The sequence below is a fragment of the Neopelma chrysocephalum genome, unplaced genomic scaffold, assembly GCF_003984885.1.
Source record: "Neopelma chrysocephalum unplaced genomic scaffold, ASM398488v2 Primary Assembly neopelma1_96942, whole genome shotgun sequence".
NCBI classification, from domain to species: domain Eukaryota; kingdom Metazoa; phylum Chordata; class Aves; order Passeriformes; family Pipridae; genus Neopelma; species Neopelma chrysocephalum.
In genome coordinates this window covers 2,839,291-2,911,127 of record NW_020925585.1, presented here as the reverse complement: position 1 = coordinate 2,911,127, position 71,837 = coordinate 2,839,291, and the positions used below count along the sequence as shown (strand labels likewise).

At 39.9% G+C, this 71,837-nt stretch overlaps 2 protein-coding genes across 2 annotated transcripts; both read right to left on the bottom strand.

Moving 5' to 3' along the window:
- Positions 1 to 15,362: 15,362 nt before the first annotated feature.
- PGGT1B (protein geranylgeranyltransferase type I subunit beta) lies at positions 15,363 to 51,062 on the bottom strand. The gene is given in 10 exon segments (XM_027670854.1): positions 15,363 to 15,940; positions 15,943 to 16,077; positions 17,179 to 17,287; positions 17,550 to 17,734; positions 19,395 to 19,440; positions 24,638 to 24,770; positions 26,194 to 26,345; positions 37,350 to 37,417; positions 45,527 to 45,645; positions 50,932 to 51,062. Coding segments are annotated over 10 exon segments (1,122 nt in total). The 3' UTR covers positions 15,363 to 15,896.
- A 245-nt stretch (positions 51,063 to 51,307) lies between these two features.
- On the bottom strand, positions 51,308 to 59,974 carry CCDC112 (coiled-coil domain containing 112). Its single transcript, XM_027670853.1, has 10 exons — positions 59,808 to 59,974; positions 59,341 to 59,456; positions 58,007 to 58,128; positions 56,283 to 56,372; positions 55,221 to 55,296; positions 54,253 to 54,643; positions 53,012 to 53,419; positions 52,266 to 52,361; positions 51,567 to 51,685; positions 51,308 to 51,483 (listed from the first exon to the last, which is right to left on the bottom strand). Exons 1-10 carry the CDS (start codon positions 59,853 to 59,855, stop codon positions 51,453 to 51,455), a joined length of 1,497 nt encoding a protein of 498 aa, XP_027526654.1. The 5' UTR covers positions 59,856 to 59,974; the 3' UTR covers positions 51,308 to 51,452.
- Positions 59,975 to 71,837: the final 11,863 nt, after the last annotated feature.

Here is a 71,837-nt window from a genome sequence, read left to right as displayed (position 1 = left end):
TATAGTAGTAATGTTATCCCAGATTCTTCCTTCAGGTTACTCACTGAAACAGAATATTCTGCCTTTCTCAGGAAACAAGACTCATGAATAGCTCTAGACATTTCTGTTACTAGATACTGTACAATTATATGTATCAAATGACTCATTAATCAAATAGCTTGTTATTATGATATAGGCAGGCGTTCAGTGCTCCACTTCTTGCTTTTGTGCAAATACCCTGGGAATAACAATGGGCAGTGGTGCTGGGGACAGTCAGCTGCCATCACCCACACAGCTGAGAAGTCCTCAATACATAATTCAGCTCAATGTGAAATATTTTGCTTCTCTGATCTAATTTCAGCTCACCAAATGGCAGTCATGTAGGCAATTTTCAGTACTGTAATTTCTTTGGGTCAGTGTTGGGCTCTGACAGAGAGCAGGGCTGGCCAAGGCTGGGACAAGGGACTGTCTGAAGGGATGCCTTGTTTCTCCCAAGCTGCTCAAGTCCAGTAATCATCTGCAGGAAACCATGCTGGTCGTGGCACTCCCACATCCAGGAAGGTTGTATCACAGTATCAGTGTGAATCTCCAAATGATAACCAGCACCAAGCAGCAAACATACCTTTGACCCTACTGCTCTGTAATGACAGGCTTTGTGAAAAGCCAAGGAATTTACAACACTTTCTGTTCCACAATGCAAGAACACAATACGTAGCTGTTTACTCTACTGGAACCCCTTCAACTGGAGGCACACCTGCACTTGAATCTCGTTGCAAATTTGTTATGTTCATGTTAAGTAACTCCCAAGAACCACCTGCCAAAACCTGTGAGGTTTTTTGTGGTGCACAAACCATGGGCCTGCTCCAAATCAGCGCTTTTGTCTTGTGTTCTTTGGCCATTAACCACACTGGTTCATTTTGAACTATGTGCTCTGAATTTCTGGCTGCTGTCTCATCTTCTCATCCTTTTTTCTTTTTGGGGGGGGGGAGTGCGTGGAGGGGATTTTGTTCTGTTTCTGCTAGGTGTTGTAGGTTATTGGCAGCCTGGGCTGTAATTCAAGGACTTGGGACAGATGGGATGATTTCTGGTTCCTCCCTCTTCACCTCCTCATGTCCCACTTCCATAATTTGATTAATGTAAATGTAAAGAGATGTAAATGTAGCTTAAGTCATGAACTCAGCCAGGGCAAGAAGGATACAGTAGAAGATGGAAGAAGCTGATGGTTCTTTCATGATCTCCTCTTAGAGTGTTTTTGTTTCAGCATTAGCTCTGTTAGCACTCCAGGTTCAGGTGGCTGCCAGTGATATTTAAGCAGGACAATGCCACAAACCACTTTTGCATTAATTTCACACCTTCAGCAATGGTATCCTCCAAAGCAGTTCTGTCTGGGATGATCCTGGCCCCTGCATGACAGCACTCTCTTGCCATCAAGCCTTCGACATCGTCTCCCATGGCATACTCCTGAAAAAGCTGGCAGCCCACAGCTTGGACAGGCACACTCTGTGCTGGGTTAGGAACTGGCTGGAGGGCCGGGCCCAGAGAGTGGCAGTGAACGATGCTGCATCCACTTGGTGCCAGTCACTAATGGTGTCCCCCAGGGATCAGTGCTGGGCCCGGTTCTGTTTAATCTCTTTATTGATGATCTGGATGAGGGGATTGAGTGCACTATTAGCAAATTTGAACATGACGCCAAGCTGGGGGAGAGTGCTGATCTGCTGGAAGGCAGGAGGGCTCTTCTGAGGGACCTGGACAAGCTGGAGAGCTGATCTGATTCCAACAGTATGAAGTTCCACAAGGCCAAGTGCCGGGTCCTGCACTTTGGTCACAACAACCCCCTGCAGCACTACAGGCTGGGCACAGAGTGGCTGGAGAGTAGACAGGCAGAAAGGGACCTGGGAGTTTGGATTGACAGGAAGCTGAACATGAGCCAGCAGTGTGCCCAGGTGGCCCAGAAGGCCAATGGTATCCTGGCCTGGATCAGGAACAGTGTGGCCAACAGGTCCAGGGAAGTGATTCCTCTCCTGTACTCAGCACTGGTGAGGCCACACCTGGAGTACTGTGTCCAGTTCTGGGCCCCTCAGTTCAGGAAGGACATTGAGGTGCTGAAGCAGGTCCAGAGAAGAGCAACGAGGCTGGTGAAGGGACTCGAGCACAAGTCTTATGAGGAGAGGCTGAGGGAGCTGGGGTTTTTGAGTCTGGAGAAGAGGAGGCTCAGGGGAGACCTCATCACTCTCTACAACACCCTGAAAGGAGGTTGTAGCCAGGTGGGGGTTGGTCTCTGCTCCCAGGCAATCAGCAGTAGGATAAGAGGGCATGATCTTAAGCTCTGACAGGGGAGGTTTAGGATGGATATTGGGAGGAAATTTTTTATGGAGAGAGTAATCAGACATTGGAATGGGCTGCCCAGGGAGGTGGTGGATTCACTGTCCCTGGAGTTTTTTAAGATGAGATTGGATGTGGCATTTAGTGCCATGGTCTAATAACCACGGCGGTGTTGGATCAAGAGTTGAACTTGATCTCGGAGGTATTTTCCAACCCAGTTGATTCTACGACTCTATGATCAGCCTTGCAGAAAAGTGTATGTCTGCAGAGTCGTGCAAGCCTGAGCAGAACCTTGTGGACTGTTCAGTATAATTAACACAAGTTGCCTTCACAGATCCAGACTAGCTAGGAATTTGGGACTATCCTCTGTAGCAGATATCAATTCTTGTAGCCATTCTACAGGCTCACGTTTACCTTCCCTTGGATGGAAGACACTTGTGCTAGCCTTTGTCTTGAGTGACTGAAGGCTGACAGGGGAATGTGCTCTTGGAAGACCGGAGGCAGATGGGGAAACTTCATGTTGTAGCTGGTGGCCGAAGGACTTTCACCTTTCTTGGTAATGATTGCTGTGTTTTACACAACCTTTACTGAGATGGGCAGTATGTCAGAAATATCTGGGAGCTCCTCACCTGTTCCACAGAATTGCAGATATGCAATTTGTTTTCACATTTTTCCTCCTTTTGTTTTATCTCTTAGCTCGGTTCCTTTCTGTGGAACCAGGATGTCTGAAAATTAATTTGAACTTTCTGTTGTTACAAAATTATCAATATCAGACTGTCATATTATGTTAAAATGAAACAGTAGGATTTTATTTGTTTTCTATCACTTCAACTTGAAGCAGGTCTCCAAAAAACCAAGGATCCCAGTCAGATTGTCAACTGATGTAAACTAGGTTGTATAATTTTATATCAGTGGAAAAACTGGTTCTGTATTGCAATCCTGAAATATCATGCAACACATTGTTCTGTCCTGGCATGTTGGTATACAATTAAAATACAAAGGAAATTTGTGTGCCCTGACCTGTGAATTATGTTAATTCTCACAGGACAACAACAACAGCTCTAGATTTTCTGTTTGGTCTCCTTCCCTGTCTTACTTTCTAATTCTGAACCAAATTGAGCAGTGAAGCCTATTCAAATTCTCTTCTCTTTCTGTTCCCCCAGGATTGTGAGATATTTTCCTACTTCCATTGCACAGGGAATCCACTCAAGCATGCACCCTTGGCAGTTGTCTAGCACCATGGTGGGGTGGGTCTTCTCCCTGTACACCACACTTGGACTTGTTTGCCATCATTACCTGAGGAAATCTACTTAAAGTGTTTGAAACCAGTTGCAGGTGGTGATATGGGAAGAGTTAACGCAAATAAATCAGTACACAGGAGAAAAAGAATGCTTCAATTTTATAGTATGCATGGGGAAAATGGATCTGGGTATGTGTACTTTCATCTCAGACAACTCTGATATCACTGAGCATTGCAATACCAGAGCCATGCAGATACAAGAAAGATGATGTTAAAGGTAGTAAAAAGGAGTGCTGGTGTTCAGCATGAGCTGCTTCAGTGTTAAATTGCACATGTGAGCAAACACTAGAAGTCATGAAAAAAACACCTCTGAAATGCATATCCAAGTGTGCATGCTTCTGAAAAGGATTGTGACCTGCTTTTATTCTCTTAACAGCATTCAGAGGCCTGCATCCAGCTTGAACAATATGAAAGAGAATCCATGTAAATAGTTTATGAATTTTAGATAAGCTGCTTCCTTCCACAGGGAATGATGTAGACGTGAACTGTCACTAGCAGAAAAAATTACCATGAAACAGATTAGACCTTCTCATGGTTGGAAAGGTATTGCAAGAAGAACAAATGAGACCAAATTATTTCAAAGATCACTATATTTGCATCCAGACCTAAACCTTTTCCTGCATTAAACCCCATTCCCTCTTGTTCTTTTAGATGCCACAAGGGGATTTTTTTTCCCCATTCTCACCTGTGCTGCTCTGGGTTAGAAAAAGAAGCAAAACTCTAATGAACAGTCAGGAAACCGTCATCTTCTCTTGTCTCTTCTGCAGTTTAGTTGAGGTCCACCTTTAGCTGGAGAAGTCCTGCACCTTTGCCCTGACAACTGTGTTAATAAATCCCACTCAGGATTCAGAATTAGCCTGTGATTGCATGGGATCCCTAGATCTCTCACTGTGATGCATCTGCCAATTCATACCTTCACTTTCCTCTGGAGATTGTGATTTTTGCCCTCTCAATGTCTCTAGATTCCTTAGTGATCTAATTTTTTCTCCCCATCACCACAGACTGAAACAGAGTTTTAGATATTTTTATATACCTTGTTCTAATAGACACTGCCAAAAACATGAAGGTCACTAAACCCATAAGATAAAATACGGCCAACAAACAACATGAGATACTGAAGCAGTTTGGCTGCTGCAATGTGGCTAAGTCAACTCTATTGCTAATGGCCAGAATAAAGGTTCTCACCTTCACCCATACCTCTCATTTCCCATACTTCTGGCCTATCCTCAGGCATAGGCAAATGTAATAAAATCAAAAAGTGAATTTCAAATCCACAATACATTGGAGCCTGATATTTTGTTCTACTCTGCTCAGACCTATTTGACACTGGAGATATCAACCTCTGGGCATTTTGTCTTCCTCCATTTGATGACCTCTATTCAAGTACTATAAACGTATTCATTCAGTGTTTGCAATACATAAGCACACAAAATAAAATTGTTTGAAAATTACCTTTACGTATGATTTCCTCCTAGCTTGTCCCACACAACCTTACTACAGTACCACGTGCCCCCGGGAACAAGCTCATTTAAGAAATATGGGTTACGTATGTAGACTACTATTAATATTTAATGTATTGAGTATGTTATTAGATATTTATGAGGAATAAGCTAAAGTACATGATGCATACTATGAATATATAATGTAATCGTCATTTTTTGTTGCAACTACAGTTAATCAAGTTTGACAATATAAAGAGAATTTGGGGTATCTAGAGTTTTAACAAATATTAATTGAGCAAAACACAGTAAGCTTGAGTCTATTAATTTACTGATTTTATTCATTTACTTAAAAGAAAGTGTCTAATGAAGAAATCAGAGACATGCAAATCAGGGAAAGATAAGGTAAAGATGAGCACTGCTGAGATCTGCATGCAAATGTTGTGATGTATGTTTAGTGATTTTGTGTGTTTGTGAAAGGGGGAGATCTGTAACAGTGAAGGTTCTGAAGAGTGAAGCATAGACACGAAAGTTTTTCAGACTCAGTTGGTCTTCAAAGATTATTACACTCCTGTACAAAGGGGATAAATCTTGTCCAACTCTTGTCTTCAAGGTTTAAACGTGTCATCTGGGCTCCTGCAATTTTCTTTCAGCTTAACTGCACCGGGATTAGGTTTGAGTTAACTTTCCTTTTTCAAAATGGCCTCACATGTTCCTGCAACAAAATTCTTCTCCTGTGTTTACCCGTGGGGTAATGAAATCTTTAATACCCATGAAAATTGGATTAAGCTTCCTGTAGATTGACTTTGCACAGAGCAAGACTGGTGCAGAGCCCACTGTGCCAGACAAAGGCTGACCCTTCTGGCATCAAACGACACCAGAATGAACCTGCCCCTTTACAGGTGCGCCTGTAGCAGATGTCACGTTGCTGGAGCACCTGCCTGCAGGAGCACTGTCTCTGCTGGCCTGGGCAGGCAGCACTGCACCGATGGAGTTCCTGCATCTCTTTAGCTCTGTGAAAGTTGACAAAGGTGCTGGTGACCAGTCAAAGAACGACTGGCTCAAAAAAGTTGGCTTATGTATACAAAGGGGTGTGCATCACAGAGCAAAAGGCCAGAAATGTCACTTTGGGGAATTTATCTGAAATCACAACAAAGCAAATTGTTCCTTGTAGTGCTAACAAAAGCTGAGGGTGAAGCACAGTGACACTACTGCTCTCTGGTCCCTTGTGTGGAGCATGAAGAGGATCTGGGGCTGCAATTTGTTCTGGACCTGAGACTGATGCTAAGGCTGGCCAGCAGTTTTTGGGGTCCAGCTCCTCAAATCATGACTCTGACCGATTCCGTGTGTGTGGCAGTGCAGAATAAACAGAGCATCAGGATGCAGAACCACAGCAGCAGCACTGCAGCTCTGAGTGCTTGTCCCTCACACTCTGCAGTGCAGAGTGAGCTGGTACGAGCTCTGCTGTGTGAGCCTTGCTGCTTTCATCACATGGGCCATGTGCAGAAGCATGGTCTCTCACAAGCACCTGTGCACTGTACTGGAGTTTCTAGAAAAGGAAATTTCTCTGGCTTTCCATCCAAGTTTCTTTTCATTCCTTTGACCTCTAAAGGCTGCTCAACAACTTCAGCAGTTCTCACTGGCACACTTAAAAAGGCCTCCCAGATGCAGCAGCTCAACTGACTGGAACAGATTCACACTAAATTCACAGAGACATGCTTGCTTTGCCCTGTGAAGGAAAGTCAAATGCGTGTTGGAGTGCTAAGGGGGGCTCCTTCCAGTGACCTCCCCAAATAACTTGTCAGTTGAGGATTTCAATAAGGTTAAAGACAAGACAAACTCCTACTAGTTTGGAATATTGCGTTATTTATTAAATTTTTTACTGGTTTTATGTTGAACTGAGGTGTGTGAAACACTGGCAAAAGGACATTTTAACCTCATTTAATTTATTTTTTTTTACCATTAGTTTAAAACAATAAAGAATAATCTGTTCCCAACTGACTGCAGTAGATAAGCAGAAGTGTTTAGGCAAGAGCTGTCTCAACTCAAAAGACAAAACACCTCTAAAGTGTCTGAATCTTCATTTACCAGTGTTTGCAGTGCACAGACCTTCGCTAGAGTGATTGACATCGGAGCATTTACTTATGAAAGCTGTTAAAAAAAAGAAGCCTTCCTTTACACTTCTGTTCCCTCCAAATCTGACTAGCATCAAAAGCACCAGAAATCACAGCTTATTCTAACAGGAGGGATGGTCTGTGGGTAGTTGAAGTAAGCAGTAGGGATGGGAGGGAGGTCCAGTCCAGGCTGGCTATCAGATCAACAGCTGCTGCAGACTTTAACTTCCTTTTATAGAAGGGAGACTGTGGGAACTGTTGCTCTCCATAGCCCGCGGAGTCTTTGGTTTAAAGAACTGCTCCCTGGGGAACAGACACTATGTAACATCTCAAATGCCGGCCTGAGTGTTTGCTCAGGTTTCCACTGCAGCCAAAGGCAGCGTGCTCACACAGGGACTGTGAAGCCTCTCTGTTCTGTGGCTCCTGAACCATGACCTGGAGTCACAGGAGGTGAGAAAGCCTGCAACAGTCCTGAGGGAATATAGGCAGATGGTAAGGGAAATGCAGAGTTAAATCTGTCTTGGAGCAGGAGAAATCTGCTAGGAAATGTGCTGCTGTGCATGGGGCCCCATGGGATGGAGTTCAGGCTCTGGTGCCTGCCTGGGTCCTGTTGGCCACTGAGCACAGGAGCACACTGGCAGCTGCTACAGGGCTGGGGAACAGCTTTCCCACCAATAGCTGTCATTCCCAGCTCATACTCAGAGTTGGCAACACCCCTCAGCAGCAGAGTAAACATGTGCCTCTGCTGTTCCCTCATTCCTGTGTTTAATAAAGGCTAGGATAATCCAGGGGCGGTAGAAGGGAAGGAGACAAGACTTGGCTTATGGCCAGAGAAGTTCACTTTGTTAACATGGTTAGCACCTTTCCTTTAGATGCCAACTACCACAGTCCTCACTTGTACCAGCAGCTCCTCATTCTGTAGAAGGAAGTTGCTTCAGGCTGGAGGTTTTTTTATGCTGAAAACAGATATCAAGGCATGGAGCCATCAGAGAAGTTTGGTGGTAGTGGCAGTTTGCGTGGTCTGTGGAAGAAGCTATCTATAGCAACTGGGAAGTCACAGGGGGCACATGTTATCACTGCTCTGCAGACTCACTCTGGCCATACACAGGGAGTTATATATAGAGCCATATACAAAAATACAGAAGAGCCCTGTGCCTGTGTTGGAAAGCCTCATCAACACACCTCTCTAGCAGACTCCTCTCCTCAGCCTCACCAGAGAACTGCATATTTCAGAGGATACTTTGGAAGGACACTGGACAGCCAGCACCTCCTGAGGACAGCTGATCTGTCAAGTATGAGCATACAGACCAGGGTGCAAATATACCCAATCTGTCCAAGATTTCTCATTTTCTCTAAAGTATTTTTTTGCTATTTATAGAAACATTCACCTTGTCTCACTTCCCATCTATATGCCTTGCAGATTGGCTCTATGTTAAACTGACCCAGCAGCAAAATTTTCCCTAATTTAAGAATGTAAAGGCAGAGGAGGGGGGTGGGTGGGTGTGGTGGTCTTGAGTGTAGTGGGGAGTGGTGTTAAAAAAACTAAAATGTTAAAGTGGAACTAAAGAACTGTAAGAAACTGTCCAGGAGTCACCAGGGCCCATCAAAGAGCCCCAAGGCAGGACAAACAAACTGTCCCTATGCCATTCCAGGCAGTTGTTAGTCTGACATGCTGTGAAAGAGCCCCCCTGACAAATGCTCCCTGGACAATATGTTTACACATATGATACCTTTCCATATGATGCTTCTCCACAATGATTCTAAATTTAAAGGAGGCTTTAAGGCATATAATAAGCAGTATGAAGATTGACAAAGACTAAAATGTAATTCTGTAAAATGAGCTTATTTTAGTGGCCATAATTTGAAGACGGTTGTTAAATGAAGACTCCTGGACAGCACAACAGCAAATAAATATAGCTTTGTGCTTAGGGAAACCTTAAAATTAACAAAAGGCAGCATGCAATTTCAACAGCAATCTTGCGTATTTAGCTTTCTAGGCAGCATAAGCATCGCTCCTGTCCTACAAGCACTCAGAAAGGGTGATGAACAACAGAGAACTTGCCTTGACTTCAAATTGTCATTTTCATTTCAAATTATCCTTTTGCAGATTTCACATAAAAGGATAAAGTGGCGTCCTCCCTCCCAGGGTGAGGTAGAGCCAAAGGGAACAAAGAGAAGATGGGGACAGTTTTGGATGGAAACCTGGGGATGCTATAGAAGCAGCCTCATGAAGGCCTCCATGCTCTCTCACACTGTGAGCATGCAGGGCAGTTGATTGAATGGTGCACACATCGCTCCTGGTCCTTGTACCAGAGCCTGGTTATCATCCTTTTACACGTTAACATGGAAGCCACCTTCACAAGCACACCTGACTAAAACTGTCAAAACACAGGGAATATCTCCCTCCTTACATTTGCGAGTTTAACATAAAAAACTTAATCTGGCAAGTTGAAAGCTCCTTCCCTACCCACAAACATTTCCTCTCCTACACACATTTCTAAATTCTTGAAATAAGAGGTTGCAGATGGTTCTCAGAGTTTTCTCTTCCTTGATGGACTTCCCCTTTTAATAGTGAGTCAGGACTGTTTCCTTCCTCAGAATCCAATTTGTTCTCCAGTAATAATGGCCACTTCTGTCCTGTCCCATTCCCAATACAGAGCCTGTATCAACACACAGACATTTTAAAGGACATCAGTCTCACCTTGGTGCAAAGCAGGATCATGGAGCAGATCCTCCTAGAAACTATGCTAGGGCATGTGGAAAATAAGAAGGTGATTTCTTACAGCTTCACTGTGGGCAAATTGTGCCTTCTAAAACGGGCTTACACTGGTTGTTCTGGGAAGAGCAACTGATATCACATACCTGGATTTGTGCCTTTGACACTATCCCACACGGCATCCTTGTCTCTAAATTGGAGAGGGTGGACCACTTGATGGATAAGGAATAGGCTGGATGGTCTCACTCAGAAGAGTTGTGGTCAACAGCTCAATGTCCAAGTAGTGATGAGTGGCCCTTCTCAGGGGTCAGTGTTGGGACTGGTACTGTTTAACATCTTTGTGGGTGACATGGACAGTGGGATTGACTGCACCAAGCTGAGTGGTGCTGTCAACACGCTGGAGGGGAAGGATGTCATCCAGGTCCCTGGACAGGCTTGAGAGGTGGGCCTGTGCAAACCTTATGAAGTTCAACAAGGCCAAGTGCAAGGTCTTGCTCCTGGGTCAGGGCAATCCCAAGCACAAGTACAGGCTGGGCAGAGAATGGATTGAGAGCAGTCCTGCCAAGAAGGACTTGGTGGTGCCAGTAGATGAGAGGCTGGACATGACCCAGCAATGTGCACTTGCAGCCCAGAGAACCAATCATGTCCTGGGCCATATGAAAAGCAGCATGGCCAGCAGATTGAGGGAGGTGATTCTGCCCCTCTACTCCACTCTGGTGAGACCCCATCTGAAGTGCTGTGTCCAGCTCTAGGATCCCCAGCATAGGAAGGACATGGACCAACAGGAGCAGGTCCAAAGGAGAGACAAAAACCTCATCTGAGGGCTGGAACATCCCTCCTGTAAAGACAGGTTGAGAGGGGGATGTTCAGCCTGGGAAGGACAAGGCTCTGAGGAGACGTTATAGAACCTTCCATATCCTTAAGGGAGCCCACAAGAAAGCAGGAGAGGGACATTCAACAAGGGCAGGTAGTGACAGAACAAGGGGGAATGGATTTAAACTGAAACAGGGCAGGTTTAGATTACATATTAGGAAAAAATTCTCCACTCTGAGGATGATAAGGCACTGGAATAGGTTGCCTAGAGAAGCTGTGGATGCCCCATCCCTGGAAGTGTTCAAGGCCAGGCTGGCTGGGGATTTGAGCAACCTGGTCATGCCTATACCCACGGCAGAGGAGTTGCAACTACATGATCTTTCAAGTCCCTTCCAACCCAAACCATTCTATGATTCTACGATGTCTCACAATGTAGTTACCAAACAAGGCGCTTTGCCAGTGCTTCAAAAATAAAGCAGTAGTGTGAGGGTATACTGCTGTAGGTGGGTCCAGCTTAAAAACCTTTGGAGACTGTAATTTTCTGTGCCCTTTAGAAGTCAGTTTCTCACCCAGAACATGTAACTTGCAAAAAATGACATCACGGGAGTCACAGCTCACAAGGAATTATACTTTTCCCGCAGTTTCCCAACAGTTCATTGATCTTTATTGAATCCAGAAACTAATCAGGCAAACAGAAATCAGGAAGACAAAAGCTTTAAAATGGTGAACTGGAAGTGTAAATCTGTGACACACTGTAACCACTCACTGGAGTAATTTAATAACCATTTAGTATAAAGATGTTGAGACACTCTTCTTTTTCACCCTGTGCTTGCTGAAGTGAGGAAAACTTAAGCAAGAGCTTTTCAGAATCACCACAGTATCTAACATTAAGACATCAATAATCTCATTCAACTGATGAATTTTGGAAATGTTTTATATTTTAGTTGCAGCAATAGCATCTTCCTACCAGGAGTCTCTCTCCTCATGTCTTGACTTGTCTTCTACCTCCACAGGGACACCGATAACAAGGTTCCTCCAAAATGCAAGGAGATGGGGTCTCCACGAAGCCTCTGACTTTGGAAATCATTGCTTCTTCCCTTCTGCACTAGGCAAACTCACACTGAATGGCTGCCTCAGTACAAAGCTGAAATGCATTTTTCAGGGAACTCTACAGTTTCTATGGGGTATTTAATTTTGTTATTGGCCTCCACGGAGAACAGCATATTTGATGCAGCTTCTTCAGCTCCTCTCAAGTTGTCTTTTACCTTGTTACAGCACATTTAGGCATGGAGCAAGGTACTCTTAATAGGTACTTCAGCATACATATTTTAGGTATTTCTGTAACGCCTAATTTACTTGTTAACAGCTGATGATTGTTCCATTTAGAAAAACAATTATTAAGATGAAAAGTTCATAAATATGAACATACTTAACAGTAGTCTTCCAAAATGGTGTTATCACATCTGCCAGCAGCTATGTACAAATCAAGTTGCTGTGAAAGCCCTAATAACAGTTTTTAAACCCTCAATCTTCAGATCCTATTGCAACGATACTTTTAACTTCCTTTGTTGAATACACCATTTCAAAGCTGTTTTTCTGGAAGAGGAGCTAGAGCCACAGAAATAGGTTGGGAGCCTTTCAGATAGGATAGGGGCATTCATACATTTGTCAGCCTGAGCCAACACCAGCAAGCTTTAAGTGCTTCTGAGGATTATATAAGGCAACAACTTTATAAATACATTCTCAATAAACAGGAGAAATTAAGCAGGGGGTCTCCTGTAGACCACCAATGCAAGAACATTAAAAGGCTGTGGCAGTGCAGTACAGCTGCTCTGCATAATCCAAGCCCTGATAGCCAAGAGGTTTTACATCCTCAAGCACATGGCATTTAATTTATTAATTTCTTACTTAGGTTCAGCTTCAGCAATGTAAAGCTGTGGTTAACACAAAGTATTAGAGCTGGGCAGTAATCACTGCTTTGCTTTTTCTAGCTACATTTAAGCTTCACAGTTCACATTTAAGTTTTATCTGCATTTGGACATATCCATTTTAAGAGAGATTTTAGGTCATGGACTTCCTATCTGTGAAACTGTTGTCCATTGATTTATCATTTAACATTTTTCTAGTCAGAAGACATGATAAACCACAAAAATGGTACAGGCAATTCAATACACAGTCAGAATCAAAATGTCTGCTCCGCAGCAACATTCCATGATCACCATTTGTTTGCTTGACATCAGCTGGGGCATTAAAAATGTCAAATCATGCATAGAGCGTTGGTTGTTAATACAGATTTTTGTCAACCCAAACAGATTAAAGATTTCAAACCAATTAAAGTAATTAGATACTCTGGGGTGAAGGCATACACATTTTGTTGGCTTCATTCAAACTCTGGGAGTTAAACAAATAGGCCTCGTGCAACCTTTAGAAAAAGGTAACTCTGATGTCAACATTCAGCCTGAAAAGATGCTGTTCTTTACTTGGGGAAAGAAAAAAGGGGAGTTGTAGAATAACTGTGGGCCAAGGAGATTGAAAGGTAAAATCCATGTAAACAACTCAAGATAGCTTACAGATACAGAAAACAAAACAAGAAATATTAGCTGCTTTTTGAAGCAGAACACTGCTAAATAACTTGCCATGAGAATTGAAATTCTTGTTCACATAATGTGATTTTTTACTGTTAGCCCTTATTTCTGCTTCTCTACTCTGATGTCCCTCACAGATGAGAACCTGGTCACAAACACGGAAACTCAGGAACCATAATTTAGAATTTTGCAAGTATGGATTTGCCCCACAATAATCAAGTACATAATTCCTCATGAAGCTAAGTAAGAATCAATATTTGGGCTGTTTCCCAGTAGAGCCTAAGAGTATCTTATTCAACTCTCCTGAAATTCAAAGCTACTTCCTCTAACAGGGTATGTAGTAAATGCTAAAAAACTTGTAGATGGTTCACCAGCGAAGCAAAGACACAGTGGTAGGTATGGGTAGCTACAATTACATCTCATCTTCATTGTAACTACACCATGTTCCACCCCACTCTACCATGATTCAACTTGTGGCCACCATCTGATGTCAAGACAAACAAATACCGTGCTGTTTTGAACAATTTTTACTCCAAGATTTGTTTTGTTTTAAATGGGTTTTCAGCTAAGGTGACCCCCCGATCTGAGAGTCTTCTGTTCAGGGAAGCTACAGTCCCTGCTGACCAACATCCCACTAATCCTCTCCAGTAAAACAGGATTCCCACGAGAACCATTGTAGCGAGCTCCCAGCCTGGTAGTTCCCCTCTTTCATGTACCTTACTATTTCTTTTTATTTGTAGCTGAACTTCTGGTCATCTCAGCATGTGGAAAATAAAACCAATCCCCAAGCTCTGTCCTCCTCCTTTGATTCCCTCATGTTGCTTGAGTCAGTATCTCTCTTTTCCTCTTGCTCCCTTAATCTTACCCTAGGCAGCTCAAATCCTTTTCAACAGTATAGTTTCATTCTTACTCCACATTCCCTTCTCTAGTTTTCTCTTGTCTCCACCCTTCCTATCTCCCAGTTTTCATTTCTCTTACTCTGCACCAGTCCTACTCAAGCACATCATTCCCCCTCCGCAGTACCAGCCCCACAGTTCTCTTGGTTCCACCACTCCCAACTTCTTAGTTTTTACAGCCATGTAGTCTCTCCTCTTCCAAGGGAAGTGTCAACTGGGACATGTCCAGATCAAGTATTTTACTGCCCCCTGCTCTTCCTCTGCTTTTCCAAGCAGTTCACTTGCACTACCGATGTTCCCAATGCTGCCATGCAAACTAATCTGCTATGGAAATAAAAACAATTTAGGTAGGAAGACTGCTACAGGATTGGACACTGGGATTGTTCTGGTAGCCTGAAGATGCTTCTTGGATCTCTCTGACACGTGTGACAGAAGTACAACTATGCTACCCTTTTCACTTGCCTTGCATTGCAAAATCAAAACAATGGTTACCCCTGAAGCTCTTTCTGCTGACTGAAAGGGTCTATATTCTGTCTCTTTGGGCCCAGCAGTAGCAAATGGCGTACTTAAACTGTTTTCAGAAGTCTTCAGTTGTCTGTGTTTGGAAGTCCTTTAGAAAAAAAAATGTGCCCTAACAACTGGCAAGCAGAAAGACATCCTGCTGTCTACTGAACACTGGAAATGCACAAATTGACTGGCCAAAAATGCATCAGCTGCAAGGTTACTTCCTTCAATTCTGAACAGCACTTCACACATACAAAGTAAAGCACCACTACTAAAGCAGCTGAGAATGTTCAACATCACTCTAACAGTAAACCACTGGTGCTTACTTTAAAGCCCAGTGTTTCACTCTTTACACAGAATGGTTATGAAACTTGGTATTACTTCACACTAAGAGAGAAATATATATGAAAAAATCACCAGAGTGCAGTTGTACAATTTTAATGTATTGCAAAGGCTTGTCTTTGGAAACAGGTTCTAACGCTACTCTTGCACACAGGTACACTTCCAAAAGACTGTGTTGAGTATCTCTTATTGACACACATCAATATGCCACACTCTTGTTGAATTTCACATGAAGAAACCATTTCAGATGAGAACTCTTTGTTTGGCTAACAATGCACTGCAACTGTGTAAAACTACTCAGAAGAATTATGAAATCCATTTAGTAAGGCCACACAACATTAAAAGTCCAGTATATTGAATAAAATAATTTTATTTTTATTTAATTCATTTGTTTTTTAAAAGAAAGTTTATGGAATCTGAAAGTTTATGATAAAAGGTAATTTTTAACTGAGACTTAATATGGGAGATTCTCTAGCCAAAATATGTCAAATAGTAAGATCATAAAGAACTCCAAGGTTCTGTGCTATACTGCATGATATGTAAACAGATTTTGAAAATATTTCCCCATTATATATTTTGACACAGTACGCACAAATTTTAAAAAAATAAACTTGAAATGAAGTTTAAACGCCTCAAGGGATTTCCTAGAAGTAAAGCCATTTGAAAAGCCATTTACAGTCTGCGGTGACAAACTTCTATATAATCAAAGTATCTCCATGTTTCACAATGCAGAATAACCTGCTGAAGGCAACTCCCTACTGAAGTGATGCCAGCAACACAGATCTGATTGTATGACTCCAGCACTTAAAAGAGCACATTGGTTATACATGGCTTTTAACCCTGGGCTACAATTATGCTACCAGAACTAAATTCAAGTCTAAATCAGTCACATAAAGAAGTGTGTGTCGTCTGAACACTGTTTAAAGTCCGTGTTTTCCAGATCTGATGAAGGTGGTGAAGGCGCTCTGAGGTTCTTGTGCTTACATTCAGGGCAGGATGAACTTTGCAAATGCCAGATTCTCCAATTAATGACAAACCACAGATCCCAAAGTAGGCATGTAAAGCATCTGAAAGAAGGACAGAAGAGGAAAAATAAAATTATCTAAGGCTGTAACAGCCAAATGCTCCTATATTCAGACACCCCTGAATAATTACATCCAAGGAAAACAAATAATCAGGTGCTATATTTTAAATCTGAGTTTTGACAGAAGGAATCAGTTTCTGCCCAAAGCAGAACCAGCGTGAACTAGTGTCTAGTTTTATTTTATAACTGCTTGCACACTACTTTATTTTTTCTGAGTGTCACAGCCAAAGAATTTAAGCATCTGGAAACAACTCCAGTCCAGAAAACAAATTTTTTTCATGAAAGCATTTTTGCCTGATAATTTTATGAACAGCTGAACTATTATGAACTATTATGAACTACTGAAACACTAAAATTAGTGCCAGTAGCTGCCAATAGCAAGATTTAGAGGAATGAAAGAAGTAATTACTTTTCCTAGCTTCACCCCTTCCTGAGAGAATACCCTAAAGATAAGAATTCATGCAGCATGATAAACTGCCACCATTTCTTGTCCCATGTTGCTCCTGCTGCCCACCTTACACCAGCACTACAGCTTGCCAAATCTGCCTCCTCTGCGTAGCAGCAACCTATTAGACTGGATTATCTGCCCATGGAATCATAGGCTAAAATGGAAAGAAGATGTGAACTTCATGCGCCCCTTGCAAATTCTCAACATATATTAATCTGTGGAGGTGTCAGTAAATTCGTATTGGACTAAAATGACCACAGAATCATTTAGGAAAAGACCTCTAAGATCAGAGTCCAACCCCTAACCTAACACTGCCAAGTCCAGCACCAACCCATGTCCTTAAGTGCCAAATCAACACATCCTCTAAAAACCTCCAGGGATGGTGACTCAGGGATGGTGACTCCACCATTTCCCCAGGCAGCCTGTTCCAGTGCTTAACAACCCTTCTGGTGAAGGAACTGAACTATACCTCCCTCTTTCCATTTCAATCATGAAATTCTCATTATATTTTGAGGGATTTTTTCCTTTTTATTTTGTTGAAGGAGACAACTTCCTTTATGCCTCTCAGATGTCTGACTGTTGCAACGTATTTCTAGCTTAGAACATACTCACGATAATATTTAAAAGTAATTTTACCTGGATGGCTATCTGGCCACTTGGCAAATCCACCAACAAGGCGATCTTGAGTTGACAGGATGTAATTTCGGTTTTTCTCAAAATTTGTATATTGGAATATGTTCAAGAGCTGAAATTAGACCATAACAGTAATATACTAAATCTTAGTATATTTTTAATACTAAAATATAGCGCTTATTTTAGAGGTAAGCAGTGACAGCAGAGAAAGCAGTGATCTGGTAAACCTCCATTTCCTGCCTTTTTGCAAGATGAAAGACCTTTATAGTTGTCGGTGCATTTGTGTTAAATATCTAACTCTTTCAATAGAGAAAATGATGCTTAAAGAAAACAAAACAAGTCGATAACTATCCTGTAGCTGTTCTGCACACTACCTTCAATGTTGCTCCCACCCAGAAGGAATAGCAAGTGTCTACAGGTTTGTTGGGTCGTCCATGGTAGCCATTCTGTTGTCTCATTATACACCATCTTCTTATTCTGTTCAGTTCTTTTTCTGAAAAAACTTCTTCCAGTTTACCCATCAAACACAGCGATGCAATACCACAAAACGTAGAGCCACCTGCGAAAAGAGAATCTTGTATTTGCAATGCTTTGATAACCAGATTTTCACCAAAGCCTGTATGACCTCAGTCAGAACTTTAAGGTGTTAACAATTAAATCAATGGATTTTTAGGAGTATGACAATGTTAAGTCTAAAATCCAAATAGATAGAACACTTTAGTTCATCAGGTAAGTCAAAGAGGAAAAAATGCCCTCAACTCAGCTCTTGCACAAATAAACCTGAAATAATTTTCTTAAAGCTGGTTTTTCTCTCAATGCTGTGCAATTTACATTACAGAGCAGTCCAGAAATAAGTAAATTGCATTGCAACAGAAACATTTCTTCATATGTAACTTAAAAAAGAAAGCTGTTGGGATGCCAGCAATCAGAGAGAAGCAGAGATGCCAAAGCCAATCTCAGACACAATCCCCCAGAGGACATAAACAGACAGAAGTGTCTGGTGAGCAGAAACTAAAAAAAAAAATTAAAGAGCATAGTTAATACTGTGAGAAGACTCCTGGACTCTCATGTTTGTAATATGCACAAATTGTGCTTCTAAGGAATTTTTTGCTGTCAAGGAAACTGCATGGTAAAATTTGGAATTAGAAGAGAAACTCATGTTCTTTGTTTTTATAGCATGATCATCACTTTTTAAAGCCCATCTACACTTAATTATGAGTTTACTCCTTGATATGATAAAATTAGAGGCTGGGAAGGACCATAAATAAGCTGTTGACAGATGACCTGGGGCCCAAAGTTCCTCACACTATCCTGGTCCTGCAAGACCCCAGGAGCTCTAAGGTTATGTTCATTCTGATGCAAGAGAAGGCTGCTGAAGTAACGCTATCTGTTATCACTAGCACTCTACAGAAATTTAGTTAACCAATTGTTTTAATATGTAGGGATGTAATTTAAGTTTTTCAGCTTTATCGATTCTGCAGGAAGAAAACAGATGAAATCCTATCAAAGCTCGATAATAAGGATAAAGATAGCAAACATTTGATAGAATCACAGAATCACTCAGGTTGAAAAAGACCTCCAAGATCATTGAGTCCAACCTTTGACCAATCCCCACCTAGTCCAATAGACCACAGCACTAGATTTAGTATCACTCATATAAAAGTCAATAGTTTCATTGTCACAAGCAGACCACTACTTCACGGCATAGAAACATTTTGCATAGAAACAGCAGTCTCTTGGAGATTCCTATCTTCAGAACTACCAACTGTCTACAAAAACTAACTGCTGCTTCAAGATTTGAGCTGACAACAGATGCTGTGATCTATGAGAGGAAATGTTTCTAGATTTTACTAATAGCTGTTGAAACTGGAGATCATCAGGTACATTGCACAAAATCTCTGGCAGATAAAATCCACAGAGTAGCAATGGCATGTCTGGAAAAAGTTTGATCTGTCAGCAAGAGATGAGAACTACAGCCAACACCTTTCAATAAAACATTAAAGAGGTAAAATTAATGGAGTTGATATATTAAGAGCCCATCTGTTCTGATATTAGGTTGGAACTAAGGGAAGAAGACATATTCAGAGGCATGTTTTGGATTTGCTCCTCCTCATCCCACTTCCCTAAAATCAGAAAAGAAGGAAAGGTATACCCTGCACCTCTCACAGTATTTTCAATCCCAGTCTTAAAAACAGTTTAGAACATTTTAACATTCTTACCATGAGATTCCAGTCCAGCTCCCTGGGCCAGGCCGTTATCATAAGACTGAAGAAAAAAAATCCCACACACCAGTTGGTTTAGTACCACATCACTTTCACAGACATTGTAATTTCTTAGTTTACTAGCAAAATTGTCATCAGACCATAAGCACCATTTAACCTGATTAAATTCTGGACCTCCAAAAGCTCTTGGCCCCAAGCAGTTAAAAAGTCAGACCTGTTTCAATGTAGGTAGCTTTTATGACTTCCATGGAATTAATTTTAGTTGTGACGTATGTTAGAAGTCTGAAAATGGGTAAACACATCTTTGCCAAAAAGTAAAAGCATGTCATGCAGATAACCATTAAAGAAAAACCCAAACCCATTTTTTTGTCCTTATAAAGAAAAAATGGGTATGTAATCAAAACAAAACTAAATGGATAATGTAATCTGTCTCTAACCCAAGAGTTGGCTAACATGCACAAATTCAAGGTATGACTGTGTGTACAATACTCAAATCCAAGAAATGCTTTAGTAAGAAGCAAACATATCAGGCTTTTAAAAAGACAAGGGAGAGGGAACCAGAAGCAGTAAGATAAAATCTTCCCCCCATCCCCTCTACTGACTATGAACTTCTCATGTTTTCTCCAAAACACTCAACAGTGGCTAGTAGGTACAGGAGTCCTTGACAAACCATTAATGATTTGATTAATCATTAATGATTAATGATTCCCATAGCCCTAACCAAAGAATGGCTACAGGACCTATCATGCCTTTAGGAATTACCTAAGGATTGTTTTGTAGATCTGCTTTTAAAGCTGACATTGAGAAGAAAAAAAGAACCAGAAGCAGACAAAGAAGTTAGATTAAAACTACATTGCTCAGTTTTTGAGTTGTTGCTGCAAGTTTAAGCAACTGAAAAGACTAACATCTGACACATACACTTCAAGCTGCAGCTTGGCTTTCTAAAATTTGAACCAGTTAATTTTAAGCAATCCCTATGAACGTCTGAATGTTAAAGCACATGGTGTGAACTCTTGGGCACTGCCTTTTGAGAAAGCAATGCAAATGTTCTACCACACTCCACAGACCCATTAATTGCTAAGCAAAGGCAAGTTGATTAGCAAAGCTATGCCGGCAAAGCTAATTAACTCTACAAACAGCAATTGTAAGGGGAGGTGGTTTGCTTTACTTATGACAAAGTAATTAGCTCCGGAAAAAAGCTGTTAAGAGTGTATCCCAGGCAGTCTACTATACTGGGCTGTTCAATTAGCCTGAAATTCTAATCGACAATAGCTGACCTTTGCCTTAACTGATGCTTATTTATTTACAGGCAGCAGCTGTTTTTCGGGGACTTGTGTGCATTAAAAAACTAGGGAAATACTTCTATTTCTTTGTCCTTTTGAAAAAAATCAAGAAACTATGCAAAAGAGGCTCTGGGTTACTGCAACATGAAAACTGCATAATTAAATACTATCCTCAGAAAACGTGTAAATCCAGTTGGGATTTGAAGCAAGTCTTTGCTTCAAAGTCTGAAAGTTTCACAACCAGCTTAATTATATCAACAGACTAATATAATTGCATTTCAAGGAGACTCTACGATACTGGCACGATCAGATGCTATACTTCAAGCTTCTTGCAATATCTCTACTTTAAAAAAAACCAAGTAATGTTGAAAAAGCAATATTATAGAGTCTCTAGAAGTAATGTAAAATTTCAGCATTTTAGTGTCTGTTGTGTTTTGATTAGTGATATACCTGACTTTTGAACATGAAAGACAAATATCAACCTATACTGATAAAAATTGTGTGATTGAAATTCAACTATTTTACTGACAATAAAACTGATCTAGAATTATTTTTGTGATCAGCATTGCATAAACACTTTTTAGTCGAGCAATAACAAGAAGGCTATCCATTCTGTATAAAGACTCAATTGTTTTCAATATTTTAAATCTTGTTTAGTATACCAATCTTCTGCTGTTCTTGATATGCCTAGCTACACAAACATGCTCCCTCCTTCAGCTGTACTGAATTGTATCTGTCACAATTCTTATGCTGCATCATGGAAGGGAATAAATTTCAAAGAATAAGCTAAAAAATCCACAACCTTATTACAAAGATTACTGTGTTTAACCAGCCATGCTACTCTCAGTCCATATTAGTTGCACTTCACATGTATGCCAATCTGGAAAACTGGAAAAAGTTCTGTTAACTGTCATGTGTTTCATTTATGTGCAAATGATGACATACAATAGTAAATCAAAACCACACCTTTCTGTCAAAGCAGTTTACTACTGAGCAAGGCAATCTCTTTTGTTCTATAATTAATGAAAGTGACAGAACGAGGTGATATTGTAGAAAAACAGGAATAAGCATTTGCAATAGAGTCTATACCAATATTCACTGAATAGTTAGCTACACAATGAGTAACAAATGATACAATCTCAAATAGAATTTCCTTTGAATTGTTCTATACGTAGGTTATTTTTAGCATCATCTACAAAATCTTAATGGGAGAAATTGAGCTCACATTCGTGGATGCCACATTTTACATTCATTGTATTTATTTATGAGATACACTTTCAGAAATACTGAGTTCATATGAGAGGTAATTGAACTGGAATACATGTCAAGGAGAGTAGTGGAAAGAGATGAATGAAAGGAAGGAACAACCACTGCTGTGAAATGATTTTCACAATGAATGTCTGAATCCCTGAATGTCTGAGTCTTCTTCAGACACATCTTTAGCTCTACGTGTGACTAAGCAGGATGCAAAGGTTGTGTGTAGTTTCCTAGAAGTACCAGACACCTTGCAAGTGAACTAATCAACTGAAATACTGTCTGACCAAGCAGTCCAAAACCACAAAACACAGATGAAACTGGTGCACATCTGCATACCAACCCTAGAGTGAATTAACAGCACACCAATGGTTTAAAAAAAGTCCTACTGAACGAAGTGTATAGTCAACTTACCGATTCACAGTAAACCTGGACAAAAATACAGCATCTCTTGTCACACATTTGTACATGCTAAGATTACTGCTGTCTACAAAACATTGCTGATAGGATCTCTATAAGTTACTCTCTGAGCTAGCCAGGAAAAGACACAATCTCCATGATAAGCCACAGTAGCTTCTCAACTTTGACCGTGCCTAGACTCTGGTTTTACATCACTGGTCAAATGAAGTATTAGTATAAGCCCTTCCAAGAAGTCATTCTCTGTTCAGGCTTCAATTATTAATTTTTTTTAACTGGTATCAATTATCCCAATAGGAACATAACAATTGGAATTTGCAGGTATAAGGATTAATGCTAAGTTCTAGAAGCAAAGCATAAATTTGGTTCAAGATCATTACAGACAGTAAATCTCCAGTGCCATTTCAAAGCTCCAAACTGTCAAAGAATCTCCACTTGCCTGCTCTATTAATGGCCTTATATGATACTCTCTACCTTTGTTTTAGAAAGAAAGAGTTACTTCCTCCTCCCTTCATCTTTTCAGTGCTACTTATTCCTTTACATACCTCTGTCACGCTGCACTTAACAATCTTATTTCCAGAATAAAGAGTCCTAGTATATTAAACGCTCCTTTTACACAAGTTGGATCGTACCTTTCACAGTTCAATTCAACTATCTTCATATCCTGTCCAGTTCTATCTTATCTTTTGGGACCAAAACTGCACTCAAATGCTCAAAATGCTAACTAACTGTTGATGTGATGTACAGAACTACAAAATGAGGATTTTGCTCTTTCGTTTTCTGTTCTTTCTTAGTATTTGATTCTCCTATTCGATTTCTTCTAAGCTATTTGACTAAAGGCTAAACTCAGTAAACACAAAGGTCCAGAATGGATCAGAGGAGGGAAAATCCTCCTGACCTAATCAGTAAAAGCAAGCACTCTGCCTTGGCTCCTCCCTCAGACTGTGAAAGGAGAATGGATAAATCCCTGTCCCCAGGTGAAACCCACCAAGAGTATTCAGCAGGGATATTCTCATCCTGGGAACCTCTGCTACTAAGGTGAGCTACCACCTACCGGGTTAACGGGGCTCTTATGGGATGCAGGGGAAGAAAATTGCAGGATTATATAAAAAACCCACCAACTTATTATGGAGTGTTCTCTGGGGAATGCAGGGGTGTGCATAATTTATTATGGGGTGTCTAGGCAAAGGATCAATGGTGAGAAAGGGAAGTATCAAAGCAGACTGAGGAAGAACAAGCAAAAGAAAACAGAGGCAAAAGGCGGGTAAAAGGTGCTACTAGAGTGTGAACAGACTGAAGGTCCATATGCTTCTATGACTGAGCCCTGGCCTTGATCCCCTTGGTCCGTCCAAGACCACAGCAGTGTGTCAGAAAACTTCTTGTGATGTACAGTAAAAAAAACTTAGGCATCCAACTACCTCCTTTAAAAATAAACAAGAAATAAAAAACAATTTGGTATGAAGCAGGGAATTAAGCCTTTTTTAGACTTGTTTCTCACATAAATTTTACAATCTCATTGCTGGCAGCAACTACTCATTTACAGCAGAAGTTGTACATTGTTGTAAATTTGGGTCTTTTTTGTGGACCGAAAGAGTTTACTACATGTTTACTCACATTCAAGGAACTGCAGTTTTCAAGCTTGCTCAGCTTCTTTAAACAAAATTTATTTTAATCTTGGAAAATGAAACTCAATTAAACTAATAAAATATCATGGGGGGAAAAAAGGAAAAAACTCCTTTACTGCAACCAAATACGAAGGCAGCACACAAATATAATCATGTGTACTTTCCTTCATTCCAAGTATCTAATAAATAAATAATGAAGTGCATAATTGGAAACACTTATTAAGTATGAATTGATGTCAATAATTAGTTTTTCCTTTAAATCTGTGTATCTTTTAAAAACCAGGCCTACAGCTCAATGAAATGTGAGGATTTTATTGATACAGTGCTTTATATACTTTTTCTAAGTTACAGGAACATCAGGCCCCAGTTTTCAAAAACTTGCTTTAAATTTTTTAATGATTTTATATATTTTTAAAAGATTTTATTTGAAATGAACAAACACACCAAATAAAATTATCTTGATAGCACACCCATTACAATGAAAATACAAATGCAAAAAAACCAATGTACTTTGTCAATTTCAACTTGCTAAAGCAGGAAGAGGAAATAAAGGAATTACCATAACACATAAATTTGGACAAAGAGATTTTTTAGCCATAGTTAAGAAACAAAACTATAAATGTTAAACTGTAGAAAGAAATAACATTTTGTGAATACTCACCATACTTCTTCTGATGTAGTCTATAGCTTTCTTCATATCCATGCCTGACCAGTTATCGAGCATGTAGCAGATACAGGAAGCACAGTACACAAACCTCATATCATTCTCACTTCCTTCCAGCACGGCACAGAAACTGAAAGAAACATTTCTGTCTTAGACACTGTGTCGCCTGTTACACCAGAAAATACGAAAAGCAGTTCATGGAATTGCACTGTGTTTCCTTTAAAGATTAGTTACTTCTATTTACAGTAGTCTCATAAATATAACTCAAAGATATGCTAGATTTTCTTTTTAGAAGACGTGATTCTAAGCCAAGGAAAATGAATAGAACTACTAACATTTCGGGGCCTGGGTGACTATTTCCAGCAATGTAATGACACTGGTCTTTATTTATTCATTCATACCCTTTATAGTATATTCTGACATATGAGTTAACATTTTGACATTTACTGTTTTGGGCAGAATTTTTTGCCTTCCTAAGAATCCTAATAGCTCACAAAGCTTTCTTTCCTGATTTTATCAGTTTCCAATGTATGTGTAAATGTAATTGCTAATACTAACACAAACGGTGAAAACAGCCTTCAATTCAGTTTTTCATTTCTTATGGTTATAACCTTTTCAAACTCCATGAACATTTTAAAATTATTGTATCTGGGTTATTTTGGCACAATCTCAGAAACTCTTAAAATGATGATGGATGCTATGATTTGGATACTTGTATAAGAAAGTGGCCAGCAGGGCCATGACAGTGACCGCCTCGCTGTTCTAAGCACTGGTGAGGCTGCACCTCAAATCCTGTGTTCAGTTTTGGCCCCTCACTACAAGAAAGACATTGAGGTGCTGCAGCGGGTCCAGAGAAGGGCAAGGGAGCTGGGGAAGGGTTGAGAGCACAAGTCTGGTGAGGAGCAGCTGAGGGAACTTGTAGCAGTCAACCTGGAGAAAAGAACACTCAGGGGAGACTTATCACTCTCTATAACTACCTGAAGGGAGGTTGTGGCAAGGTTGGTCTCTTCTCCCAAGTGGGACAGACGAAATGGCCTCAAGTTGTACCAGGGAGGTTTAGATTGGGTATTTGGAAAAATTTCTTCACCGAAATAGGCTTCCCAGGGAAGTGGTGGAGTCACCATCCCTGGAGGTATTTAAAATACCAACAGATGTCGTGCTTAGGGACATGGTTTAGTGTTGGACTTGGCAATGCTGGGTCAATGGTTGGACTTCATGATATTAGAAGTCCTTTCTAACCTAAATGATTCTATGATAAACAGAAATAGGTAAAAAGTTGAATTACCCATGACAATAAATAATCTTCAACTGTTTCTTCCATGATTTGCTGCCTGACAAGCCCCTGGTTCAAAGAGCTAGTTAATATATTTGATGACAACTATTTGCAAGAAGTCAGCACATGCACTGGCATGTGTTCAGTGACTGATATTGTTTCTAATAGAACAAAAAGATTATACAGCTACTTTCATAAAAAATGTGTTTCTAATGTTTCCTTCCACATGTGGCTTACTATTAACCATCCAGAGATTTGCAGACTATAAAATATCTTTTACCTTCCATCCTCCAGCTGGAGAGCTCTCAGTCCTGTCAGTATGGCATCTTTATTTACTCGACTTAAATCATCTCCAAGAATAACCAGACACGATAGACCTGTGTAAGTCATTGCTATGTGCCCACTATCATAGGGATGAGATATACCTGGACCCTAGAAAAACCAGGAAAAAAATAAAAATATTGAAACATCACAACACCTTCTATTACAGTCAAGCTTTTTTTTTTCCAATTAAGAGGTAAACAAATTTCTTTTCCCTTGACTCGTTATGATTAAACTGAAGGCATCCTGCTCAGCTTTCCTCATCAAACTAAGCTACTGCATAGCTCTGTTACCCTTGTAAACAGTTGGTCAGAAGGAAGCTTTGGAAAAAGCTCTGCCACGAGTTATATTTATGCAACAGTTAAGCAAAAAGATGGGATGTCCTCAACTGTACCTAAGTTTATCCTGACACAACACTGGGCATTAGCTTCCTGGCAGCTGGGTAAGCACTGTTAAACAGCCAAACCTCTGGAGGTCCCCTCAGCAAAGATTTTACAACCTAATGATCTACAAGTAGAAAGCAGTATGAGACATTATTAGTAATCTCTCTGTCAATTGAAGTAATACCAAATTAGCCACTCATCTGCTTTCATGTCTATTTTAAAACAATAATCAGAGCTTAAACAAAGTATTTACATACCAAATAATCAGAGGAATATAGAATATACCGTGTTGAAGGGACCCACAAGGATCATTGAATGGCAATTTAGAGGCTAAAACGAGAGTTAAGTGCTGACTAGTCACACAATACAAATCACAGAAATGGGCAGGGGATTGATACTGCTGTGCTAAAACTATTATTTGTCTTTCTAGTATTTTACGGGCACATCTTGAACTGTACAACTTCATGAAAACAGACACTACATGTAACAAGATGTCTATGGATACTTGGGATGGTTCAGTTTGGAGCAACTGGAAGACAACTATTTTAAACAGGATAAAAGCTATTTCAATACTGAGTTGTTGAGACACTTTTAAATCATTATATTACTGGCTTTACTGCCTAATCAGTTGCCACTTTTATTTTGCAAGTAATTCTAAAAAATTCCAAATAAAAACCAGTATAAAACTGAATTTAATATTATGTTATGTGTAGCTGGTATTTTTCAGGAAAGTCATGCTTACTTCCAAAGCCAAAAAGCTTTGTTTCTAATAGGAAACTGGAAAAAAAATAATTACCAACTAGACAGCAAGGGACTGCTCTCACACTAGGGAATCAAACACAGTTGGGAACGGGAGGCAGAAAATGAGGTGAAATGACTGCAGCAGTACTGGAAAAGCTATGGAACAGAGAAAAACAAGAGACTAAGTGCTGAGAGCTGCACCTTTTCTCCTTTATTTCTACTCCTGGACCCTCTGATGACAAGGGGGCACAAATCTCAACAGCTCCCACTCCATTTCCTGTGCTGCCAGCACCCACATTGCTGTCTCCTACCCTGCACATCTCCCAGTCACACACACACAACCACAGAGTAGCAGAGGCTGCAGGAGCTCTGGTGTTTGTCTGGTCCAACCTCCTGTTCAAGCACTGTCACCTACAGCTGGGCACCCAGGCATCCAGATGGCTTCTATACACCTCCAAGAATGGGTATTCCACCAGCTCCCTGGGCAACCTTGCTAGGTCACCCTCACAGTGATACTGTTTCTGGATGTTTAGAGGAAGCCTTCCTGTATTCTAGTGTGTGCTCCTGGTCCTGTCACTGGGCACCACTGGAAAGAGCCTGGCTCCATCCTCCTTGCACCCTTCCTTCAGGTATTCTTTTCTACACATTCATGAGAAACCCCCAGACCTTCTCTTCTCCAGGCTAAACAATCTCAGCTCTCTCAGCCTTTCCTCCTAGGAGGGGTGCACCAGTTCCAGACAGACTTCCCCATGGAGCACCCCACAAATGGAGAACAGCTGTGCCCTTAAACAGCTTAGAAAAAGCTACTGCAGTCATGAAATGCATTTTTCTATCTTGAGTGGATGACAGGCTCTAATCCCAGAAGGAACAAGTTGGCCTACCATAGCAATTTTAGGGTTTTTAAATCAACCAGTACCAAAAATTTTCTTTTCAGAATACCTTCACCTTAAAAATTGTATTGTAAGCAGCTTCACCCTTGTGATGCATTAACTTATATCAAATCTAAAATTCTGCTCCAAACATACAGACATATAGGGTGATACAAATTTGCCAACACATAGAACTATTAAGTTTAATATAACTGATTAATTTACTCTTAAGCAAAGCAAGTCTCTATTCTAAAAAGCCAAATTTGAGCCAGTTCTTTCCCTAAAAGGATTCTCAGTGTCCCAGTTCTGCCCCTAAAGCTTCTCACAGTTTTTATCAAATAAAATAAAAGACATACACTAGGCAGTAAAAATCCCTGGAAAGGTTATCAGATATTAGGACCAACTGCTTACAAAATGTCCCAGTAGTTCCCATCAGCAACTGTGAAGAAAATTAAGCTTCCAAACATCTACATAATTTAAGTTAAAGTAGAATCAGAGGAGCACTTGATTTCTTCCTCCTTGGACTAACCTAGAGCAAGGGAAATGCAGAAGATGACTCTGCTGATTTCAAACAAACACACTGAGCCTGCGAATAAACGTTAACTGTTCACCATGGCTGTTCACACACTTTTGTAGGTAGTTCATCTCCAAATAAATACTGACATCAGGAATAATTGAACAGTAATACGTGCAGTGAAAGAGTTTGCCTTTACATTTGAATTTATTATTTCTACAGGAAGACTATACTCACTAAGCAAGGAAGGTTTACAGAAATATATTGAGACTTGCTTTTTAAAACTGTATTTATAAAAAGTCTACCCAAATGTTCTAACTGAAAGAAATATGCCTGACTATTCAGGAAATTTTCTAAGACATCTACAGTTGTCAAACAACATTCTCCTCTAAATGACAATCTTTTCACAGTGTCTACATAAAGTAACTGAAAATTACCACTTCACTAGATATTTTCGTTCTATTTTCTATACACATGCTAATTTTACATTGCTTCTAAAGCCTTAGTAGCCTACAAATATGTTTAAACAACTGAGGCCTTACTTTTTAGCAAATTCTTTATTTTAGCATTTCTTTTACACCACTAGTTGCTGCAGTAAAAATAGGTTGCAGACAAAGCGTTATAAGCACATATACTGTATGCTCACAAAACATAACACCATTTCTCCTCTAACAAATTGCATCAATCACGACAGCACCTGGACAACATACGAATTCTATCTGTACTTGTTTCCTATGCAAATATTTCAAAATGTAGCAGTAGCACACTGCTTTTCCAGACAGAGGTTTTCAGAAACACCTGAGCTGCGTAAAATTTTGCAAGTCTGCTATTTTTAATAAAGAACACAAATGATACTGGTATGATACATATAAAGCAAACAATAGTGTCTGCTGCCTGTACATGCAATCGTGAAGTCCACAGCTACATTAGTACTGTCACTCACTTCTGTCCTTGAATACCAAACAAATCCTTATGCAGAAAAGACTGGTAGGATAGATGGGTTGTAATGTTGTTTTGTGGGGAATCAGGGAGATGGTGTCAGCGTTCAAGAACAGCTACTCTTAAGTCACAAAACTGCCTTTGCTACTAATAGTTTTCTCTTATCACAGGAGTAATGTGGCAAGTAATTAAATTCTTTATATGATAAATCGGTATACTGCTAGGTATCTTGATAAGTAATTACTAAAAAAGCCAGGGGACACTACAGAGGGTCCAATATACTGGTATGCATCCAGTGTCTTGACAACTCTGGGTTAGGCCCAAAACTCCTAACAAATACAGTCAGTATTTCCATAAAATCAAATTAAACACAGGAGGATCAGCATGAATTATGAGATCATACAGGAATTACTGCATGACATACTCATAGAGGCCAACACGATGTTTCAGATGTGTAATTACTGTAGGATTTTGGAAGGTTTGGAGGGCCTAGCAGATCTTTGTTCACCACACATGATTTTAGAAAAAAATTAAAGCAGTATTCACCATAAGAATAATATACTCTTAAACTTTTAAGTCTACTGGAATGCACTTTATCTTCTAGGTTCCATGTAATTATTGCAAGATCACTGTGATACTACTCATAAAATTTTATGTGGTACCTACACACACCTATATATACTTCACACACCTACACAACACAACACAGAGCCCACATAATAGGATGTCTTTGACAGGACAACAATCAGGACAATTGGATGTTTCAGACAAAAAAAAACCCTCCAAAACCAAAAACCCAAATTTTGCATAAAATTGAAAATTCCTAGAATTTGTAGTAACTGGTCCTGTGACAATTTGGTATCACAAAACAGGATTAGAATGGATTCCCCACAAGCAAAAAATTACAGCAGATCTCAAAGGTTTCATGAGATAACTGCCAATATGTCTAAAATTTGCATGGGTGGGAGGAAGTGTTGCTAGACTGCCTCTGCCATGAAGAACAAAGTAATTCAGAGATTGTGTAGAAATCTTATCAAAGACAGCATAGTCAAAGCACATGATCAGGTTTGGTAAAAATAAGTTAATTTTTAAGTTCTGTATTATGAACAAAAAATACTTTTACTTAAATCTATCTATTTCTGCCTCATAGATGCTGCTGACTGAAGTGACAGCCGCAATTGAGCAAACTGTCAGCCAAAATACCAAAAACAACGGTTGCCAGCAGCTCAAATTCATAGGCCAAGAACACAGATAAACAGAATGAAGTTATTTTAAATGGTAGAAATTACATCTCAAAAACTAGCTACAACAAACCTGTTAAACTGCGGAGGAGTGTGTTAAACACTTGAACAACCAGAAATACACTTGATCCAGTATAGTTATGTCTGCATGAAGGAATAACACAACAGGAGTGGGTCTGGAGGGTAGTGTTGAGAGATACCACTTGTTTAGCATAAATTAAGTAAGTTTTAAGTAGAGTGTGTCATACAGAGCTATAATACTGTGATTTATGATGTTGTTGTTTGCTTACCTTTACTTGCTTAGCATGAGTAGCTGGATAAAGCCTCAGCTTTGAAACTACACCTAGATATGCTTTCAGCTGACACAACATTAATTTTCATAGAAATTTTCATAGTAGCTGGTACAGTGTTTTGGCTTTGTAGGACAACAATATTGATAACACACTGCTGTTTTGGTTGTTGTTAAGTAATGTTTATCCTGTGTCTAGTCTTTTTTAGTTTCCCATGCTCTGCCAGGGAGCAGGTGCACCAAAAACGCAAATGAGGAGACTACAACCATCAATTGCAGAAGCTGCAACTTGACAAGAGCAGCCTGTCTGCATGGACAAAAAAAGAACCCAATACGGTGTTATAAGATCCCAGACAAAAAATTACCATCAGACCAAGGGGTGCATGCAAGGTGGGTGAAGGATGAATGAGAGGCGGATGTGTAAGTTGTAAGGGTATAATTGCCCACGGATTTCTTTGTTCTGGGTCCCTTTCCGGAGGCACCCATCTTGAGCTGACCTGCTGCTGTACCACTCTCTTAAATTATTTAATTTTTATAAATCCAATGGCTGAGACTCTGCTATATGAAACCAAGGGTTCAGCCTGAAGAAGACAGAAACACATCTGAGAGTTCATGTGTGTGAGCAAGAAGTCGAAAGGGGCACCCATTAGCTCCTTGGGGCTGCCCACTGTGGAAGGACTCCAGTACTGGCACCTAAAGTCTTGGGTGGAGTGTGTGTGTGCCTCCTTGAATGGTGCAAGAATGCTTAAGCAGTGGCTTCTCCTTTAACAGGAAGAGCAAGGACTGCTAATGGGGAAGTTCATCTGGAGTGCACCGTCTGGCTCAGTTTCATTTAAAAGGAGCCCAGTCTTGCTCTTTTGGAGCAAGCACAAGAAATTGCTTTTATAAAGCGCTCTCTACTGATCTGAGCTAACGCACTGATGCACACATACTCTGAGAAGACAACAAAAGGGGATACGGCCATCTCTATACATTTCGTTCTTTGTGGTAATTAGTTTGTAGGTCTCACAGGAAACAAATTTACTTGGATCTCAGAGATGGAGTAACAAGTTCTAGTTCTATTGGCATTACCATCATGGTCTCCGCAATCTGAGCCTTCCTTAAAAGAGTTAACACTAAAAAACGTAAGGTGAGGGGAAGCTTTCAAACATGGTTCAGTGACACAGTAGTGTTCCCTACCATATTATTTAGAACTGCTAATTAAACATAACTCATGGTCACCAGAAATTCCTGCCAACTATTGCAGAGAGAACTAAGAAATTCTCTCTGCTGCAAAAGCATGGGAAAGATCTCTTCAAACACTAATAAACATACACCTGCACAAGCAGAGTCCCACTTTCAAAAAACTTTCTTCTCACACCTGGCACTGCTGTTCCAAGAAAGGATTCTCTTACGCAGTGTGCAAGGAGCCAATCCACACATAGAGTTGAGATAATTGTTTTTGACATGTCTGCACAGAGATGGGTGCTGGATGGTAAATCCACAAAACCAGCACACCTGATTACAGCCAAGAAGCATAATTATACTTTCAAAATACATAAGTATTCACTAATCTAATTTCTAAATACATGTGTACATAATAGCTATTGGACAATCTTTCCCCTGCTTTGATTTAAAGGTACAGTGTATTTTAAGTTTATTGCAGATGTTCAGTGGGTAGCTGTCTTCAATTGGAGATGGGTAGCCTAAGCTGTAGAGGTGTGGTTTTAACATCATAATGACTGAAGTTCATCTAAAGCACGTGATTTCAGCTGATTTAGCCAATTTGAGTAAAACTTACAGCCCGCTGGTGAACACAGTACCTAGACTCTAATTTGAGGTGCCTGTGCTACAGTAATCTCCTTACTTGTTTCAAAACTATTCTGCAAGACCTTGCCATTTCCCATTTTGTAGGATCACAGAATGTCCTGGGTTGGAAGGGACCTTAAAGATCATTTAGCTGCAATTCCATGCCATGGGCAGCAACACTTTTCAGTAGGCCAGGTTGCTCAGAATCCCAAAAAATAAAATACAGAGATGTTTGCTTAAAATAAAAGAAATACACAAAACAGAGATGCTTTGACCCAGACTTACCTGAGTCTTTATAGTATTTATTGTTATCTTCTGTTTATTTTTATATTCTATTTATTATTGTCTTTTATTTGAGTCACTTTGCAAAATATTTTCTTAAACTATTCATCTTTCATCAGTATCAGTGTTACAGCCTTGAGAAAATACAATGTTGTGTCAGGAACACAAAAGAGATCTTTTGTCCCCCAAGTGAAAGCAGATGTTATTTACCACAATCTTACAAAGAAGTTTCAGGTATTGGCTTTTAATCTAGCCCTAAAATTGATTTATAACACATTAAAGAGATTGAAAATATCTAGGCCCACCTGAAACTCCGAGGAGACTGTTCACCCCTAAACTTAAAAAGCGAGTTTAAACTCTAATAACATCAAATCAGAGAGACATGCTGAACTTGAAGCCATTTCAAAAAATAATTATTTTCTAATTCTAAAAGGAATTATGTTTTAAATGTGGTGATAGAAGAGTCACTCTTATGCTTCCTTTACAGTTAAGACTGTTATGGTTCGTAAAGGCTGTGTGCTAAGCTGGTAAAGTGGATATGCTTTTGTTTCACTTTTGCTACTGTTCCAAAGAACTGCAAAGACATTACCATCAAACATTAAAAGGGTAACAGTTAAAAAAACACAACCCCCAAACTAAACCCCAATGAGCTATCCTTGTAACATTTAGTAAAGTTGGATATTCTAACATTTGCCTTGACTTTTTTCCTATTATTTTGAAGGATCCCCAGTGACAGAATAGATTTGGCTATCTCCAGTATGGCACTTTCTCAGAGTTCAAGAATGAAATCACTCTAGTGGCACATAATAAATTTTATCAAACATCAATATAAATCCAAAACACAGGCTTTTTCATAAATTATTTTTCAAGACAGATTTCACAGGCTGTTTTTAAATGATGAATAGAGAATAATGACAAGATCGTAAACATATCTCCAAGTCACGGCAGTGATTTCCAAGTTTTTTTTTCCTGAGTTACTTCAGAACATTTCAGGGCAACAGTGCTGGAAATGCTTTAAACCTTTGTATGCCAATAAATCAAGCAGATGTAATCCTTCTACTGCAGATAAAATGAAAAAAGCACTGCGGTGTTTGAATAAAAAGCACATCCATGTGCAAACAGTTTTCCAGAAATAATGACCTTATCGCTTATTTCCACAGGTTACACGGTTCCACCCCTTTTTTCCTTCTGCAGATTGGCTAATACATTCTAAGACACCGATGGACAGCAACACATTTCCTATAAAGAGAATATTTAAGTACAAAGCACACACTATTGGCGGGTGATAGTTAAATTAAAACACCAGAAAGTGCTGGGAAGGGAAAACAATGCTTTGTCAATCTTACAGACTTTTTGTCTTCAGGGTCCATCATAAGATCTCAGAACCAAATCCAGAATCAAATCTTCTAGCTTTATACACTGACTTAATGTACTACACCACATGGCAGTGACCCAAATCTTTGAGAAAATATGAGACTGATATATCTTTATTATCTCAGTTTGCTAAAATTATGTCTTTATCCATTATATAGTGCTGTTATGCCACAATATAAGCATGACAACCTCAACCTTCTTTAGGTGACTGTTATGAAAGGTAATCATCTTTCTTCTAAATAAACCCAGTCTTTTCCTTATACAACTATATTGATATTGTCTACTATTATTTTGCATCTAAACTTTATTTTTAACAAATTATCTCAGTAAGTCATCACTACAGATTCCAAATTTGTTTAGGTTTCAAGCAGAATTTTTTCCTTGTTTCTTTCAAGCTCAGTTGGATTGCCACTGAAGTAAATTCCAACTGAAACTTGCTACTACGGTGAGATCTCACAGCAGACATCACCTGTAGTGTATAACGGGATAAATACCAAAGCAAACCAAGAGACAAATTACCTTGCCTGTCACATGCTGCCGAGTGCTCAACATAGACATGTAAAATACTGTCTTCACAATTCTTTTCAGCTTGTTATAAAGTGCAACTTCTCAGTATTACTGCTATAAGTACTTTGCTGATTTGCCACGCAAAGAGGCACATGCAGTTATTACTCCAACGTAGATTAACATTTCCACAAGCTACTCAGAAGCATAAAGTTACTCTCAAACACAGGACAGAACTACCGTACTTCTTTCACAGTTCTTTCTGCTCGCTGGCCTCTACTTTCCACATCCAACTACATAAAACCTTCTGCAACACTTTTAGCAGCCTCTGCTAACCTCCTTTCTCTCTTTTATTAAGGGCACTTTCTTTTCATATACAAGTTTAACTCTCTTGAACCTCACTTTCTTGGGCTTCAAAGCATTGTCTCTTAAGGGATGAACAGAGCTTTGCCTATGTGTGAGTGGGTATCAGGTGCAATCAAATACATGTGATTCAACACAGGAAGGGGAATACCAGTTGCAGACAGTGACATCAGAAAAAACAGAGAGGCCCAGTCTAATAATATGTGGCTACATGGCTGGTGACACTGTCAAAATTTTGGTGTCTTTTTTGACAATGGGATGGCCTACATGGCATCATGCATACTGACATCAGATAGGATCTACTTTCTAAAAGACGCAGGATAGTTAGGGGGATCCACTGATAGAGCTTTAAAGCAGACCTGAGACCTCCACAACACTCTTCTCTCTTAATTAAGCTATGGATTTGATGGGTGGACTGTTCAGTGGATAAGGAATTGGTTGGATGATCGCATCCAGAGGGTAGTGGTCAATGGCTCAAAATCCCAGTTGGCATCAGTGACAAGTGGTGCCCTCAGGGGTCTGTACTGAGACCAGTGTTACTTAATATTTTCATTAATGACACAGACAGAGCCATTGAGTGCACCTGCAGCAAATCTGCAGATGACACCAAGCTGAGTGGTGCTGTTGACACTTCTGAAAGACAGGATGCCATCCAGAGGGACCTGGACCAGCTCAAGAAGTGGGTGCAGGGGATTCTCATAAGGTGTAACAAGACTAAGTGCAAGGTGCTGCATCTGGGTTGGGGCAAACTCAAACTGGGAGGCTACAGAGTGGGAGTAAAAGTCATTGAGAGCAGACCTGCCAAGAAAGACTTGGGGGTGCTGGTGAAGGAAAGGCTGGACATGAGACAACAATGTGTGCTTGCAGCTCAGAAAGCCAATTGGATCCTGGGCTGCATCAGAAGCAGCATGGGCAGGAGTGGGAGGGAGGGGATTCTGCCCCTCTATTCCACTCTAGTGAGACCCCACTCAGAGCATCCAGCTCTGAGGTCCCCAGCACAAGAAGGATGTGGCAAGACGAGAGCAGGGCCAGGAAGATGATTAGAGGGAGCACCTCTTCTACGAGGAATGGGTGAGAGAGTTATGGCTGGTCAGCCTGGGAAAGAGAAGGCTTCAAGATGACCTAACTGTGGCCTCCCAGTACCTGAAGGGAGCCTGTGAGAAAGATGGAGAGGGACTTTCTACAAGAGCATGTAGTGACAGGACAAGGGGGAATGGCTTCAAACTGAAAGCAGGTTTAGATTAGGTATTAGGAATAAATTCCTCACTGTGAGGGTGGTGAGGGACTGGAACAGTTGTCCAGGGGAGTTGTGGATTCCCCATCCCTGGAATTGTTCAAGGCCAAGTTGGACGAAGTCCTGAGCAATCTGGTCTAGCGGAAGGTGTCCCTACCTGTGGTGAGAGGATTGGAGTGAGATGATCTTAAGGGTCCCTTCCAGCCCAAACCATTCTATGATACCAAAGAACGGCATGTTCTGCACCACTTAATATGGGGCTGTTCTGCCCTTCTCTGCCACGTGACAGTTCTTGAGCTAGAGAAGTTTCCCTAAGTTAGCAAAAGACCAGAGAAAGAAAAACTGCACTGAGACAAGCCACAATTTGTATGCCAATTTCTTCACTGATCTGGAAACTCAAGTCCTAGGTATCATTTGAGCATGTTTCTTATGCATGTTTCTTAAAAGCTCTGCAAACATTGTAGTGTATTAACAGTGCAAAAATCTCTGCCTTCCAGATATTCTGTAATTGTGAAGTTTATATTATAAAAAAGACACAAGATCATTTATTGCCTAATTGAAAATATTACACACATACGCACATTCTTAACTGACCTTGGAGGGATTGAATGGCATCCCTAAATATGAAGAGCCTCTGAATCCACAGCGATGTAAGTTTGATCCTGGAAAAGATTAAAACAATACTCAACTAACTTGTTTTGTTAAAGCACTCATTATAAACCATAATCCTCTACTGATATCAAGACTCATTAGTCCAACACTATTCATAATATAACTAGAGTTTGCATGTGTCCCTCAGTTTTTGACCTTAGTTTGTTATCCATGATTAATTAAAAAAAAACAAAACAAAGAAAACTACAAGCAAACCTAATCCTGCTGTAATGACAAAGCACAAAGCACACTTTTTTTTTTTAATTTGGTGAAAATATAGCCATTGGATCAGCAAAGAATTGTCTTCCAGAAAGAAAAGAAAAGAAAAGGATTGCTCCCCTGGGAAAATGCCCAGAGTTAACATATTTTTTTATTCTTCCCTGGATTCCTGCCTGGTAATACCGTCTGTTCACAAGCAGAACTGTTTTAAGATACTCTGCAACATGTTCAAGGGCAAACAAATGCACTTGTAAGCACATTGTAGCTATCAAACATTTCTGTCAGTGATTCAGTATAATTTGTTTCAAATGTCTCACAGTACCTGAGCATGTTGCATACAGAAGTGTGAACCACACACTGTGTAAAGTACACTAAATTGTGGGGCTCAATTGTGCTTTTGCATGGCAAAACCTCAATTGTTTACTGCTCAGTCTCTGAAAGTAAAAGCCTAATGAATGCTGCAGTTAAACAGCACCTGGGTGTTCTTAAATTTCTTTAATTTTCTCCCCCCCCCCCCCATTTTTTTTAATTCTTCAGCCTTTAGTCTAAAAATCCTCATGGATAGTAGGGATAATTGCACCAGACTAAAAAAAAATGAACAGTTATAAAGCTGAAAGCTCTAAAAAACTCACTGTATAATGTGGTCTACAAGTTCTTGTGTAATTTATCAGCATATTATCTTCTAATTCTAAATATGTTCTGCATATATGCAAAATTTAACCTAGAAAGTTTTTACTAGCCTAAGAACTTCAACGTGGCTAAAGTATGCAAGTTTCTCTACAAGACAAGTCTTTGGATCTAACTGAAATGGAGTGAAACAACTGCAATTCTCTACTTCCTCCACAGTTCAATAAAAACTAATTTTTAATGATTCTACACATGTAATGAAAGCAACTTCAGCTTTCACTAGGAGCTGATATGGCATAGTCATACCCACAAAGAGGAAACAGAAACAGTATCTGTAATTGTGGACAAAAAAATTCATAACTGTTTTATTTTGTTATAATCTAAACATTTGCAGCAGAGAACATTTGCCTGGTTGCTTCCAGAGTCAAATACTTGAATTTCATGTTGCATCAGCCTTTCGAAAGCACAATAAATTAAATTAAAGACTAATCCAAGGTCCTGAAAGACTCTCTCCAAAAAAAATCACAATTTCAAAAATGACACAATGTGAATGAATCAGTAAGAGAAGAACTAGAATTCCAGCCTCTTAAGTACCAAATTTCCCAGGCGACATTGTGGAAAAAAATCACCATTCACTTGACCCATTTTCAGTAAAAAAGAATCAGTGTCCTAAGTGCTTAAGCAAACTAGAAAACTCACTTTGAAATGGTCCTAAAGTGGAAACCCTTCATCCAGAGAAGTTGCTAGCCTACTAGCACACAGCTGTTCTGGCCTGCTGCAAAGGAAGACATGCTACAATTAAGACAGCTCTGCAGTTGAACAGAGCTCAGCTGCTAGCTGCTAGATGGAAGGATTCATCCTGGAAATACTGATCCCCATCCTTTTAGACTGTAGCTTATAATTAATTATCAAGATACAAATGGCAGCATGAAACCCAAGTGTCATGTACTGTTCGTGTGTTACCCTGACTGGCTTCTGAATTCACAGCTATTATAAAAAGAGATTAAAAATAAAGTACATGAATGAAATCAGGATCCATTACTCCCTTTAGCTGTTCAATTTTCATGTAGTATTTTAAAACCTTTCTTGTACTACTAAACTGCTATCAACTAGAAAACAGCATCTGTAATTTTAAAATGGATTTTTAACTATATTGCTATCAATTTAAAATCTGATTTGACTCTTTTTGTCAGTACTTCTGATCCCTCATTCTAGACTTTACATACTGGCTCCTAGGAGAAACAGAAGACCAGCATGACTCTTTAATGCTCTTACTACTAGAAGAGAAACTTTAAAGGGAATTTTATCCCCTCCTCCAATCCAATAATGTGCATGTAATACATGCTACCTAGACCTTCAGTATTACAAGAGAACTGCTGAATACCTAGTCACAATACATGAATTAAAAAATAGAATTCTGAGTTGATAAGGGAAGCATTAAAACAGGAATTGAAAACCACTCATTTTTAACCAGATGACTCGAACATTGATGTCATGTCTAGAAATTTTTTTTAGCATCCCATGAATACACAAGTTCAAAATCAAATGGGAACTAAAGGGGAGTCAGGGAAAACTACTGTCTTTCAGCTTATGAAAGAAACTTCATAAGGTGAAAATTCACCTTCTGTGAAGCTGGTTTTACCACATTGTTGCAAACTACTTGTACTTCTTATTTTATGATAGTTTAGTAGTATTATTCAAACAAATTGCCACAAATGCGCTGTCAGAATCAGAAGTAGAAATTAAATATACCCTAATTAAGAGGGTGTGATCACAGTTTATGTCCCTTGTAAAAAATTGCTGGAGTGACCAGTTCAGCTCCAGCACAGCTTCCTGAAGCTCAGTTCAACTGCAGCTATGAAACGGTACCACCTAGTGTTCACTTTCACCGTCGACCTAACAACCACTTTCTGAAGGAGTTTAGGACAGAGCAAAAGTAATAAACATTTCATCAATTGCTGCATAACTATTGCAAGCTGAACATAACCCACCTGGAAAAACTTTCACATTTGACAACTAAAGAAAACTGACCCTTTTTCAAAAGAAAAAGACTCCATACTTAAATCAACAGCTGAGACTTTCCTGTGAAAACCCTATTACTTATGTGTGCTTAGGCCAGAAAGTCCTTAAGACAGGTAACAGAGCTTCAATGATGACGACAGACGACTTATCATAAGAGCTCTTTTTTTACAGACAGGACATTTTTGTTATTTGTGTTTTATGATTTCTCTCGCATGGAAGGACTAATAACTTTTACCACTACTTCCTCACATTTAGATTACCCATGCATTCCTCTGTCTGCAAGGCTTTTCTCATTTTGCCAAGTACAGAAGCAAGCTCACATAAATCATTAAAATCTTATTATATATATAAAAAAGTCGCAGCTTTAACAAAGGCTGACCCTGTCAGCACATCCAGATAAAAATACGCATAAGCTCTTCTTACTGAACTAGGGCTAAAAATGTAATCATTCCTGTAAATCCAAGCACTAGAGCATGTCATAAAATGCAAAGTTGCATTCTCTAAAATGGAAGTCCATTACACATCCAGATAAATACTTCAAATGCAGCCATTAAAGAAAGTTAAATTGAAAGAACATTCATATTTCTGCTCAAGAAACTTATGATCAAAAAGAACACATGCAACAATAATTTCAAAAAACAGTCAATGGCATTTTATACAATTTTTTCAGTACTGACAACACAAGAAGAAATAATCATTATTACAAATCTAAACCCAGTCTTTGACAGAAGTAAGTAGACCTAAGTCTGTGACGTAGCATAATGGATTTCAGTCTGCTATGCACGGGTTCTGTGGGTTCAGTCCTATAAATGAAACAACACAAAGCTAACCTTCTGTTAGATAAATAAATACATGTTTTCCTGCCATTTCAGCAAGCTCTCAAGCAGGGTCAAACAAATGCCAGTGTTTCTATGTGGGAGGATGGTGGATGAATATGGCCAAGCAGCGTGCCTCCGCTGCCTGTAGATTACTTGAGCACAAAGCTCTGGATTCACTCTCTTTTAAAAGTGCTGAACTGGCTTGCAAGAAACTGGGATACATGTTTCTTAAATTGCTATGAGTTGCACTTTAAGATAATTATAATAAATTTGAAATTCTGTCAAAGAGCTGTACTATGAGAGGAAAAACATGAACACTCTGACATGATAAGGATCTTAAGAACAAGCAGCTAGGTGAAAGAGGGTCTTCTGTGAACCCTTTTCCAGTTTCACTAACATTTTAAAAAATATATCTTAGTCTAAATACATATAATTTCTGGTAAGGCTTGTAAAAGAGCACCACCTTCCTCAAAGAAAAAGAAAAAGAAAAAAGCACTTTTTCAAGATTTCCACTTCCTGCAGTGAACACACAAACAAACCAAAAATATATATTAGCCACACTCCTAAGCAGAGCATTTCCTGAAGTGAAGGAAAGGTAACCATGGCCAAAATCTATGCGATATAGAGCCAAACTATTTAGCACGAGTTACAGAAGGCAGGGGTCCTTCAAACAAGCAGAAGGCGGCAATAAATTGAAGCATTCGGCTAAGGATGTGTTTCTGTGTGAAGAGTCAGCTTGCATATGTGACACGCCATTCCCTCCTAATTAAAACTAGTATTGAGCCAGTCTCTGAAACAGTTGAGCTAAAATTATGGTACCTAAAGGACATTATTTGTTTGAATCACAGTTGCAATAAACCCACAGAAGAATACTATCCTGACAGACCTTAATCTTTATCTTCCTTTAGTGCATTTCAATTAGGCTGACAGAGCATACCTTTGCTTTCTTACTCAGGTAGATCAAGATCTCACCACTTTGCATTAGTGAGCTCTAGTTTCACATAAAAATTTCAAAGACTACAAACCTCTGAAGCGAAGCTTTCTTCAGCCATAAGATACATTACACAGCAAATACAAACATGTTACTTAAAACTACCACAGGGTATTGGGAGACCTGATCTAAGAAGTGCTCTAAGCCACTAAATTCTGAATTTTCTGCCAGGTTCTGTAAGGCCCCGCTGTGGTGGGTTGACCCTGACCAGCAGCTGAGCACCCGCACAGCCACCCACTCACTTCCCCCTCCAGTGTTAGGGCAAGAAAACAGAGATAAGGGGAGAAAACATAGGGAGTGAGACAGAGACAGCCTGATAAGTGAAGTAAAAGTTGTGGGTAGACGCAAAGCAAAGGAGGGATTCATTCACTACTTCCCATCAGCCAGGCAGGTGTACAGCCACTTCCCAGAAAGCAGGGCCTCAGCAGGTGTAAGGGTTACTCAGGAAGACAAATGGCAGATCCATAAACATCGCCCCCTTTCTCCTTCTTTTCCCAAGCTTTTATTGCTGAAAATGATGCCAGATGGTGTGGAGTATCCCTCAGGTCAGTCCTCAGGTCAGTCCGGGTCAGCTGTCCTGGCTGTGTCCCCCAGCTGTATCTGCTGGGGGAAAAGGAGTGCAGAGGAGAAGAAAAGAGCCAGCCTTGATGCTGTGTAGGCACTATTCAGCAACAGCTAAAAGACTGCTGTTACCAACATGCTTTTAGTCGTAGGCCCAAAACACAGCAGCTTAGGGGCTACTATGAAAAACAGTAAATTCTATCCCAGCCAGTATATATACTACAACAGTTATTGATAAAAACGAATAGGTACTAAGTTTGTAAAGCATCAACTGTTCTGTCTCCCATCCATTGGAAAAATGACTGTAAGGCAGCAGTAGTTCTTAAAATAATTTGAATTAGCCATATGAAAAAAATGCTTTTAACAAAAATCAACTGAAGTGCTACAGATAATGGAACCTTTGGGGAGACAAACATGAAGAGCAGAGAAATTTATTCATTCTGAAATTCTCTTTTTGTCCATTTTAGAAATTCAACCACTGACATGATCAAAAACAAATCCCAAGATTCTGTAAAAATGTATTCCAATTTAAAATGTAGGTTTTAAATTGGTTTTCAGTCCCAGAACCAAACTAAGTAAAGACTTACATCAAATACGATACAGTTACTTTAGCTTGCTGGAATTTGTCATTGCAGAAACTGCATTATAAAAAAGTGTTATAATTTAAATGCCTAAAACCAATATTCCACAGAAAGATTTATCAGAATGAATGTTAAAAAGCTGCAATAGTAAGTTTCTTTAAAAGCAAAGTATTGAGGTTGCTTGTTTGTTTTTTTATCCAGAAGGATTCTGATCCATCTAGCAGGCACCCATCTCTAATTAGAGATGCACAAGCATTTTGAAACCAAAAACTTCATTGCTGTAGCCTACAGGAGTTTAGATACTTCTTCAAACAGGCCAAAAGAGGGAGTAAGAGCTCTGTTACTGGGAAGCTGCCAATTAACAAGCATTGCACACACCCAGGATTAAAAACCAGAAAGTCAATACATTTTATTGAAAGTAGACATTACAGAAGGGTAGACATTATCTTCTTCACATTTAGTCATCCAATATTCTACTTTCTGCTGTTGGCATAATTTACATTTCATGCTGTCTATTTTCTAGTAAATGAAGTAAAAACTAAATAAAAATAATGCTGAAGCTTTAGGGGTCAAATGACCAAGATAAGAATAGTGTTATTACCAAAAGCATTAGAAGAACAAGAGTTATTACAATGTGATATGAAAATACAGGATTGGAGGGAAGCTTGTTCTTATGGTAAAAAGTAGAGATTTATTACTTAGAAAGCACAGAATGCACTGCCAAAAGCACCCTCCCCAAAACTACTCTCCTGTAGTTTTATGAGGGGATGATAGCTAGAAAAAAAAGGAGCACTCTCTACTGTACCATGGACTGTCAGCCTCCATATCTGTGTGCTGAGATTTTTACTGCCCTCCCCAGGAGGTTCTTGACAGTGGGAATGTTCCAAACATTGGCCAGGTAGAACCCCCTGAAAAACTACTGCATACTATCAATGACAAACAAATAAAAATGCCTATTTTAATCTCTCTAATCTTGCAAACTTCCCTGATCTTTTGGAATACACTCCTGAAGACTGGGATAAAAGTCAGAAAGTGAGGAATTCCTGAAAACAAAGCATATACACAGTGGAAAAAATTTTTAATGGTGAGGGATAGGCACCTCCTCATGATTAAAAACGTTGCAGGAATAATTATGTGATCCAAATTCCTAATTTTCTATAATCGGTCCTGGAATACAACATAAGACAAAAGAAATCTATTAAAACTAATTCTTGGGGTGGATCTGAAGGTTTCTAAGTCTCCAGAGTAAGAAAAATGATCTTTTTATTACTGCAAAAATAAAGCATCAACTATCCCGACCTCTAAATGCTTACTTCATAAAAATGTTTTTATTTCACAAAACTGATTTTAGAGACCTTATATATAGATTTTAGAGACCTAATTTGTAGTATATAATTAGACTAAATAATAGAAGAAACCATGCAATTTTCTTTCTACATCCATCCGAAGTACATTTTCATGATTTTACAGACAGGCATCTGGAATTACCTCTTCTCTAGAGAACCACCAGCTTGGAGCTATACCCACACCAACATTTAACACGCCTGTTGTAAAGCAGCAGCGCCTCACCCACATCTCCCTCCCTCCCTCCCACCTACTCTACTGCTGGTCACCACTCATCTGCAGTGCCACAGAAGAAATTGCCAATACCACCTAGCCCACAGGAAAAGCACCTCCCTAACTTCTGTCAAGTCACCAGGAAACAGACATTTCCTGTGGGCTCCCTGTCCAGCTTGGATCTGCTATGCACCTTCCAATCTGAGGATAGTTGGGATACAGCAACAGCATTATTCCTTCTAAAAACCTCGGGTAAATTCAACCTTCACAGATCTAAAGAAAAGATTTTATTTTCTCAAGCAGGGACTGTGTTTATCCTTTTTGCTTCTTACCCTCACACCTCCAGTTTTCCAAAAGCTGTTCCAAACAACCACACCTGTGCTCAGAGTTCCTGGTATAGGAGTGGAATTCAATATAAACACTATTAGACTTGTAATGGTTACATAACATATGCATTTCTTTTAGAACTAGGTTATGCATTCCTCTGAGATGCCCAAAGGTGCAACTTCGTTATACTATTTTATACTGGCTTATCTTCAAATTAATTTCTGCTTTTTCTACCTTTATTACTTGTAAGGGATCTGTTTCCAAGATTTGCTTGACATCACTATCTGAAATTATCAGGACAGCACTTCAGGAAGGTCAACCTTGTATTTTATAAAAACTAGAGCCATCCACTATTCCCCAAGTAGAAAGCAAAAGTAAAGATGTTAATATCAATAAAAAAACTAAAAACTCACTCACTGTCTTCAGTGGGAAGGACCTGCAGGGAATAAATCCATTCTATTATATCATCTTTGTTCACCACATCTAAGGAATCCAACATATCCAGACCAGAGAGCGCGAAAAATGCAATTGTCAACCTAAAAGAAAAAGATAAGACTTACACTTCCCACCATAAATATCACGGGGAAATTAACAAAATGTTGCAGAAACAGATTCATCTATGAATTCTCAGCCTTTGACAGTGGTGCAACCCAGAGACTAGCTCAGAAAACATGAAATGTATCTATTGGATAAAATAATGTCCTTTGTACCGTAGACATTTCTCTGTCTCAACAAGGTTTTTTATTTAAGCTGCCCCTTCTTTTATATAATAATGATATGCCAATTCGAAATTAACCTATGAGCCTGTTTATCGGAAAAAATACCCAACAAAACAACCTACTACAAAGTAAACTAGGTTATGTTATTAATATATGGAGCACTAGTTCTCTGTGAAAAATTGTTACATGAATAATCCCCTAAATATGCATTAAGTGCATATGCAAGGTAACCCTTAACTACAGCAAGCTGCTTCCCATTGTGCCCCAAACCCAGTTTCAGATGCTTAGAATTCAACTGTCAAACAGCAAAGCCTACCTTGTAAGCAAACAATGCAAAAATATGCACACAGGATGAATTAACATCTAGAGCTATTTATTTCTTGTCCTTGGGCATAAAGCAACCTAGATGACTACCTTTTTTAAACATCTAAAATTAAGTAACCAAATTCAAGTATTCAATAGAGTAGTGGAGTAGCTAGGACACCGAAAGTCCTTCTTTCACACAATCTGTCTCCTTCCATAAACTTATCCTACCAGACTTGCTAACATCTTCTCTGCAGGGTTTGTTTTTACCTCAAACCACTGCAGCCACCCAGCTCACAGTATGGCCCTTCAAACAGCTGCATTACTCACTCTGACAGAGCACCACTACTCTCAGAGAGTTTGCTATGAGAGAAAACGCTCATGTAATGGTACCTTGGAAGCCCAAAGTTCTGACTCAGATTAAAATTAGCTGGATGTATATTTTTGCCACCCACACTTGTGTCAGCCTATCCTCCTAGAAATTCTTGCTCTCCTTTCACCAGATAAGACGAGGGATTGTGAAACAACTGGTACATATGCAGAAACTACAAGTCAGCATGTCAAGGGAAATCAAAAGTTAATATCAGCTTTCCTTAGCAGATCAAGTTGTAATTTGCATTTTCCTCACAAGCTGGTGAGCCACCTTGGCCACCAGCAATAGGCACCTCTGAAGACGAGGAGACAGATGTGGATAGGCACCTCTACAGGCACCTAATTTCTGTATATGGTTCTGCATCAGAACTCCAAACAGTAAGACCAAGGAAAAAATGGTGATGCGAGTCAGCCCAAAACACAACTCCATAAGAATTATTCTAATTAAAACACAGCAGCCAAATGACAATGAAGGAGACACTAATCTCAGTACAGTGGCATAACCTCCAAGGGTGACACTTCTACCAGTGGGCTGGTAAAATATGTCTTTACAATTATTATTACAAATACATTTTTTGAGTAGAGAAAGCTAAAAAAAGTATGTTGCTAAAAAAAGGTACTTCTATGTAGAGCAAGAGTATCTTTTAACTCTTCTGACACAAAAAAATGCTTTTGAAGGTGAAAATTAACCATTCAAGGCTTATATCAACTATTGCATTGATCAGATCTGTTTAACCCAAAATCTGACCCTGGATAATAAACCACTAATTCTAACAAAATCACTACTTTTATAAAAAAACTCCAAGGAATTTACTATTCAGCTACAGGAAATTATTTATTTGAAACACTGCATATATGCTCTGATTTTCATGAACACTGACAGTCTTCTACTAGAACTACTTAAAACACATTTTCACACTATTTTACCCAGCTGAGCTACTTCCAATAAGGCATAAACAACATGCCAACATCAGCACTAGAAACTGCTGCAAAGTAGGTCCCAAACCACAAAGCTGTGCATACAATACAGACAGTAAATCTCATCTATAGTTAAAAATATATGTCAAATACATGAATTTAAAAAGTGGTTTTACCTATAATTGGGCTTCAGTTTACTTATTCGGAGTTGATTGTCTCCAGCATTACTAAGGAACAGCCTGTGTGTGCTGGAATTTTCTTGTGATGGGCAAGAAGATCTGGCACCACTGGACACAGAGAGGTCCCAATACAGCCACCTAGATACTGCATCCTTACTCCATAGGCTATCCTACCTCACAGAAATTAAACAGACATATGTTCCTACAAAAACAACTCTTAGTAGCATCTCAGGTGACACATGCCATGAAGAGTAAGAATTTTGTCTACAGTCATTTCCACAAAGGACGGTCAACAGGACATCTCTGATGACACATTCAGACCTCTTTATCTTCAGCCATGAACAAAGACTACGGTTTCTCATCAGAGTTCAAAAAGCATTTGAAATTACTGATCTGAGAAACTGATTAGGTGTGCTACAAGGAGCGCCATGAATTATCACAATCTGAAGGACTTCAGAGACTAGGAGTTGACTTTCCTGCAAAACCTGATGGTACTGGCAATCAGTATGTACGAAACACTATCAATCAGAACACTTAAAAAGCACTCTTGCTGCAGCTACTGTTGCATGCAATAACTATAGATAAAAACAATTATGAAGGCTTTGAGCCAAAAAGTTGAGTAAAGAACATTAAATGAATTTTCTTTATTCTCCCTTATTGTTTGACAATCTACAGGCTAAGTCAGAATGGACCAGCACAGTGTGGAAAATTTCAGTCTCTACTACCCGTGTCTGGCGACAACAAATGCTGCAGTGCAGTGAACAAAAAACATCTCACTGACAAATGATTTTATTTATTTATTTATTTAACACATCTTTAATTTAATTGAGTTTCCCCTCTAATTCACAATGGAACCATGCAAAGGCAGGAACAGGGGAAGCAAGAATAAAAGGCTTAAAAGCATTTCTTTCTGCAGCAGTATCAGCTTCAGAGGTTTGCTTAGGGTTTGCTGAATTCAGTGACCTTGACCTTGGCAAAAAGGCAAACTTAGTACCCTTGAGGTCACACTGGGGATGATGCATTTATGGTTTAATCCCCCCATTTTGTCAACAGTCATACATGCACACCTCTAGAACACTGATCTAAAAATCACTGTAAGAGAACTAAAAAATCTGTAGCTGAGTAAAAACTTCACAACTACAAAAAACGCATGAATTTACATGGCCGTGATTTTTATTCTAATTGAAAGCTTAGACTGTGCTCATTAACCAAAAATTAAGGCATCATGAAATAGTTTCAAATTGATGGTTCCAATTTTCAGAAAACAAGTGTTTTTCCAGTACTGCACAGCTATTATGTGCAACACACTGGGCACTGGTTTATTCAAGGTACTGAGGCTACTATGACCACACATCAAATTAAAGCTCAGACATCTAATTAATTTCTCAAGAGTTCTCAAATAATCATTGTTACTATTATTCAGTAAGATTGTGGAAGACTTTTTGTAAACTGGAACTTCTGTTTCAGATCAGTGGCAAACTGCAACAAGCTTGGCAATGCAATCAGAGCCTCTGACTGATCCCACCTTCTGCAGAACATAGGGTTTCAGATGAGATTTCCAGGACCCTGACAAGCCAAGTCATCAGTGGAGACTCCATCACTTCACTGGGCAAGCTGTTCATGGTTAACTGCTCCAATGGTGAAGAATATTATCCTACATGCACACAATTCTTTCTGAAGCACCTTATTCCCATGGTCTCCTGCCCTGTCACCATGGTCCCTTCTAAAGAGCACACCTCCATCTTTCTCTGTAGTTAGTTTCTCAGTAACAGAAGACTGTGATCAGATTCTTCCTCTTCTAGACCAAAGACATCCCATTTCTTTAGTATTTTCATATGTCAGTGGGCTAAGGTTAGCTATTTGTTATCATTCTAACACATCTCCATGTTATTGTACCTTTAAGGTCTAAAACCAGTTAAAAGTATAGGAGGCCTAAACTTCCTCTTGCTGTCATCTAAAATAACTGAGAAAGTACACTGAAATACCAAATAATTCTTAATGAATAAATTATTTGCAGCTCTGAAATCAAAATTTCAGAAAATTACAGAATGGCTGGGGTTGGAAGGGACCTCTGGAGATCACCTAGTACAACCCTCTCTCTGCTAAAGCAGGTTCACCCAGAGCAAGTTGCACAGGATCCTGTGCAGGCAAGTTTTGAGTACCTCCAGGGAAAGAAACTCGACAACCTCTCTGGGCAGCCTGTCCCAGTGATTGGTCATCCCCACAGTGAAGAAGTTTCTGCTCATATTGAGATGGACCTTCCTGTGTTTCAGATTGTGTTTGTGGCCCTTTGTCCTGCCACTGGGCACCACTGAAGAGTCTGGCCCCATCCTCTTGCTGCTCAACCATAAGGTATTTGAATGCATTGATAAGATCCTCTCTCAGTCGTCTCTTCTTGAGGCTGAACAGGCCCAGCTCCTTCAACCTCTCCACACATAACAAATGTTCCAATTCCCTAATCATCGTGGTAGCCCTGTGCTAGCCCCTCTCCACACACAACCTGGCACTACTTGTGCTAGTCCTTACATGGTTCTGCCAAGTGTTTGTGCTCTCAACTGAAATAAAGCTTGATTCAGCAGGACAACCTGATCAAAGCCACTGAGCATTCTTCACAGAATGACTTGCAGAAGATGATACTATGAAAAGAATCTGATGATTTTATTGGTTGAATAAGATATCAAACCATCTACATATCTCCACGTTTTTATCAGGTAAAACTTGACAATCAAGTTATTGATCTTCTTGTGCCTCAGATGTAACCAATTACCTTACGTGAAGACTTCAAGAATATGAAGTAAGTACATTCTCAAGTCATTACAGGGACAAATGTCCCTCTAATTCATAACATACTTCACTGGTATTTTATCTCTTATACTAACAAATGAAGACTTAAAATATTTCTCTTACATGAACAAGAATCTTATGCGTGTTGACCCAGAGCAACAACAAAGCTTAAGTAACTTATTTTAAAATGGCTTCCAGGGCGGATTAAGCAGTGGACTGAAAACAGATTAAAAGGATCAACAAGTCTTCCCGCGGGGATATCGGGCAGTTTACGTGAGCAGAGACTACGCCCCTACATCAACCCGGTTTTTAGGGAGCCTTCTGCAAGTGGCCGGATTTACAAGGAGGCTTTTCCTTCCGGCCACGGCGGTGCTGCTCCCTGCCCACGGCCGCGGGAGGCCAGGCAGCCTCCGGCAGGGACTTCCCGTGGAGGCGCCCGCCCGGCGGGGAGGGGGTGAGGGCGGCATTCCGGGACGGGCAGGGGGCGCCGGGCGGGACACGGCGGCACGTCGCCCGCCCGAAGCACGAGAGCCCGTCCCGCTGCTACCTGCTGGTCTCCAGGGACGAGTAGCGCTCGGGCAGGATCTGGAGGCAGCGCTGGAAGAAGCGCACGTGCCGATCCCGCAGGAAGTCCAGCCGCTCCGGCTCCCCCGCGCACGGCGCCGCCGCCGCCGCCATCTCCATCCCGCCGCCGCTGCCCGCGCCCGGCGCGCCCGGACCGCGTCACCCGCGGGACCCGCCCCGGGGCGGGGAAAGGGAAGGGAACGGGGAAGGGGGAAGACGAAAGAGGAGAACAGGGGAAGGGCCAAAGCGGAAGGGGAAAGGAAAGGGCGGGAGCCAGTGTGACGACCCACCCGACCCCGAAGGGATTGTCCCAGGCAGCTATGGGGAAACGTGCTTTTAATGCCAAGGGACATCACGCCCGGCCGGTCCCACAGGCGGCATTCCCAACCCGACACTCTCAAAATACAAAGGGAATACACGTCATGTGTCAAGCCAACTCTCTGCCGGCTCCCGAAAAGTGCTGGCTGCTGCTTCGTCTTGCGGCAGGGACAGGCTGGGGCGCAGCTATAGCCCTCCTCTCCAGGCTGGGACAGCCCTGACAACAAAGCAAAAAGGCATAAGGAGCTCGTACATTAACTGCACCTCTGTCAGGCTACACGTCCAGGGCTCGCTCCTCACCTGTGAGTAACACGTAACAGCAGTTCTGAAGCCGCTGGTGCCATCTCCTTCCTACGTTCTTCCCAGCCCTTGGTAGCTTTGTGCAACTCGGATCGGTCTCTGGTTACCTGGATCTCGACCTCAGAATGAAACAAACAACCAAAAAAAAAATCGATCTTTTTCCAGAAGGAGTTACATTGCACTCCTCGGGTCTTCACCACAGAAACAGGTGCAGAGTAAACAGAGCTGGCTAGACAGAACGAGACATTTCTCTCCATAGTATCACAGGGAAAGGGTGAAACATGAAATCAGTAAGAGGGGCAACAACTGCTTGCTGTCACTAAATTTTAGTAATTTAAAAGGTTAAACTCTTTCAAAACCCAGTGTACTCAAAATGCTTCCAGAAGCCAGTCCAGTTTAATCAACGATAGAAAACCATTTCAAAAAATAAAAGCCAGCACCCATACTGCAGCATTCTATGACCTACAGACTTTACCCACGTAAATACTGCCATGAGATAAATAAATGCTCATCTTTTGTTTTGTTTTTAAACACAAGAACAACTATACCTGTTGCATTTTTGTCTCCTGATAACAAGAATTACTTTGTTTTATCAACCATTTAGATAATTAAAAACCATTGCTTTTTAGATCAGTGAAAAAAAATTTGTTTAAACCACCATGCTGCACGCACCTCAGATTACAACAAACAAAAAGTTACCTTCTCTCTCAACTTTGCCAACTTTTTTTCTTTTTCTTGTTCCTCTATTTCTTTAGCTTGTTCCTGTAAAACCCTTAGCTCCAGTTTATGTAGATCCTGAAATACAATTAATGGAAAAGTAAACTTTTCTCTGGAAGTAAAACAAATGATATAAAGCCTTTTCACGGTTAATTATTTTTTGTTTTGAAATTATTGCCATAGTACAGGAAGTTTCACTAGGTAGCTACTTACTATAGCTTGTCCTGCACAAACAAATTATAGTTACATGACTTTGAAAAAAAACGGAGTAGTTTAAACTCTTTTTATAAAACTCTAGTGTGAATGTTGACAGTAATATCTCCAGTAACTGCACTTATGCTGATATGGGATCTAATTTTACCTAACAGCTACTGAAAGCTACAAGGATATTCAGATATCTCTTTTTATCTCATCTGCATCCAACACTCAGGTCCTCTGACGTTTTCTATAGCACGGAGGACAACACAGCCCAAGTAGTTTTTCTCATTTTTACACCGAAGTAAATAAAACCACTTCTATATGTAGAAAGAAACACGGGCTTGAGTAATCTTGTAGAATTTAGATATTGAGGAAAAGGAACACCTGTGTCTAAAATCAAGTTTCATACTATTTTTTGTCTGCAATAGATGCTGTTTTCATAGTGAATCAATTATGTGTATGAAACTTGGATTTTAAAAAGTGTTTAACATATACATAACATATGCATAAATGAAGGTGTAATTACGCACACGCTCTTGAAACCTAGAAATTTTTTCTGCAGCAATTTTCTTCCCTTCCTCCTTTTCAGCTTCCTCTCTCTTCTCAATTTCAAGCTTTTCAAGTTCCTCCTTTACTTTCTTCTGCAAGGTATTCCTTTCCAACAGTAACTTCACATGGTATTGGCGCTCTTTTTCCTGCCTTTTCTCTCTCTCTTCTAGTTTCAGTTGTGACGCTTGTTCCATTGCAAATGCTATTGCTTTCTGTTTCTTCCATGCTTCAACTGCTGCTTGTTTTCTTTTTCTTTCTTCTTCTGCTTTTTCCTTCTGAGTTTCTTCATGCTGTCGCCATTTTTGCTTGAGCATTTTTTCTGATTTCTCTTTCTCCTTCAAGTTTCTTTCTTTTTCTTGCTGCTTCTTTTCTTTCCACTTCTTAATTGACTGCAAGAGACCGGTAGGAAAAAATTACAAGGTTTTAATGAAAATTTACAGATTCATATTGATTCAGTCTGATGGAAAGATACTACAGATAGGAATTAGAAGTTTACTGAAGGCAAAACTTAAGGCAAAGAAGCACCTACATATGTTTTCTCACATTTTTTTTCTATTTTATGGATCACACGGACAGGTTTAATAGATGTCTGCTAAACCTGTTTCAGTTACAGCAATTATAATAACTTTGGGTAGTTATGAATGTTGGTGTAATATGCTTTTTCAATACAAACATATTTCAGTTCCTATTTTTCTCAAATTAACAATTCAACCTACTATTTCGTAATAGTTTTTATGTCAGTGTATCTTTTATTACTCGGATAGTTTTTGAGAGAATCATAATTCTGTATGTCAGTCTGGTCTGGCATAGGTAGATCGTCTGTACAGCCCGACCAACATTCTTAGGGACAAATGTAATAGGAACTGTGATTTCAGATAGGATCACTTGCTGCACCGGGATTGGCATCTAACTTGCTAGACCACTACCACCAGAAACATTTATAACATACTCTGGCAATACACAATCCACTTCAGTGTGTTATTAGGTCTATGCATATTGGTAATAACTTATTAAAGACAAGTACTTTTGGCAGGTTGAAGATGCCAAAGACCTCAGTTATCACGGCTAGGCTTCGCGAACAAAGAAAGACCTCAGTTATATACCAACAGAAATCCACCTAGCACTACCACCAGAGAGGCAGATACAAAAATAAGAAATGTATGTATTTTAAAAATAAGTACTTTTTCTTAAATCTCCAAAAGCCCTAGAGGGGTTATTTTACCTCTTTCTTTCTTGCATGTAAAATTAGAAATTCTTGATACCATTTGTCATGCTGTTCAATATCTTCTTTTGTTCTTCCACCGAGATACTGAAGGGCTTTATCCATGTAAGACAGCTTTCCTCTGTATTTAGTCCATACTTTCAGAAAATTTTGATGATCGTAATCATCCCAGCCTCCTTGACGCCCTCCTGTTTGCTGAAGGAATCTTTCAAACTCTACTACTTCTTTGGGTAGATGATTTTCCAGTGTTTTATCAACTGTAACCCTGGCTGATGGTAATTTTAAAACTTTTTCTGTTGTTAAGCTGCCTAATGCCCACAGTTCCACTTTTCTCTCAAAGAGACTTAGCTCATTAATGGTAGCTTTTTCCTCTTTCAAAAGCTGTTCATATCTGAAAAGTGACAAACACTGCAATGTAAGAAAAAAAATCCAGTATTCGTTGTCCATTCACCAAAAATGAATTTTGGAATTGTTCAATGCCACACAAAAGCTATTCTTCAAAGATTAAGAACTGAAGTAGTAACAGCACAGCTGTAATGATCTGATAATAAAGCACTACACAATGAGAATTTAGTTACCCTTTTACTGAAAGCAGACATTTATGGCACTCATACAACTAACTCAATCCCCTCCTGACACCAGTAGAGAGGAAGGAAAATCCCCACAAACCCACTCAGAAAACAGAACAACAGTCATCAACAAAACCCCCACAAACTAATATCTTCTGCAGCCTTTCTCTAAAAAGCGTTTTCTTAGGCAAATGGTTGTTACATTGGAATGCTGGAATAGTCCGTCTAAAACACAGTTTATCAGGATTCTAACGCTGATAGCTCGTGCTTTGATTTACATACTACAGGAATCACTAGTAAAAGAGTAAATGTAAAGAACAGTTTGCTGGACTAATGCAAAGTTTTCATTGTGTATTATGAAAGCACTTTTTCTTGTAGCTGAAGCATGTATAAACATACATTTGCCTCTGTTCCTCTTTAAAAGCATTGACTGCGTTTTCAATTTCTTCCATCATTTCCTTGAGCTTGTCAACAACTAAAAGAGGAAAAGGGAAAAAAGCATACAACTTAAGAAGTCCACAGTATTTACCAGCACTGTCCAGAAATGCAGAGACTTTCAGGACGTGCATTTCAGTGCACAAAAAAGCATGCATTTCCATCTCAAGGAGCCTTAAAAGACAGACTCTTATTTATTGAACATGTGTGTTTAGGCAGTGACTTAGCTAACTGGATGCAAATCCCAGTATAAATGTTTATTGCCATTAAAGAAGTCTCATTTTGTCTAACCCTCAACTGATTGTCTGAATAAGACAGCTTTATCCCTAAAGAGTTCTGCTTTTGTTTTTTTATAACAGTTTATAAACAGTTTATGCAGTTACTGACTTAAACACACTCAAATCTTTGGTTTATACCAGGTTGTAGCAATCCTATTTAGCCTGCAGGTCACTACTTTTACAAAGCTGACAAAAAACATCAAAGTAAGACTGTCCAGTGCTCTCAGCATGCTGTAGTCCTGACTTTGAGAAAGATGGTAAGACAGTTGTCCAGAGAAGATTGCTTTTGCAATGGTAGAAAAAAGTTTTAGAATCTGTTTTAAACCAGCATAAATCTCTGTGGATACATACTGAACACACAGTTAAACTAACCTGGGTTTTGGTAAACTTATATAATCTAAAACTCTTATTTCAGCTTTCATGCCTTGCTAGTTCTTGGTATCTTCACTGACATCTTAAAAAGATAATATTTTTTTTGTAGATTAACACTGAATAAATGAAATGAGATGCATTTTATCTAGCATCAGAAAGCCCTCAGCTAGTAGGAGGGCCTCAACTTAAGCTCCACACAAGGTAGTCGAGTATCACAAGCAAATGGTTCTTTTAGTGCCTATTTCCCAAAAGTTTCAAACCATCTTACCTGAATAAGTTGTTGCAGCATTTGCTATAGAAGGACAACGACAAGTCCAACTATGCAAGAAACCTGCCTGTAGACGAAAATGTTTTTAAATCTGTCATCATGACTTACATTCTGGTGTAGGCTTCACATCCTTTAATTGTTGCTGAAGTCTCTTCACATTGTTTTGTATTTTTGATAGCTGCTGCAGGATTTTAGCTTCTGTTAAACAAAATAAGGTGCTGATAGTTCTAACAGTTTCTCTGTGCATTAAATTCCACACAAGAACAAGACCAATGAAGTATCCAAAATATTGGGGATTTAATCTAAGCAGGGACACAAATTGTGTTTGATCATAAGAAACTGCTGTAATATCTGTAACTGCATGTAGCTGACCACATGGTCCTTGTACCTCCCCACACAGAATCAACAGATTTTAAAATTAGTAGCTCCCATTTCTAAGGGGAAGTTTGGAGAATACTGCCTATGTAGATGATAACTTCTCTAGAGTTTTGAGGGCAACTTTGACCTAGGCTTCAAAACACTCACCTGTGAAGAGAAAGCAAACTTGGAAAGTGTATGTGAATGCACTACTTCAATGAGATTTATTTGTCTGCTGTGTTAAATAGGGTAGAATCAATGTTTTTGTGTACTCCAAGCATGCGTGCATTTATTTGCTTTTTTACCACTTGGCTCCTCCTCGATCCATAAATAAGATACTGAGGAGGATGAAGTTCTGGATACATCTTAGGTACTAAGGAGCTGTATCTTCCATCCTAAAAGATTTGGTTTAAGGAAGGAATAAGAGATTCCAAGACCTAAATGTAACAAAAGGTTACATGACCCTACTGGTTCCTGCTGAGATTACAGAAAGTGCAAAAGCACACAGATCATGCTGAAGTAAATGGAAATTTTGAGTGTTCTTGTACATACTCTACAAGATCATACTCCAACACTCCTTCACATCTCACATGTAGCGTCTTACAACTCTCATCACTGTCCTCTTTGTTATCCCGTAACATTATGTCCATTCATACTTCCATGCTCCCTTCTTACTCCTGGAAAATTTTCTGAACTTATTAGCTTAGTCATTCCTTGAAAATACTTACATTTCTTAAGGACTGCAAGATGTAAAGGATGTTGTAAGATTCCTTAAAGATGCATATTAAAACATATGCAAATTCATAAGGTAAGTGTACTTTTAGTTGTCTCTACATTCCTTTCCTTTCTTCACTTATTTTGATCTATATCAGATGACATAGCATGATTTATTTGATTACTTTTTAAAGAATCCAGGAACTGTGATCAGGGAGTAACTTTTTTTCTTGAATTATATTATTAGTCTGTAAATGGAACAGATACTATAGGACAGACTGTGTACCATCTCACAGCACTATTTAAACTAGGAATCGTCATGACCCAAAAATTAAAAAAAATGCAAACACAGAATTGTTTAAAAGTATATTTAAAGACAGCAATCAGTGTGTGAATGTTACAGTAAGAACGTATTTATTGTTCCTTAGCTAGACTACATTAGAGTTTGCAATACACGCACAAAATTGATTCCAAGTTTCTGGAACAGTACCTTTCCACCAAAGTTTTTGTGGGTGGTATCTCTTACATTCAAGATTAAAAGAAAATATAGAAGGCCCAAAATGTTTATACTTCTGAATTTTGCAAGTGAGTTGTGGAAGTGTTTATAAGCAGTACACATGGTGAAATTATCACACTTATCAGTACGTAGCTTCCACCTAAACTAATCTCTCTGCACTGCTGATTATTAAACCATTTACACAAACACCAGCAGATTAAGGAAAAAAAAGGCAAACAATAAACCAAAACAAAACCCCACTTACTTTCCGTTTTTCTGCTGACAGTCATGCTGCGTTCCAGATCCTCTAGTATTCTGTATTCTACCCTGAAATCACTCTTCCTATTATAAATAAGTCCACTTTTGTCTTTTTCTATATTTGCAAGCCTAGAAAAAAAGGGTGCCACAGTGAGTAGGGCACGAACACTCAGCAAAACCCCAAAATTTTCCAAGGTTAGTGTGCAGCTGAGGCTATGTCAACTGGACTGCCTGAGAATTTCTACAAATCCCTGATTTGTTCCTACAACTGTTTTCAAGGAAAATCTTTTTGCAGTTACAAGACTACACACCAAAGTAACTCAAGAACTTGAATGAGAGAAAGAAATTAACAAGAAAATCACCTCGCTGATAGGCAGCAGTTCACACACTGAAACAGCCTGAAATTCTATGTGTATCCTCATGATCTGGAAGCCTTATGAGAATTTTCCCTGAAAAGTGCAGGCAGACAGGCTGTATTAATACAGTGGCACACCTAGATGGAGCCCCAGCACAAACAACACTACAGAGGGACAGTGAGCCACAATTAGATGGCATGCCTCATTTCAAGCTGCTTGGGAACGTCTACATTACCTAGCAGTCAAATTTGGAGCCATAACCCTGGGTTCAGGGTAATCAAGGTGAAGTCAATTCAGTCAGACAGTGTAAAGCACTGCTGTGAGACTTAAGTGCCACTGTTCATTCAGGATTCACAACTACAAAGGTCTCCTTCAGCCAGGTGGCTACACTACTATTCTGCCATCACTATTCCTCATAAAGCTCATCCACTCAAGAAGAAAATTCCCTTTTCTTTCAGCCACCAGTGTAGTTGTTACCAGCACTTAGTCAAGATGTAGGGAAACAGATTTAAATCACTTCTGTGCCTGAGCTGTCTTGAACCCTCCTTTTCCAAAGCAGTGGCCTAAATATTTTAGATGAAGTCTTTCAGTTTTCTCTGAAGGAGCTTTTGCAGTGCTGCTGCAATTCCCCTTTTGTTAGTATGTCTTAAGGGCTTTAGTTCCTTAGAAGTGTAAGCACAGCTGAGTAGGAAAACTGAGAACTCAATTGTGCCACACACACACACTTCCTTTTTTGTGCACCTAAAGCAGCAGTTCTTACTAAACAAGATGACTGGCCAAAGTCCAAATAGCAGTTGGAACAACAGGGCATTTTGGAGCTCGTAAGCCTATCCTGAACTCCTGTAACAACCACAGTAATTTTTCTGAGCTCCTGAAAAGGAAACCTTAGCCTGAAGATTTCATTACTATATATTCTTATTTAAACATTGAGTTAATGCTACCTCCAGAACAGAATGAAAACATACTTATGAAGTGTTTAACTTACTGAGCTTTTAGCTTTTCTGCACTTCTTATGAATTCAACTTTCTTAGCTGGCTCAGCTTTCATCTTCCAGTTCTGAAATTGTAGACCAGCACCTGCAGCATTGGAACAGCCCTCACTCTGTAGATAACAAAATAAAGTATTATTCACAACCAGTATTTTTTTAAATGCTCGTTCGTTAGTTTTAAGCAGACAACACCACACTGCAGAGTGACAGCATCACTTCTGTTTTCTGCTGGCGCTAGTCAACTAATTTCCAGTCGCACAGGTACGAAACTGGAGTGACGAGTGACGGCGAGCTGGTGACCGCACACAAAAAGGCACTCCTTCAACAGAGAAATGAAACATCACCGGCTTGCTTTAGCAGAGGCTGCCATTCCGCGGCCAACCTCACAAACCTGCGCTGCTTCCTACGTGTTCCTGTTGAAGGCTCATCCCTCCGCCCCCCCCGGGACGCCGGGAGGCCTTTACCTGTTGCTGCCCGGCGGCCGCCGCCAGGGCCGTGGCCAGCGCAGCCATGTTGCCGCCGGCTGCGCTGAGGGGAGGGGCGGCCGCGCCTTTTCCTCACACGATTTAACTCTTTTTTTTCCTTTTCTCAGCTACCGTAGGGCTGGCGTTACTGGCCCTGGTTTCATTTATGTCGGGATTTAAGGCTTTGTATTGATTGCTTTCTTCAGGAAGACCGGAATATGCCCTCATTGTCCTGTCAGAATGTAAAGAGTTCCACGTTATTCAGTAAATTTTTTTGGGACTCTGAAGATCACGTTTTTCACTCATGTTTTTACGAATGAAACTTTAAAATGAATTGCCATTTAATATTTATGTGGAATAGAAATAATTAATCATGCAGTGGCTCTCCTAGCTAAAGACACTTTAGGAACTGGTGTTTTCCCAGCTGCAGAACACAACAGCACTCACAGATGCTGGCTGAGCAGCCTAGGCTGAAGGCATTTTTTTGCCTAATTTATGTTTTTAACAGCACTTTCCTGATACATTTTCCTTTTCATATTTTTTGACTGTACTAATATTTGTTCTCTTTGTATTTGCTGAACGGAAATTAAAAAGTAAAGGAGAACATTTCAAAACCTGAAAACAGTTGTCAGCATGAATTAAAGAGGATTGTTCTCACAGATTGTTACCTGTATTCTCTCCATGGCAATGCTTCAAAGTCTTCTTTGCCTTGACCTTCACTATTAGATGTTAGAGGAAAAAGTTAGTAGTGTTAGTATTTGCTTTCTTTTGGTGGTTGTCAGCCCTTCCAAGTTTTGTTGCTGTGATCAACAAATTGGCCACTGGCCAGGGACTGCCCCACTGGAAGCACCTGTTTTCAGCAAGCATTTAAGTAAGGTGTCCCCACTCATAGTGTCATTCAGATACTGTTCAGTAGTTCACCAGTTTCCAGATGGGCAATCCCTGTTATTATTTGCCACATGCTTTACTTGTGAGTTACTCAGAATCCTAAGAACTTTACACAGTTGTGCTGGAAACCATTTGCAGGGATATTTCAGGTATTGGAGCAGAGTTAGACTTGGTTACTTCTGGCTTTGAGCACCAGGGATTCGGACATCAAGTTGCGATGCTGGTATAAAGATGAACCTTGGCTTCCAGCTGTGTCAGGACATTACTTCATTCCCTTGGTGGAGGAGGACTCATCTCATCCAGGATATGCCTGCAGTGGGTTGACCTGGACTGGGCACCAGATGTCCACAAAGCTGCTCTGTCACTCTGTCACTCTGCTCAGCAGGACAGGGGCAGAAATAAGATGAAAAACTCATTGGTTGAGGTAAAGGCAAACACCACTCTCAGAAGCAAAGAGAAGCAAAAAGATTTATTCCCTCCTTGCTCTTAGTAGGTGATGTCCAACCACTTGCGGAGGAGCGTGGCCCCAGTACGTATAGCAGTTGCTTTAGAAGGCAAACACCTTAATAAAAAAATACACCACACCTTAGCTTTTATTTTTACAACATCATATGGTATGGAATGTCCCTTTGGTCCTTTTGGGTCAGCTATCCGAGCTGTGTCCCAGCCTCTTGTCCACTCCAAGCCTACTGGCCTTTAGGGGAGATGTTGAAGAGAGAGCCCTGATGCTTTCTGAGCACTATTCAGCAGAAACCAAACACTGGAGTGGTCTCAACACTGTCATGGCTACAAACACAAAGCACAACTCTATGTGGACTGCGACAGGGAATGTTAACTCCATCCTAGCCAGACCAAATACAACGCCACAGCTCTTGGATGACCTCTGTGCCCTTTTTGTAATCAGGTAATCTAAATCCAGAAGAAACAAGCTAGGTAATTATGTAATTGTCTCCTGACCTCTCCCACATTCTTTCTCAGCTTAGTTTGGTGTTTGAAGGCCATGGATCCCTGACTTTTCTGTGTGTTTTGCTTCATAAAATCTTTCAGGATTTTGCAAAAATGTGAAGCATGGAAATACTCAAAAGGTAAAGCTGTTAAGATTTAAAGTAACAGGGTATACATAGAACAGAAAAAAAAGACCAAATAAAAGAACCCCCCCCCAACATTAACCTGGAAGATGCAGTGCTAGCAGTCAATCAATTCATCACAGTCACTTTATTTATGCAAGAGGCCTTCTGTTGCAGCGTTGGTTCGGCAGTATCTGATATTTTCTGAAATTCTTCAAGCCACATAGATAAAAAGGACTGCACCAGAACTTCATATTCTCATCCATGAGATCCTTGAGGAAACCACCTTTCTTACCAGGAGAAATAAGTATCCACTTTTTGGAGTGCTGGTTTTTTTTAATTGGTGCCTCTGAGACCTCAGCAGGAATGCATTAGGACAGTTGTATCAAGCAGAAAAGACAGACACTGTTAGATAATCAAAATCAAAACAGTTTTAAAGAGAACAAGTAAATTAATGATCAGGAAAAAATCAAAACCTTTCACACTCTGAGTACAACTATCAACTTGTGAAGGCATTCATAACATTGTCTAGGTATCCCACACCTAGTAGAAACACCTAGTTGCTGCTAACATGGGCTTAACTTGTGTTTTTGTTTCTGAAAATGATATGTCCACTCTATCCTGGCCTTTAATTTGCAGATCAGAATTAAACAAACTTAAGACATCACTCATAATAAAAAAGAAAGTATGGAAGCAAGTGCTAAACAAAAGCTATTGCTGGTACATGGATGATATGTGCTTATTCTGGGGACCTGTAATAATATATTGGGAGGAGGGGTGGATAGGCGGAGTTGGGAGGTCACCTGATAGGTACACCAGCAGTAAGTGCAGTAGTGCAGATGTGAACAAGGATCATACAGTTCTTTACTACGAAGGCAGGCTGCTTTCCTCTGTTTAGCTTTTGTCCACCAGGTGTCATCTGAGAAGCATCTTGTAGCTACTAAGGGCAGAGCCTGCATCCAGCCCTTTATCTGTCTCTCTCTCTCTCTTTAGGAGATGATCTGGCCACATATTGACACCATTAGCTCCCCTTTATTTGATAAGGACAGAGTCTTGTCGCTTCTCCCTTTGAGACCTGGCCTAGGGTGCTAGCAGACCTGACAACCTGGACACACAAAGGTTTGTTGCTCTGCAGCTGTAGACCAGTGTCAGTGTCCCTCCAGTACCTTCTCCTGCCACTGCCTAACTTGCCCCAGAAATTGAGAAACTCCAGACTAGACAGTGGCATTATAGAAGATTCCTTTTCTGTTTCCCAGATGAGTCCCTAGTCCACTCCCCCTAACTCACTTTCTCATAAAACTGTGCTTTAGGTACATGCTTGGTGGCATGAAGGCAAGGAATATAGGTGGCAGGAAAAATAATTTGAAAAAGTTTCCTCTCCTTTCCTCCCCTCCCCTCCTCTCCCTTCCCCTCCCCTCCCTCCCCTCCCCTCCCTCCCCTCCTCTCGCCTCTCCTGGTTGAAGTCTAGATTTCGCACTAAAATTGAAGTGGAAGACCAAAGAGGAAATGAAAAAAAAACCCTGGACAAACCCAAGAGTTCCAAATGAACAGGAGCACAAAATTTTAATTTCTTCACTTTCTCCTGATTTATAGCTACGTAAATGAAAACTGGATAATTATTCATCTTATTCATTCCTTTTTTTACTCCAATTCTACATTTCCTTTTTTTACTCCAATTCTACATTTCCTTTTTTTCTCCCCATTCTCTAGAACTTTTTAATGTATTTTCACATTATCTCCCATTCTTGCCTCTTTTGTAATTATGTCATTATTCATCTCCCTTTTCTGTTGTAAAAGGAGAAAGAAAATGTTTCCCACAGCGGTACTCAAGAGAAACAAGAAGAGATTGCAGGCATGCCAGCAAACAAACAATTCCCAATGTGTTGTTTAAGCCTCAAAGGTTTTCTTGAAAATCATTCGGAATGTGATGAAGGAGCTAGTTCTGAGTTCAAGTCCTAGTGTTCCAAAATACTGTCCTTAGATGTGGCAAGCAGAGGACAGAAATGTGCTCTGGCAAAATTACAGAAAATTTTAGACTTGGCCAAATCTCAACACAGCAGAAAAGTTGGATGCTGTCCCTGGTACACATTTGTAGATTCAATCAACAACCTTAGCAGCTGCTTGTGTTTGAAACTGGCACAACTCTATAGGTCACACTACTACATCAGTCATGCTGGGGCTTTAAGACTTTACTCAGCAGCTGTCTCTGCCACTTCTTTTTCATCATGAGTTTTTAGTTTATCAGCACCTATGCTGCTCTTCTGTAATGTTATTAATGCAATCAAGTGTGAAGGACTTTCTTTTGGCTTTTCTTTGGCTTCTGTAAAAAACTGGCAGCCTACTTTGGGCTGTCAGGAGCTCTTCTTCTCCCTGTCACTTAAAGACCAAGAGCCTACTAACTCAAATATGTCAGAGGCAGATAAATGAGAATGTATTATCAGTCAGGTTCTCTAGAGAAGCATGTCCTTCAAAAAAGAAAGGGATTCCTAGATGCATGAGTAAAATGACTAGCTGGCAAAGCTGACCTGTAGTAGGAGCAAGTGCAAGGATATTTGTGCACAAAAGCAAAACTGACATACACAAATAAAGAGAACCACCTGTTCTGTCACAAGTGCATGGCCTAGCATTGCTACAACTGGAAGTGTTTAAGAGTTTCAGCACTGATTTCATAATAAGCACATTAAAACTCCTAATTTTTATGATTACTTTTATTTTTCTCAGTTCTGGTTGCTACAGCTTGCTGTGGTAGCTATGAGAGTTGAGTGATTAAATTAGTAATCAGAGTTAAATTTTTAATCAGAATTAAAAGGTACATTTTAGAATGTTGTACTTCTAAATTTTTTGTTTGTAGTTACTGTAGGTCCTTATGCTTAAGCAGCTGAATGAGCATGAGTGTGACTTGGGACTGTAATTGCACAACCAGTACAGCAACACATATGTCAGTCACAGTCACAATTTTTGCCTTTGTTTTTCTGGATATATGACTGAAAGATACAAGACACATTCACTGCTAGTTGACATGGAAACAAGTCTTTATGGTTTAAAAAGGGAACAGATAAACCAAAAGTCCATTTACAGAAAATAAAAAAAAGAAATATTGTCTAAATTCAGATTAAAAAATAAACTTGACATGGGGACAACATTTACTATTTTCATGGCCACCATAAGGCTATCCCAGTTTCACAAATTATCCTGGATTTCAGCAGCATAGAGTTAAATGTTGTGTGTTTCACAGATCTACTTTGCAATGAAAACAAGCAGTTTGCTAGCAGATTTTCTTTGACCAGCACCCATTTATCAAAGAGATGCAACTTCCAGACCATATTCAATGTTGCCTCTACTTTTACACCTGGCTTCAGAACAGTGTACTATAAAATGTGACACTACCAGTGCCAATATTAAGTCAAGTAAATGTTTGGGCAAAAGATGAAGTAAAAATTTGTGGGCATAAGATAGGATCTTGGTACTATTTAAGAGGAAAGGATATGGTGAAGACCTTCAACATATTGTCCTGTTCCCTTGCTCTTTCCTGATATCTCTCATGTGGAGCATACAGTCTCAAAGTCATGTTTGGGATATGCTGGGATAAATACTCCTGGTTTCTGTCCTGTTCATGCCCCAGTGAAGTCAGTAGAAATGTTGCTATATGAACAAGCTGACACAAAAAGCATTTGTGTCTAACTTGATGCATTTTGCTAGGGTTTTCGACAGGTTTTTCACCCCCAAATACTACAGAAGCAATATTGACAGGCAATTAGAGAGGAAATAGAGAGCTCCGGAGGCTTTAAGGTCTTTCATATTGTCTTAATTTTTAATTTTCCTTGATTTTAAAACAGTGCTTAGAGTGAGAAGACACCCAGTGGAAAAACTTGAAAGCAGGCAACAGGGAGACTACCTGTTACATACGCAGGAACTGATCTGGTAGCCTGGATACCATCGACACCAGCCTTATGGTTCCCAGCATAGCTCCAGGAACCTGAGACTGTGAGAAGAACCCAAAAAATATTCTGTATAGATGATCTGCAGATGTGTTTGAAGACATTGACCTCTTACATATTTGTCCAACAAGAAGCATAACGTAACATAAGTATTTTTTTCTCTTGGATTGCTACTAGTGCATAGCTACCTTAGAATAATCTGCATAGGCATTATTGATTCCTGTCTGCAGTAGCCTGAAATTAGAAAAGGTTTGAAATGAGCCAGAAGGGAAAATGAATCCCATGAGCATTTTTACTCCAGTGAACATTTTACTCTTCTTTTGGAAACCTCTAATGTCAGGCAAGTGTTGTGCTAACAGGGGTTGAAAATGTCACAGTAAGTGACCCAGGGTCAAACTGAGATTAGTAATTACATTGTGTTATTGTATTTTTTATTCTTTCCTATTTGTGCTTTTTGCTTTTCTTGGGATATCAGATTTTTGTGCCTTTTAAAGTAGAAAATGACAACAGAGCACTTTTGATTAGTTCCTGCCTGTTCCTGCCAAATATCAAGCTGTTGTTTTCAGTGAAAATGAACAGACTATCAAGATGTACGAAACACAGTCACACTAATGTAGGTGAAGACAATTTTTACATGTGTAATGTGATATCAAATGTGTAAGGTGCTGGAAACAGCTGGAGTGAAATAGCTCACGGTGGAGGTACAGTGACAGAGTGAGTGGAACAGTGACAGTGATTCAGAGGATATCACTCCTGCCTCCAGCACAGCTGCTCAGGGGGCTTGAGGCAGGTCACGTAGGCACCACTGGCCCCTACACGGAACATGCAACCAGTGTGTAGTGCTTAGGGAGCTTGTGTGGATAGTGCTGGGGCATTGCCACACATCTTAGGAACATCTGTGTTGAGAATTGCATGTCAGCATTTGTTCAACCACTACTTTGGAGCACACAAGGTCAAATAAATAATCAAATCTGCATTTGTGCTGGGCCTGCTGTTAGACACAACTGTAAAACACATGATTTAGGAAAAAAACCGTTCAAACATATGCAAACACATGGAGTGTGTGTATAGTATCTTAACCTTGTTAACATGGACCACAAGCCTGGAGGTTGCGCTAGTCTTCTGTTAGATAATCCACAGAAATATGTTTGCTTGGAAAAAAAACAGCATTGTGGGGCACAACAGAGAAAGTGAGGGATGCATGCTTAATTTCTCCTCACAAACAAGCTCTTGTATCAGGCTGAGCCATGCTAAGGAAATGCAGGAAGTCATACAATGAGATCTTTTCCTTTAATGAAGTCTGTAAGAAGGGGTAATGCTGCTGATTACACCTCTGAGAGGAAGCAGCCTGCCATATATACTTTTGGAAGATAAGAGGCGTGAGAAATGTGAGAGGCCTAACTATATGTTACAGAACTTTCTGTCAGTTTGGGGAAAGAATACATAGTACAGTATATTTCATATTTATAGAATAATACAAACAGATGGGACTGTTAGTAGCAAGAATAATTCATCAGCAGACAGGCCAGGATAATTAGATGGTTTTATCTGTGTATGAGCATAACCCAAAATCTAAAGGTCAAGCTGAGATTACAAGTGGTTTTAATGCCGGTAAGAGTAGTGTGCTCACAAAGCCAAATGGTTGTGCTGGTGTAGGCTGTTCTGTAACACTGCTGAAAATAGCAACTACAGGTTTCCACTTTTTCCTGTGTTTCCCATGGATAGTAATCACAGGCACCATCTATTTCCCACATAAATCTTCACAGGACACTTCCAAACTCCACTCAGGTGGGTTGTACCTAGAGCTAAGGCAGCACTAAAGATTACTTAAAGCCGCTTTTGCCCCTACTGCTTTCTTCCTTGCCTTCTGGCTGAGTGGTACCTCAGTACCCACAGGAGAAGGAACCAAAAATGAACTGTAGGATGCCAGGGCTTTTCTCTTGTCAAAAGGCACGTGTTTGTAAAGTGATGAACACACACTGTGAGTACCATATTAATAAACAAATGGCAGTTACTACACAAGCCAAACAAAATAGAGATGGGCACCTTTTACAGATATTTAGCTGAAGCTATGTAGAGAGACATAACAAACCCCTGAGTATACAATAGTCCATTTAGAAGCATATTATCAATTGGTACATGATAAAGGCTGGAAAACATCCCTAAAGTTCAACATTCCTCTTGGAAACTATTTCACTGCACAGTTACACCATTAAGCAAACTGTTATATGCTCTGACAGAACTTCTCAGGGGATTTTCTCCATTTCCAAGCAAAGTTCATCTTTCTCTTTTTTCCCCCCCATAGTGTCATTTTATTTATTGGAGAATTCCAGTAGGTTTGATAATGCTGTCTCTCCTCCTGACTTCTGTCAAGAGCTATTTCCATTATGTTTTCTTTAAAGGAGACCAAGTCTGGATCCTGGCGATTCCTGCAAGTCAGATTACACTATCAGAGCATGCCACTCTATTGAGAAACTTTAGTATCCCAGTTACAATGCTGAGGATAATTACAGTTTATGACAGGGTACTATGAATTGTCTGACCCCTGCTGTGCATGAGACAAATTGTCCTTTTTTTTTGACTGTACCTCTGTTGACCTTCTCAGGTTTTTGTCTCTAAAATGGTGTTTTTCTGTCACAGTAACACAATGAGCACTCAAATGAGTACCATTTGCTAGGACGTGGGAATACCCCTGTGGCAAATGAACATGCAGTGAGTCACACTGATGCTCTGACACTGCTGATGTAATGTGATTTGAAAAGTTTCCCTGTTTAGAGAACTACAATGCAGTGAGATGCATGGCTTTAGCATCTTTGCATCTTTGTGTTGGAGGCCTCTATTAACACAGCAGCACATCCACACTAGAATTTCAGTACCTCTTCAAAACAAAAGCACTCCTTCTAACACCCTGCCCATGTGTTCTAGATCCTGCCATGCATTAGAGGTCACTTTGTCTTCTCCCAAAGTCAGGTAAAATGACCCAGAAGGATTTTCCCCATGTACCCATCTTTCAGGTGGCAAAAAGCTGACGTTTTGTCTCTTTCATTCCCCATCTGCTCAAGGCCCACAGCTGGGGGACAGAATATTTGGAAATGTAAGAGGCTACATACCTGGAAACTGCCGTGTTTGTTGGGAATCTGGCATGGTGAGTCCACCATGCAAAACACAGTTTACCTGCAGACCAACAGCTGTGGTTCTCCTTTCCATTCTGCCCCCAGTCTCTTTATGGGTGCAATCAATATGGTCTGAGTGTTTGCCAGGTTATTTTTCACATCACAGTTGCTTCTATTTCGTTTGCACTAATAAAGGCTCCTGCAAGGGTAAGGGGAAAGGCACAATGATGTTTCCTTAGCCATGAAGTCAAAAGGAAATGCTAAGCCTTTCAAATCTGACTCTTAAGTGTAATGTGACAATTTACTCCCAGAAATATGCAAATGGAAGTGACCAAAACATATTTAAAGCTCTTACATGGCTTTGCTTTTATCGGATGAGATTGTACTTAGGTGAATGAAGAAGCAGGTGCTGACATTGCCCTTCCTACCACTGCTGCTGGACCATCTTCAGGAAATAAGAGCTGCTTCTTGGCCATGGGGACACCAGTTCAGACTGAGCCTGTGCCTGTCTGCTGTGTCATGTCGCTTGTAGTGTATGTTAGTATTAAATCTTAGTCCAAGTGTCAAATCCCATAACCAGGTACATGCATAGATAACTTGACATGGCTGAGTAGGTCCCCCATAAAACAAATATTTGTGGTCTAAGACTTCAAGGTACTGAGGAATATGTTACACAATCCCCATCCCAGTACTTCATTGGTAGCCTCAGGACACATTCTTGTGGGAACCTACTGATACATATATATGTTCTAAAAATAAGCTTAACTATCATTCCTTATTCAACAGTTCTATCTTATCTCTCTTTATTGTACATTATCAGAATGCTTTCCTTATATTGCTATGTCTGGTGTGCCAGAAAGGTTAAAACCCTGTTTATAAGGGTTGCAGAGGAGCAAGGAAATTAAAAGAAAGATAACTGCTTGGGTCACAATCAGCAGTTAGAGGAAAGAACAATGGCAAGGGAATTTACACGTGCATGTGCAACCCCAGTGGAACTCCTGAGACTTAAGGCACAGGTACTAATGTTAATCCAAAACATAAATGTCAAATTCTTCCAGCTGGCTTTTATTTATAATAGCAAAGCTCAGAACATTTCAATCATGGTGTGGTTCAGTGTGCTAATTAGTGAGTCAGGCCATGACTCTCAATATGCTCTTCTTCTGAGTTAGGCTCCATCTGACCAAAAAAATGTTGCATTAAACACAGTGTCCACAAGTAAATGTGGTACAAAATTGTACTGATTGACCAAACCCCAGACCTATGTCTGAGATGTCTAAGCATTCATCACGATGTGTGGTAAACTTTCTGTGGGAAGCACCTGAGATGGCAGCAGCTGTCAGAGCTCATGAAACATCATCAAACCTATCTGTTTTCTCTCACTAAATGCCATTTTCTCTTATGCTACAACCAGTCCTGAGGACATTTTTGCACTGACTGCACGCGTGTATGCCATCTGCTGGGTGCTGACTGGGCGGCGTGGACACTGCCTATGCAGTTTCCCTGCACCGTGGAGGGTAGACCCACCTTGGGCTCTTTTGTTCCAAAGCCAAATGCTCCCCATTTGAACTAAAGCAGGTGTTCCCCTTATTATAAAGGCTAGTAATTAGCAATATTGATAAATTTACCTGTATTTGCATTAGTACTCCCAGTGGATATAACTGAAAAGCTGGTTTAAAGCGGTTATTGTTGCATTTTGATTTGAACTGGCTGAGCAAAAGCCCATTGTCTAAAAGCCAGAGGTGGATCAGTAATTAGAAATTTTATGCATTGCTTGCAGAACTGTCCCAGAAAACTGCACACTCTGAAAATATTAATGATGTAGCCAGAAACTGGATCGTAAACACTTTTGGTGCATGTGGAATTAGGGGGCTTAAGTACTGTTATCTTCATAATTGCCTAAATGGTTAGCAGACCAGAGCATAATTGTGTTTATGTTTTGAATAAAATACAATCCAATATAAAGATTAACATAAACATTTAAGCTGAAAAAAGTCTTAACTGCCTTCTGGAAAATAAAAATAAGTAATACTGATAGAGAAATTAAATAATCTAATATTGAACTGGTCCTATAGAATGCCTGTTCATATTTTGGAAGTTTTATGCATAATCCGGAAATGTGTAGGCCTCTGACTCTTGATGATATTGGCAAAAGTTTGATTTCTAAATACAGTTTAAAGTTCTATCTGTAGAAAAGTAAGAATGTGACACCTGGACTATTCCAATGTAAATCAGGAAGAGAAACATTAATTCTGCTGTTCAAGGTGTCTCTTTCGTTAGTCTTAAGGACATTTTTGTTTTTCTTGCCTTTTGTCAATATATTAAATGTCTTCCAGAAACTTATGTTAAGGAAGAATGTTAGCACGCTTCCACAATATCTAGAAAAATATCAATATTGTGCTATAATGTCTGCTCTAAAATGCATCAAATATCACAATGCCTGTGCAGCAGCTCAAATTATCTAAATAAATACATGGACCTCTGTTTTCTAGTTTTTATTTGTTTTTACTGCTGCAGTTTGAAAGTATGTTTAAATATCGATTAAAATGTTAAACACACTAAATGAGTCAACCACAGAAGTCAGTGTCCCATCAGAAGAATGACATGCAAGGCATGCAAGGCAGTTCATAGGGGAAGACAAGACTTGTCCTCTGCTCTTGCATGTGGCAAATCCCTTCAAGGTAATGAATGAGCTTCTGAAGGGCTGCCTGAGGGGGAAATAAGACAGGGAAAGGCTGCTGGAAAACCACAGCCAAAGCTCACAGGGGAATAACCACCCTGCAACAGAGTGCCCACCATCACCTGGAATCTCCAGACGGGACAAATCCGGAAGTTGTCCCCAGAGGCTGTTGAAGGGCTGTTGTTTTGGGATTGTGGTGGGAATCTGCTTGTGGGATGGTTACCACCTGGAGACACATGGCTGTCCCAAAATAGCTTCTGAAGCTGACAAATGGACTGCACACATGCTAAGTACATGCGCTTGTCAGGTACCCCTTTACTGGCATCTGACAGATATTTGCAGAAAAG

Coding starts and splice junctions, on each gene's coding strand:
- CCDC112 (XM_027670853.1), bottom strand. CDS start 59,855: ATGGCTGCGCTGGCCACGGCCCTGGCGGCGGCCGCCGGGCAGCAACAG. Junction 56,373..58,006: donor TGTCAGCAGAAAAACGGAAA/GTAAGTGGGGTT, acceptor TTTGTTTAACAG/AAGCTAAAATCCTGCAGCAG. Junction 51,686..52,265: donor TGGCAAAGTTGAGAGAGAAG/GTAACTTTTTGT, acceptor TTTCATTCTGAG/GTCGAGATCCAGGTAACCAG.